At 36.4% G+C, this 72,089-nt stretch overlaps 2 protein-coding genes and 2 pseudogenes across 3 annotated transcripts; 1 reads left to right on the top strand and 3 right to left on the bottom strand.

The window, feature by feature from the left end:
* Positions 1–32,450: 32,450 nt before the first annotated feature.
* Positions 32,451–33,671, bottom strand: LOC147505834 (uncharacterized). Its single transcript, XM_086605636.1, has one exon. The coding sequence runs from the start codon at positions 33,669–33,671 to the stop codon at positions 32,451–32,453; it is 1,221 nt and encodes a 406-aa protein (XP_086461762.1).
* Positions 33,672–42,534: 8,863 nt separating this feature from the next.
* Positions 42,535–43,293, top strand: LOC147505833 (U-box domain-containing protein 14 pseudogene; annotated as a pseudogene).
* An 11,107-nt stretch (positions 43,294–54,400) lies between these two features.
* LOC147505832 (phosphoenolpyruvate carboxylase kinase 1-like) lies at positions 54,401–55,894 on the bottom strand. The gene is made up of 2 exons (XM_086558250.1): positions 55,068–55,894; positions 54,401–54,799 (listed from the first exon to the last, which is right to left on the bottom strand). Exons 1-2 carry the CDS (start codon positions 55,852–55,854, stop codon positions 54,750–54,752), a joined length of 837 nt encoding a protein of 278 aa, XP_086414376.1. The 5' UTR covers positions 55,855–55,894; the 3' UTR covers positions 54,401–54,749.
* A 9,547-nt stretch (positions 55,895–65,441) lies between these two features.
* Positions 65,442–71,503, bottom strand: LOC147505831 (putative U3 small nucleolar RNA-associated protein 7; annotated as a pseudogene). The gene is made up of 5 exons (XR_015221103.1): positions 71,422–71,503; positions 71,033–71,151; positions 70,263–70,330; positions 69,712–69,759; positions 65,442–66,616 (listed from the first exon to the last, which is right to left on the bottom strand). The product of XR_015221103.1 is annotated as a putative U3 small nucleolar RNA-associated protein 7 (transcript).
* Between the last annotated feature and the right edge of the window lie 586 nt (positions 71,504–72,089).

Below are 72,089 nucleotides of genomic sequence, written 5' to 3'. Positions count from 1 at the left end.
GTGTTGGGCCGAAATCTAATTTAGTTTGGGCCGGTTTCTATATTGGTTGCTGGGCCGAATTCTATTTTAGTTGGTTTGGGCCAATTTTCATTTTAAGTCTTTGGGCCGGAACTTAGATTGTTTTGGTTGGGCCTGTTCTGATTTCCGTTTTTGGGCCTAAACATTAATTAGTGGTTGGGCTGGATTAATCTTGAGTTTTGGACCAGTTTAGTTTAAGTTTGGGCCGAAACTAACTAGTGTTTTCTTTGGGACAGTTTCTATTTTGTGTGGGATATGTCTGTCCATATAATTAAAATAGATCTATTTTGGTTTTTAAATGTTTAAACTTTTGGGTTCTAAGGTTTGGGCTTGGCCAGTTGGGTCCGAACCATTACCTTAGTCGTGAGCCCATGAGCTATGTACATTGACCTTAGCCATGAACCATGGCTACGACCCTGAACCTGTTGAACATGGAAACGACAATTTGACTTTGACATTGACTGTTGACTTTGATAGTTGATCGTTGACTGGGGAGTGTTGACTTTTTCCAGATTTTCACTAATTTAAGAATATGGACAAATATAGTAATAAAATATTGTCGATATTGTATAACCTTGTTTGTCATTATCTAATTAAGATTTGACGTGAGTAGTGCGTAAAGCATATAATGTTTAACACGTAACAAAAGGGGAATTTCTATAAGACTTAGATATATACGTTTTTATGATAATTAAATTATATACGGACTTAGATTCATGGACTTTGATTGTGGACTGTGGACTGTTTAATTGTGCTACATTTTATATTGTAAATTGTATGGACAAATCAAATGCTAAAATGTTGTGGAAGCTTGTATAAATTTGGTTGTCATTATCTAGATAAGATTTGACGTTGATATTATGTATATTTTGACACGTGACTAGATAGAAACTTTAGGAGATATAATATTCCTAAAACGCTATAAAAATGTATGCGATACGTTTGAAGCAATTGTGACATTATATAATATGTTGGGATATATATATATTAAAGGCAATAGTTTTGGAGAAATAAATATATAGACACTCCATTATTTTATCTGTGAGATGCTAGTAGGGTATTTGTGGATATTTCCCACGGGATTGTGGCGTAGTGCAATAATATATTGGCACGTGAAAGAATAAAAGTTGTTATGAGATGTATTGAGATAATTATAAATATATTTGGCTTAGTGCAATAATGTATTTGACATGCACGTGATATAGTGAAATGATTATGAGATATTTATGTATGACACCTGAATAAATTATGTAACAAAAATCATAGAACCTAGCTACCACAACTCAGAGGATTTGCCCTGTGTGGGCGTATGTGATATGATTGGCCCCTGTATAGGGTGTATATATAAGATGTTGATTGACCCATGTGTTGGGCAATCGTAGCCGAATAGTGGCTTTATTATTCCGTTCGCAAAATTAGAGCGAAGAGGCAGCGATATTTTATGCGAATAGTGGCGATGCCCACATAATGACTTTCGTGTGAGGGTTACGGGCGTCGCGCATCCCGCTCAGGGTAGTTACATACCAGTGGTTCATTATGTAAGGGAGGCATGTGGATGTACATGTTCGGCGTTGGGAAGCGATTGTGCTAGCCAGGGAAACTAGGTAAGACATAGATACGACGTGATTTTAGGGACACACAAAGAAAGCCTTAATTAATATAATTATGGTAATATGTTGGTTAATGATAGATCTTTAGATAGATGATTGTATATGGTTTTGGAGAAGGGCGGGTCAAACTAATTACTGGTGCAGGGACGACCCACTCTGTAATTGAGCATGAAATGCGGTATGTATAGAATATGCTTGGCTGGTTGTTAGTTTAGTTAGAACTTAAGGTGCCCCGTGGAGGAACTAAATACCTTTGTATTATTGTCGGAAAGCTAAGGCGCCTCAGTGGAAGAACTACCTGCCTTAATTATAGTACTTAAGGATGTCGTATTAGTTGTTGGAAGTTAAGGCGCCTCGGTGAAGGAACTAACTGCCTTATGGATTGTGTAAATATATGTATAAGTATATGCTGTATTTTAAAGCTACTCACACCAGCATTTTTATAATGCTGACCCGATTTGCATGTTTGCTTATCAGGTGTGTTCATTAAATGAACATAGTTGATAAGTCTTGACAGGTTTAGTGTTGAAGAAGGTTGGTTGCTGCTTGTGGTTTGTGTTAGCGTTACATCTCAGGATATGTTTTGTTTTCCCTTGAGGTGATATAGATTTTCAGTTGAGACAATGTTGTTGTATATTTTCAGTTGTATTTAATTAAAGAGTTATTGAAAGGAGAGTTGTAACCTATTCCTTTTTGTGAAGTTTTGTAAGGAAAAAGACTTTTGTTTAAGTTAAAATTTTTATTGGTTTTTAATTATCCATATATTTAAACTGTTTATGGGTCTTTGGGAGTTGAGAGTGCGTCACACCTCGAAGATCGAGGAGTCGAGAACAAAAACTGTTTTTCTGAATTCTGTCGAAATTCGGGGTGTGACACTAACCCAACCCAAGTTCCACCCCTACACTTAGGTTCGTCGAAGGAGTATAAGAAACCTGTTAAAGGTGATTCAACCACAGTGCTAAATTTTTTTAAAAAAGAAGAGTATAGAAGACCCTAATTTCTTCTGCGCAATACAGATGGATAGCGAATCACAGGTGATAAGAACTCAAAACTGTAGTTTTAACCCCCTTAATAATATTACATTTAGACCAATTATATATATATATGTTTATAATAAATAAGAGCTAGTATTGTTTACGTACTTTTGTGTATTTCAGGTCTTGCAATCAACTATGTGAATAAATATATCACGTTTGCAAGAGAAAGGAGCAAAAATTGGTTGCTAAGAATTTCTACGGTTAAAGCCTAAGTTTCAAGGAGAAAAAGCCTTTTTAAAGCCCCAGTCAAAGTTAACGCGGGCAGAAATAGAGCATAAAAGTCAACAGAACTTTCGTAGGCCGCATCTTTGGACTCAGACCTTGGAATTGGGCTTATTATATGTCAAAACAACCGGATCTGAAAGAGCTTTCTAATGGTTTAGGTCTTGATTCAATCAGAAGAGTAAAAGTAGATGAAAAGGTTGTTGCAGAAATTTCTAGCAGAGAAACATTTTTTGGACTTAAGTAATTAGGTTTTGGGCTTGATTTATTGGCCCAAAACATAGCTCTGAATCCCATGCATGAAATTATAAATCTAGCCCTCTCCTATATAAAGAGGACTAAGGCAAAACTCTAAGGGACTCCTACCTCTTCTCTTTAGTTTAACCTAGTTTATGTTTTATTAGTCTAGCCACTATTAATACAATTCAAGTTATTTTAATACAAGTATTCCTTTAATTATGTCTTCTTCTTTTCATTATTTATTTCATGATAGTCTAATGAACCATAGCTAAACCTCCATTAGAGGGGTTTGATTGAATCTTTGATGAAGACTTGATGTATTAGTATAGAATAGTTGTATTAAAGAGCTTCAAGTCTATGGTTTTCTATTTAGCAATAAATAAAATAAACATAGACTAGAGGGTAGTTCATTCACCATGAGAATGGATTTCAACTTCCTCTCATAATAATTATTAGTTGGCTAGAGATACCATGCATAATTAGGGATAAAAAGACCTAACTTTTATGTTGCAGCAAACACTATACTGGCATGTTAGAGATTAATTAAAGTGGTCGGATTGCAAATCTCCCTAATTCCTTCTTCATATTCATATCTTAATATTTATTTGCCCTAGTTTAATTTAGAATATATTCAATATTAATTTCCACCATATTAGTTATATTTAGAATCATTACTCTCATGCTGTTTAATTGTTAATTATTAGTGGAATTAGTATTATATATCTAAGCAATTAGGAGTGGAACGAATTATTACTCTAGTTTATTACATGATAATTGAGAGTAAAACTTTGATCAAAAGAATGAAAGTATAGTTTACTTCTTCCTAGTCTCTTTAGCATAAGTAGTAAAAAAACTAAATTTCATTTTAGTTGTCATCTTAGTTGTCTTAGCATAAGTAGAACTAAGCGCCGCTACCATCTTAGTTGTCTTTAGAATTAAATTCCGATCCCTTAGTTTTTTCAATTCTACAAACAACCCAATTCACCCACCCACCCTATTGTTCGAAAGTGTTTGTGTTTCTGACTGTGTTTTCTGTTTCCTGAAAACAGGATTTTGCTGTTGGCCTCACGGGAAGTCTACTGGAAATTTTTGAAGTTGTACACTGGGAGCGCGCATGCACCCTACCTTCCAGTAAGTTTTTTTTTTTTTTTCCCAGTTTCAAGGCCCAGTCCATTAAGAAATTGCGCGAAGTTCTATCTCTAAATAAAATTAACAGAGCGCGCACGTGCCCTTGTTACCTTCTAATTGAGCGCACCCGTGCCCCTCTGAAGAAAGCCTGATTTACATAGGTTAGTTACATGTAAATATTTTTATTGGAAATAATTGTTGATCCAGTGTTCCAAGCTTCTATAGGACACTAAGGTTCATATTAAAGACATTATTCATAAGCGTAGCAAGGAGGCACTCAGGTTCTCCTTCTTTCACTCCTCGTCTCTTCTATCAAAGGAGTTTAATTCTAGTATACCAGGTTGTTGTTTGATTGCTGTTGTGTTTCTTTCATATTGGACATAGCCTTGCATGAGATTACGGTCTAGTAAGAGAAAACCATCTAATATTATCTATCATAAACGTCAACGCACACACCTATCTAAAATATCACACACTACACCTGCATCAATGGTTGAAAAAGTAGAGACTCCTTTCTCTGATTTTTACAAAGCCCTAAACGATGGCCCTAAGTCATGCATCATTATTGCAGACCCAGTGGGGGATTTTTGAATTCCCCCGAATATTTTTAATTTGTTACCCATTTTTCATGGTTTAGACCACGAAAAGCCTTATCAACATATGCGTATGATAGAACAAGTTCTCACTACATTCCATCATCCTAATGTAGGTTCTGAACAAATTAAACTGAGAGTGTTTCCTTTCACCCTAGCCAATAAGGCGACATCTTGGTTAACTGCCTAAATGCCTAATTACATGGACTCATGGGCCAAACTTGTTCAATTGTTCATGGAACAGTTTTACCCACCACTGAAGACAGATGAAATTATTCAAAAGATTCATTTCTTCCGCCAAAACCCTCATGAATTCTTTTCAGAGGCCTAGAACCGGTGCACTGATCTTCTTATAGAGTGTCCACATCATAACCTTGTGAAAGACACGCTTATTCGTGCCTTTTTCAAGGGCTTTCACATCATCATAAGGAGGTTCTTGATATAATGAATGGGGGTAGTTTTTTTAGTAAATGAGCCTCAAAAGCTTATAGGTTTTTAGAAGATCAATCCAAACGTAATAATAACTGGGGGGTAACGACATCCCCCGCTCCGCTACTTCTTCTTCTTCCACAGCCAAGGCTGCCAGTATGTTTGAGATTAAACATGATCCCGAGCTTAGAACTCTAATCAAATCCCTCACAAAAAAGGTAGAAGCCATTTCTGTTCAATGTAAGCCTACTTCTATCATGAACATCAACTCTCTTCCATGTAATTTCTATTTTAGTTTTGAGCATACCGACTCCTATTGTCCTCTTGTCTATGAACAACCACCCGCACAGTCAGACAATGTTTGCTCCTTAAATAGACTTCCTAAAGCACCTTGGAGACAAAACCCCAACTTCAGTTGGCGTAATAATCAACCAGTTACACCTCCGGGGTTTAATAATCAAAATGTTAGGCCAGCAAATAACTACAACCTAACTCCACCAAGACAAGTACAAGGACCAGGTAATAATAATAATAATAATAATAGAGGCATCGTCCTGGTTAATAACAACTATCACAACTCACCAGTTAATAATCAACGTGAGATAGTTCCTGTCACACCACCTGTGGCCACTACACCTTCATAATCGGATCGTTTCGATGCCTACATGGAAGGTCAACAACATATTCTACAATCCATTCAACAATCAATACAACAGTTAACCCAAGATTAAGCCCAACCAAAAGGTGTGTTTCTAGGTCAAATTATACCTAATCCTAAAACGCCAAACACAGACTTTGAAGTAACCGATAATACTAGTAACGAAAATTTAAACGTAGGTGAGTTAAATGTCATCACCACTCTCCGTTCTGGCAGAGTGGTTGATAACGCCATAACTAAGCCCGTTGATACACCACCAGTGGTCATTGCAACTGAAAATTTACTAGATACTGAAATAGAAATAGAAGATCCTACCCCTGTAGAGATAACAGTTAAACCACAACCCAAGAAAAAAGCGGCCAAGATTAAAAATCCTATTGACCCATATGCTAAATATAGAGAGAAACCACCGTTTTCCCAGAGACTAGCCATATTAAAAAAGGATACAAATCTTGATGAGATTAGTGAAGTTTTTAAAAATCTAATGATAAACCTACCTTTTCTTGAAGCTATTAAAAAATTACCACAACATACTAAGTTTCTAAAAGAGTTATGCACTACTAGGCGGAAAACAAACATCCCAAAAGACGCCTTTTTAACTACAGTTTCCCACTTTATCTAAACATAATGGAATTGTTAAGTACAAGAACTCTGGTCGTCCTACTGTACAATGCACCTTAGAGGATACCCACACGACAACTGCTCTATTCGACCTGGGGGGAAGTGTTAACTTACTCTCTTATTATCTATATAAACAAATAGGTCTACAAGAGATGCAACCAACTAAAATAACGTTGCAATTAGCTGACCGTTTTATTAAGTATCCTAAGGGTGTTGTTAAAAATGTGCTTGTTAAAGTTCAAGATTTTTACTACCCAGCCGACTTCATTATCCTCGACACAGAAGTCGCTAACGACTCTGTTCCTATCATCTTAGGGTGTCCCTTCTTGGCAACCGCCAATGCGCTCATAAACTGCTGCGATGGTTCGTTGTCCATGTTCTTTGGACACCTTTCTGTTGAGGTGAATGTTTTCAAAATGGTGAAATAGTTACTCGATACGACTATCGATGGAGAAGTTAGCATGATCGAGAGCTTAGCTCAAGAGTATTTCAACAACACGTTTCTAGAGAATAAGATGCACCAATTCCTTTCCTTTAGAAGTTCTGACTTCGATGATGACTCCTACGTAGAGGAAGTCAATGCCCTTTTCGAGTCTACTCCTATCTTAGATCCTTCTATAGCTCCATCTTTCGAGTATAAAGACCTCTTACCTAAACAAGTCTTTACTACTCAAGATGAAGACCCTCCATAAGCTGTTCTACCCATTCATCCCACCCATGTGCTTAAACCTCTTCCTTCTGAGTTGAAAGATATCCATCTTGATCCGGATGGTAGTCATCCGGTGATCATATCTTCTCAGTTGTCTACTGATGAAGAGGCACGTTTGATTAGGGTGATTAGGGAACATCGTTTCGCGATCGGTTGGTCCTTAGATGACATTAAGGGGATTGACCCTAGCATATGCACACATCGCATATATTTAGAGGATAATGCGAAGTCTTCACGTGAACTTCAACATCGCTTGAACCCTGCCATGAAAGAGGTGGTCAGGCAAGAAGTATTACGGTTACTCGTTGCGGGTATTATATATCCCATCTCCGATAGCGAATGGGTAAGCCCTATACATGTAGTTCCTAAGAAATCGGGTGTTACCATTGTTTGTAATGTTGCTGGTGAATATGTTTCCACACGAGTTCCTATGAAGTGGAGGATCTGTATTGACTACAGACACTTAAACGCCATGACACGAAAGCATCACTTTCCTTTACCTTTTATAGATCAGATGTTCAAAAGTCTAGTTGGTCATGCTTATTACTGCTTTTTAGATGGCTACTCTGGCTATTTTCAGATCATTATCGATCCTGATGACCAAGACAAGACTACCTTCACATGTCCGTTTGGAACATATGCCTATAAACAAATGCTTTTCGGCCTTTGCAATGCTCCTGGTACCTTCCAGCAGTGTATGCTTCATATCTTTAGTGACATAGTGGAGCGTTTTATAGAAGTTTTCATAGATGATTTTTCTATTTATGGAAACTCTTTCAGTGACTGCCTGTCTAACCTTTCTAAGGTGTTAACACGGTGTGAGAAAAAGAATCTGGTTTTAAATTGGGAAAAATATTATTTTATGGTGAAAAGATGAATAGTTCTAGATCATATTGTATCTAGTGATGGCATAGAAGTAGATAAGGCCAAATTAGATAAAATAGCATTTCTACCTATACCACAGACTATTCGTGACATTAGAGCCTTTTTAGGCCATGCAAGTTTCTATAGGCGTTTTATCAAGAATATTTCAAAATTAGTTAGGCCTTTAACTAATATGCTTTTAAAATATGTCATATTTGATTTCAATTATGACTACAAACAAGCTTTTGAAACATTAAAAGCCACTTTAACATTTGCACCGATTATACAGCCTCCCAATTGGTTTAAACCTTTCGAACTTATGTGTGACGCTAGCGATTATGTTGTTGGTGTTGTGTTAGGCTAGAAACTAGATGATAAGGCCATTGTTATTTATTATGCTAATAAGACTTTAAATGATGCTCAAATAAATTATACTACTACGGAAAAGGAATTTTTAACTGTGGTTTATGCTTTAGATAAGTTCCGTCCTTATTTGGTTGGTTCAAAGACCTTAGTGTATACTGACTATGCAACTCTTAGGTACCTTCTCACAAAGAAGAATGCTAAACAGAGATTGATCCGATGGATCCTTCCCCTACAACAGTTTACCTTAGAAATTAAGGATAAACGAGGGGTCAAAAATGTAGTTGCCAATCACTTATCTAGACTAACTAATGACAGTGATAGTGACTCTGAGTCCATACCTGATTCTTTTCCTGATGAGCACCTTTATTCTATTTTTTTCTGCACCTTGGTATGTCGACATTGTGAATTTTTTAGCTTCTAATGTTATTCCTGATGTTTGGTCAAAAAGCAAACGTAAAATTTTTTTGGCTAGAGTTAAGCTATACTACTGGGATGAGCCCTACCTTTTTAAGTATTGTGCAGATTAGATTATTTGTCATTGTATTCCCCAGTAGGAATATAATGAGGTTTTATCCTTCTGCCATGACAAAGCGTGTGGTGGCTATTTTAGTGGTATGAAAACGGAAGCTAAAGTTTTTCAATGTGGTTTTTATTGGCCTACTCTTTTTAAAGATGCCCAAGTACACTGCAGGACGTGTGTTCGTTGCCAACAGCTTGGGCATATCACTAAATGTAATATGATGCCTTTAAATCCCATTATGGTAGTGGAAATTTTTGATGTATGGGGTATTGATTTCATTAGTCATTTTCCTATTTCCCACGGTTTTATTTATATTCTTGTTACCGTAGACTACATTTCCAAATGGATAGAGGCCATGGCTTGCCATAACAATGACCATACGACAGTTGTGTTTTTTGTTAAGGAATACATTTTCTCTTGTTTTGGCATCCCTAAAGCCATCATCAGTGATGGCGGAACACATTTTTGCAATAGAGTTGTTGCTTCTTTAGTTAAGAAATACGTAGTTAACTACCCATAAATTGGCAACTCCTTATCATCCGCAAACTAGTTGCCAAGTATAAGTCTCTAATAGGGAAATTAAAAAAATATTAGAAACGACAGTCAATCCTGATCGGAAAGATTGGTCTAAGTGTCTAACAGATGCCTTATGGGTGTATAGGACAACTTTTAAAACTCTTATATGACTGTCACCTTTTAGACTTATGTTTGGAAAACCTTGTCACTTGTCCGTTGAATTGGAGGATCATGCTATGTGGGCTATAAAAATCCTGAACTTCAATATTGATGAGGCGGTTGTCAAGCGTAAATTATAATTAAATGAGCTTGACGAAATCCGTAGCGATTCTTATGATCTCGCGAATGATTATAAAGTTAACATGAAATGTGTTCATAATAAATAGATTTTGTGTAAAGAGTTTGTAGTTAGTCAAAAGGTTTAGCTTTTCAACTCACGTCTGCATATTTTCCCATGAAAATTAAAAACCCGTTAGTCTGGTACTTTTCTGATTACTGATGTCACCCCTCACGGGGCAATCACCTTGGTAAATCGCAAGGACAACAGTACCTTCCAAGTCAATAGCCAACGTTTAAAACATTTTTACGAGTTAAGGTCCCCAGATGTGGAGAATATCTTTTTACAGGACCCTGTCTATGAGGACTGACCTTTGATGTTTGGAGTACTTCCTTTCATTTCCATATATATTGGTAAGTGCACCATTAAGGTAATTGGGCCTTCCCTTTGGAGTGTGTGGCTGTAAGTACCGGATCCTAAGTCCACATGTAACGTAATTCATGCTTTCCACTCTTGCATATTTTCTCGTTTTTTAGTTGTGTTTCTCTATGGAGTGAATTACGTCCTTATTGCTTTATTGTTTCTTTTATATAAAACCTTATTCATAAAAAGTAAAAAAAAATTAAAACCTTATAAACATTAGTCTAGTAAGTCTCGGGAATCTGACTTTAAAAGACCCACGTTTTAAAACAAATTTTCTAAACCTTATTTTCAAAAATTTGTTTGGGGGTGGGGTGTTTGTTCTTTCCATTCTTGATCGCTCAACTTCCTATTCTTGTTGTTTATGATGTTTAGTTGTACTTTGATTCGGGTTGACACTATCTTTGAATTTAGATTTCTTTCGATCACATAACTTATGTCATTCACGTATTTTGAGGTGTTTTCCATCTCCTTATGTGTCAACTACAACTAGATTTGATTTTTTTTTTTATAGATTATTGGATTGCATTTTCTTTGCTGATCATTTTCATAGCTCATTTGCCAAAATCGGACTGTTAACAAATCAAAAATTTTAGTTTTAAGTTATATGAAGCATATAATAAGATGGGTATTACGAATTTGTTTTGGGCTTGGGCCCGAAAATTAAAATCCTACGAGGTCACGTGCGTGGCACGTGACTCCCTATTTTTAAAACCCCACACTAAAGAACACTGCCTGAACCCCAAAAAAAAAAAAACATAGAGCGTGCACGCATTTTTATTCAGGTAATATTGAGCGCGGCCGCACCCTTATATCCACACACCTACCCTTCCAGTTTCAACCGAGTTATTTTTTCACTCTCCCACACCTTAACCATCACCACAATTTCCGATTCTAGATCTCAATGGCTCCTAGAACCCCAAAAATCCTTCCATAACAAGTTTTTTCCATTGCACAGTTTGCACCTTTCTTTGATACCAAAATGCGTATTAGGAAGTGGGAAGGGTTGTGGTATTCTGCTGATGATTTTTATCACACTGATTTGGTGCTTGCATTTTACAAGAAGAGGGAGGTTGTGAATCGTAGGATTTTTATGGATGTGAATGGTAGTCGTAAGGAGTTAACTACTGCAGTGTTGGCTGAGATTACTGGCATTGAGCAAAGAGACATCATAATTATGATGCAGGAATCTCAGCTTGGGGGTATCAGTACATTGATGACAGAGATAGTGTTGGAAGGACGTTACAATCCTAGGTCGCATTGTGTTCGTCAGTCGTCTTTGAGAAGAAACCAACTAGCAGTGGCTTAGTGGGTTGGAAGGAATGTTATTGCCACCACGAAAGCAGTGACATTAATTTGAGTTGTCTGTACATTCTCTGGACCCTTCAGAATAGAAGGTATGGGTTTTGCATCCTCAAATTTTTATTAAATGAGATTATAGTAGTTGGTCAACTTACCACAGCTTTCCCTACGTTGATCACAAATATTATGTTGTTTTGGGGATGTGTTCCGGAATCTAGTAAGGTTAAGTTGAAGTTGCATGAGAATGCACGTATTTATAGAGAGTGTATTCAGAAAGAGTGGAATTTGCCTGAAGTTTTGGCTACTGAGATGGAATCGGAGGAAGAAGAGGAGGAAGATGCAGCCTGTTTTGATGTAGGAACCTTGGAAAGGGCTACTACGGATATAGCCCGTTTCTCATTACTTCATCGTGGCCTGCGAACTCTCCATAACCAGTATGAGACAATTCTAACAGGCCAACGTTCTCTTAGTGACCTCTGTGAGGCTATCCAGACTAGGCAATGTACCATTCTCTGTAACCAAGATTAGCTTCAGTCTAATATTGAGTTGCTCGGTGATAGTCATGAGGATCTCCAAGCTAACATGGAGATTCTCGCCGTACTCATACTGAGCGTTGGGAAGCCATGGATATTTTATGGGAACAACAGTGCATGTTTTAAGATGAAGTTCTACGACGCCTGCCACCTCATGATGGTTCTTCCTCTACTGACTTCGGAAGGCGTGAGCGTCGTCAACTTAGGATGGATGGCTCTGGCCCTTCCTCCTCTCATGGCTAGTTCCTTTATATTATTTTTTAAGAAAATTTTCCTATTTCGGTAGAATTAGTATTCCCAGTTGTTAGTTTAAGTAGTTAATATTGGATTATGTAAGTTGATTGTTATTTGAATTTCAAGTTGGTTTAATTTTTATCTACGCATGTTATCTATTTTTCATCAATCCTACCCTTCCGACTTATTTGGGGGTGGCATTATTTGTTTAGCACTGTATTTTACCATATCCACATGTTTTTGGAATTAATATTGCAATACTTAAATAATATAGTTTATATGAGCATCCTACTAATATGGGGTAGCTAGAATTAGCTATTGTTGTTTTGTGCAACCTCAAGGGGTTAGAAGTATTAAGATTGCTATTTTGATTCCATGTTTAAAACCATATAGGTTTGGTACTGGAGTCTGCTCTCGGCTCTTCTATTTTGGTTTTAGAAGCCCTTTTCTTATTCCATCTCTTTCCTTATCAATTTAGGAACCTTGGGGACCTTTGTTTAAGAAACTAGTATTCTATAAATACATGGCACGCCATGTACTTCACTCTGCACCTCTCAAATTCATATCACAAGTCTTGCTCAAAGCGCAAGCCCTTATATTGCATTAACATAGAATGCACCCGCGCCCGCCCTATGACATAAGCATTTATGAGTGCGCCCGCGCCCTTACTTAAATATACATCCAGTACTATTTTTTTTTTATGTAGTAAATTCCAGGAGTTCAGTAGTGTGTTTGTTTGCTATGAGATCTCCTCAAATCATATCGAGCAGTCCTTTGAAGAATTGCTTGAGAGTGACACCTATGGGTGCTGGTTCCGCAACATGATTATGTAGTCAGAATGGCAGCCTCTAATGGTAAGCTAATAAATCTTATTCTCCTGCACTTACTGCTTATCTATGTCGTACGCCACGGGCAAATACTAGTTAACTTACAAGTTACAATCATATATGACATAGTAGCAAGCATACACTAGGACAGATTTGTAATTATGTGGCTTCTGCCTTCTGAGGCATTCCACTTTGATAACCTTCAGATCGCTTCTACATTAACTGAGAGAGTGATTGGTAATGTTGTAGTTGTAGTAACCTGCATACAAACTGTGTCAAATGCGTCTACTCATTGATGAGAGATATACATACACCATCAAAAGTCATTAGAGCCCTTAGAGAAATAGGATGAAAAAAGGGATGAAGGAAAGTCGTTTCACACTGCTAATCTTTGTTTTCAAGAGAAAATGTAGTAAAGGTTTTGTTGCATTATAAGTTTTTTACTGAGCTTTAGTCTGGGAAAACTTCGTTTCATTGTCTAATTTTTAGTTGTATTCAGTATTTTGTTTCAATTCCTTAGTTACTGAGAGAGAATGTGGTGTGGGTGCGGTCATGAAGTCTATCGTTAGGAGTTAGGACTAGAATTTCTGATGTGCATCTTCAGCTCCTTTCCAACTTCGTTGTCCCACAACCTGATTTGTAAAAAAGTATCTCAGTACATAGACACAATAAAATAAAATGACAAAAAATTGAAAAAAAAAATAGAAATGGAGAGATGAGAATGATGCTCCTTTATTAGATTCTCAACCAATCACTCTCACTCCTTCAATCCATGACGGCGGTGCCATTTGAAGGTTTAGATTGTAGTGAGTATACTTCAAAAAGTTAGTTTAAGACTTGAGGTTCATCCTAAATTGTTTAGAAGTTTGAGGGAAATGTGAAGAAGAAAGATAGACTCTTGTATGATTAGAATGGTTCTAAGCTAATGAAAACTTTAAAGCTTTGATTGTTGTATTGAAATAAATTGAAAGCATGAAAGGGAAGATTGATTAAAACATTGAAATAAAAGCAAGCAAACAAGATTGAAGATTGAAACAAAAAAATCAAGCAAACAAGATTGAAAATTAAAACAAAGAACAAGTAAACAAGATTGATTGAAATAAAATAAAACAACAAGAAAGTAAAAACATGAATTGAAAAAACAAGATAAGAAATTAAACAAACCAAATGGTTTGGATCCTAAGATAATGGATGGTTTCTCTCTCCCTTGCTTTTAGCTTATATACCCCTACTTTTTGCCTTTTACATATTTGCCCTTCTTCATTACAAACTAGACACCTCACACTTTCACTTTTGTACAGATTTGCCCTTCTCCGTATATCTCTTGTACTACAAGTGCTTGCATATATTGTTGATTGATTTTTTCTTTGCTTGACACGAATCCTTAAGGTTGTTTGTACAGTCATGAAAACAAACACTATCTTTGGACAGCGATTTAGATGTGATGGTATTAGATGAGAATTAGTTTGGTCAGAGCAATCCAAACATGATACTAGGAACTTAGCAAGTGCATGTGTGCAACAGTGCAAGTTCAAGATCTTAAGAAAATGGAACTTGCGTATTTCAGCAATGCCATAAATTGACCTATATGGAGCTCAAAATATGAAGTGGACCCCTCTAGAGAGTATTTTCGATCTAGTGACCAAATTCACAGTGAAGCAATGATTAAAAAGGTGCTAGCCTTAAGCAAAATATTTTGGCCCTCTGTCTTTGGCAAAGTCCAACAATGGAATTGAATGACTTGGTTTGGGCTAAACCTTCTAGATTTTGATCATGACGAGTTATACTCGAGGACTACATTATATGATTAGTGTTCAGGTCATGGAATTGGAAGGCTTGTAATTAATTGTCGGTACGTGAGCAGTATCTTTTATAGTGAAGAACACCTTAGGTGATAATGCAAATTTTGGGGAAATGAAAATTCAATATTGTTAATAGACACTATAAACCATTTTGCATTTATACAGTCATTCCCGTTTGATCAATTTGCGCAAGTGTAATTTGTAATTGTAACTTGTAGTGGTTGGAGTCACCAATGTTCACTATATATATATGATTTTTGATGAGTGGAGTAAAGTGTTGGAAACGCAAACTCCATGATTTTTTTTTTTTAATACGCAGAGTAAGATGTTGCAAATGCAAACTCGACGACGTTGGATGCGTGGAGTAAGGTGTTGCAAACACCAACTCCACGAGTTTCTGGTGCGTGGGGCAAGGTGTTGCAAACGTAAACCCCACGACTTCTTGATGCGTGGAGTAAGGTGTTGCAAATGCAAACCCCACGACTTTTTGATGCGTGGAGTAAGGTTTTTCAAACGCAAACTCCACGACTTTTTGATGCGTGTAGTAAGGTATTGCAAACGCAAACTCCACGACTTTTTGATGTGTGGAGTAAGGTGTCGTAAACGCAAACTCCATGACTTTTTGATGCATGGAGTAAGGTATCGCAAACGCAAACTCCACGACTTTGAATTTGTATAGGCTAAATACTAACCTCACCTAAGCTAAGGTAGTGGTGACTGAACTAGAGTAATTGACATACACTATGTTTGCCTTGTTGAATGTAAGTAAAGAAGTCAAATGTGGAAGAATGGACTTTATTGATGATTTGAAATCTGAAAAAATATAACAAGTTTGTCTCATGGACAAGCACTAAGGAGTTGTCAATCAAGCTACCAATTTGTACTAATGGGAAACAACTTTAACGATAAAAATGCCTAAGATGGAGTGCATTCCACGGTTTTGGGAGAGGGGTTCCTGAAATTGTGCGAAGGAAATATGATCATTTAGAAGCAATACATTCAATGATAAGAGGTCCTTCCCAATTTTTGCCTAGTTTCCCTGCATCAATGATCTTTGATTGTCTGCACAAGACCTAGTCGCCCGAAAAAAAAACTTTCAAGTGAAGCTTACTTGTCATATTGCTTCTTCATCGCGGCTTGGTAATGGGGAGACGAACAATACTTTCCTCACACACTTCATCAAGATTGACCTTTGAATAAACTATTATGGCCATCGTTTAAAGCAGCGGTGCGGGTCGTCCCAGCAAAAATTTCCGTGGGTAATACCGTTTCTGCTCCATAAGCCAGATTAAATGGTGACAATCCTATCGAGCACGCTTTGGAGTTGTTCAATACACCCATAGATTGGTTGGTAACTCTCTTGTTCACTTGCCTTTAGCCTATTCGAGTCGACGTTTAAGAATTGCTAAGATAGATTTATTTGTCGCGTTGGCTTGCCCATTTGCCTTGGGGTGATAGGGTGCAAAAAATTATGTTGAATATGGAGACTAGTACAAAGCCTGGGTATTTCTTTCGCATCAAATTTCTTTCCATTGTCTGATATTAACTCAACGGGGATACCGAATAGGCAAATTATATCCTTCCAAAGGAACCATTTGACATCCGAAGCTTGTATGTGCACCAAGGGTTGTACTTCTACCCACCTGGTAAAGTAATCTATAGCTATGAGCAGAAAACTAACATTCCCCAGAGCTCTAGGTAGGGGCCCAATGATGTCTAAACCCCATTTTGCAAATGGCCATGGTGAGAAAATCGGGTGCAGCTCAGTTCTGGAAGAGCACATATGGTAATGTTTCTAACAAGGAATACATGTCTAGGAAATGTGTTTCACATCTAATTGCATATGAGGCCACCAATATCCCTGCGTCATTGCCTTATGAGCCAAACTTCAACCACCCGAGTGATTGCCGCATATCCCTACATGGATTTCTTGTAGCACGGCTAATCCTTCATGTGTTGTGAGTCACCTCAGCATAAGAGACAATGAATTACCTTTCCTATACAATTGCAGAGTTCCTGAGGATGAAGATACGAGTATAAACTTCCATACGTCTCTTTTGATGCTATCTGCGATCTTGGGTTCTAAAGGAACTATGTCCATTGCATAGAAATGCAATAAACGGTTTGCACCAATCGTCGATATCTGACATGGCGTTTGGGTAAGTGAAGTTGTCGAGCTCTTCTACAATTTTGTCATCACCTTAATCATTATTGGCAGGTATAGGGAAGAAGTCTGCATCATTTTTTTGAAGAATCATGTTTCTATCTTTCTGGGAAGCTTCTTCGCTGGGCTTGTCTTGTAGGGAAGTATCGTACTTCCTTTTCCTCGTATTGACAACATTAATGTCTAATGGTAGATGTTCCATATCAATACTGAAAAAGCAACACGTATTGATGTAGATATCTGCGAGTTGTTCTATGGACAAGTCAATGCTCTGGTCTTGCTAGAAATCAACATTAACTTGTCTTGGTCCGTCAATGTCTACTACTGCAGATAGATATGCTAAGGCGTTTGCATGTTGAACATTATTTTGAGGCCTCTGTATAATCTTGATGTTTTCAAACTAGTGAGCAAGTCTATGAATTAGATCTAGGTATGCTGCCATTTTATCATCTCGGGCTTCAAAAGAGCAAGAGAATTGCCCTGCCACCAACCATGAGTCAGTGAAAATTTGTAATTTTTGAACTCCTAAGTCCAAAGTTGTGCTCATGGCATACAGGACAGCTTCATATTCTGCTACATTATTGGAGGCCTTGAATCCGAAACGAACTGAGCGCTCAATGGTTGATTTATTTGGCTTGATAAAAACACATCCTAATCCAGAGCTGGATTTGTTATGTAAGCCATCCGTGTAAATAATCCATGAATCGGATGAAGGGTCAGTATGCTTTGGCGGGGCTTCCTTGCCCCCAACTGTAGCTGTTTCGCTAGAGATATCGTCGTCTTGGTTAATTTTGGGGACAAAATCGTCGATAGGGAAATCTATCATTAGGGATGCAAGTGCATGACCCTTTTCTGAAACACGAGGCTTGAAATTGATGCTATAAGCACTTAAGTAGATGTCCCATTCCACGAGTCTACTTGATTCCTGGGCACTTCGGAAAACTTTGCCAAGAGGATATTCCGTGTATACTTTGACCAGTCTTCCTTGGAAATATGGCTTGAGGCGTCTGGCAGCATGAACCAATACTAGAGCAATTTTTTCAATTCTCGAATATCTGGTTTCCGCCCCCGCTAATGTCTTACTAATGAAGAAGATTGGACGACCGTCTTCTCCATCGATGAACAAGACTACACTTACTGCAGTATTTGTAGCGCCCAAGTAAGCTCCAATAGGTTGCCATGTAGCTGGGCTGGCCAAGATTGGTGGTGAGACCAGGTAGTTCTTGATTGATTGAAAGGCATTTTCACAATCATCATTCCACCTTGCTAAGTCTTTTAAAGTTTAAAAGAAAGGATGGCACCGGTCCGAGTACTTAGAGATGAAACGATTTAGTGCTGCTAAGCGCCCTATGAGCTATTAAATCTCTTTTTTTTTTTTTTTTTTGGATAGGGCATGGCTTGAATGGATCAAATCTGTTCTAGGTTAGCTTCGATGCCTCGACGAGTCATCAAATACCCTAGAAATTTCCCTAATATTAGTCCAAAAGCATATTTCAAAAGATTTAGCCTCATGTTGAACTCATTAATTCTGTCAAAAACTGATTGCAAGTCAGAGATGTGATCTCCACTGTGCTTGGATTTTACAACAATGTTATCAATATAAGCCTCCATTGTCTTGCACAATATATCTCCGAATATGGTGTTAATCATCCTCTGGTAAGTAACCCCTGCGTTTTTTAAACTAAAAGCATAACTTGGTAACAAAAAATCCCTTGGTCAGTTATGAATGCAGTTGCTTCTTGGTCCTTCACAGCTAGCGGGATCTGGTGGTATCCCAAATATGCATCCATAAATGATAATCGTCGGTAGCCAGATGTGGCATCCACCAATTCTGATATTCGTGGAAGAGGGTAGGAATGAATCGGGCAAGCTTTGTTAAGGTTCATGAAATCATTGCACACTCTCATTTTACCATCTTTCTTGGGTACTGCAACCATGTTAGATAACCACTGCGGATATGAAACTGGCCATATAAACTTAGTTGAGAGTAAACGATCAATTTCCTCTCTAACTTTGAGTTTTCTATCCGGGGCCATGTGCCTAGGTTTCTAACGGCTTGATGGTATGATCAAGGTCAAGTGTGTGGCATGCAACTTCTAGGCTAATTCCTGGCATCTACTCGACTTACCAAGCAAAGATCTTTTTGTTCTTTCTGAGGAGTGCTACCATTTCCTTTTGTTCATTTTCCATCAGTTCTACCAATATGAAAGTTGTTTCTCCGCTTAAATTCCCAATTCTATACTTTTAAAAGGTGGTCTATTATTCGCGGTCCTTTATTTCATGAACTAGCAGTGTAAATACTATGTGGGACTGATTCTGATTTAGACACTTCTTACGAATTACTGAGAATTGTATTCCCCGCATATCAGACTGACGATATCCTTGAAGACCTTTTTGTGACAGCTTATGGGAAGCCATCTGGTCACCGCGCACCTTACAAATTTTGTCAAGAGATGGGAACTTTACTGCCTAGTGAAAGGTAGAGACTACTGCACCCATGATGTGGAGCCAGTCCCTTCCTAAGATTGCATTGTAAGGGGATTTGCAATTCATCAGAAGGAATTTAATGTCGATTGACTTGTCCATGAGCGTGACTGGTAAAGAGACTCTTCCATCCTACTAGGGTTGTTGTTGTTCCGTCAAACCCGATGATTGGATTATTTTCTGCAACAATCAAATTTTCTGACAGTTGCATGTTCCAGTAGCAACCTGCAAAAATAACGCTAACAGAACTTCCAATATCTATCATGATGCACTGAACTCGCCATAATCCAATGAAAGCTAAGATGACGACAACATCATAATGAGGATGATGAACGCCAATTAGATCTCTATCACTAAAACATAGGGGACCATGCTCTGTAGTTTCTGAACGAATTCCTTTAACAAAATCAATGTTAATTACATTATAAAATTCACGCAAAAAACCGAACTTGGCTCGTTGTTCACATTTTTGCCTTGTTCGTGAAATGTCATTGATTTTGGCATGGCCAGCTAGTATGACATTATGGCTAGTCATTGTTAAATTTTGTTTCACAGTTTTTGAAAGCAAAAACTCATCTAATTATCCCTTGTTGACTAGCATCTGTATTTTTCCCATGAGGGATCGGCACTCATCTATTTCATGGCCGAAATCATTGTGAAAGTGACACCAATGATTTTTGTCACATTTAGACTTAGTGTTTTCATGTAAGGGCAACGGATGAAGAAGTAAGTTGCGTCCCTTGATCTTCTCATATATCGCATCATACTTGGCATTCAATAGAGTGAGCGTCATTTCCTCATGAACTGTGTTTACCTTTTTTTATTCAAATTTCTGTTGTTGTGCTTCCGATATGTTTTGCTTTTGTTTGCATTTACCTTCGTTTGAATCTTTACTCCTAAAGTCTTTGTCTCTAGAGGCTTTTGATCTAACATCTTCCTCCACGTTAATGAACTGTTGCGTTCCTGCAAACAAATCGGACTTTGATTGTGGGGTTCCCGTACAAGGGAGTTGTAAATTCCATTTTTATCGAAATGGACTCCTTCCTTGAATGATCATTATGTCAAGGACATTGGCGACCTCTGCTTGCACTTAGCATAAACGAATTATGAACTTTGCCAGTGCTTCGTCCTTTTGTTGCTTGGTGTTTAGCAAGATGTTGACATCCTTAAGTCGTGTCCAATTATGCTTAAACCGATATGTGAACTGATTTGCTAATTCTTAGAATGACGCGATAGATCGAGCTGGCAAACTCGTAAGCCAACGTAGAGCTTCTCCTTTTAGTGTAGACGAAAAAAGTTTGCATAAGAGAAGGTAATCTTGCCAGAGAATTAGCTTGCTTTTAAACTTCATAACATTATCGTTCGGTCACCTCCTGCTTCATTGAACGTAGGAAGGTCTGGTTGTTTGAATCATTCTTGATGCTCTGCATTTTGTATCTTTAGGGAAAATCTCCCGATGACATCTTCGTTCACTGCAAGGTCTTTCCATCGTGCTTCAGACACCCACATTGGATATTATTTTTTTGATAATATCTTTGATTTGTTGTTCCGTGAATGGTGCTCCTGCGGCTTCTAGATTTTCAACTTGGGGAGTAACTTCACTATGTTGTATCTCACGGTGTTATCGCCTCCAGTTGTTGCTTGCTTTTATATTTGGCTAGTTCCTTGGGCTGCGAGACCTATGCCAATAAATTGCCTCTCGAGGTCCCGCGGGCTATGGTAGATGTTGTCATTGTCGAACTAAAACCGAGAGTCGTTTAAAACCCGGGTTTTTCAACAAAACAGCGTTTTAAACGGTGTGGCGCGATTTGAAAAATCTCCCGACCTTCATTTTACCGTTCTATTTTGCTTTGGACTATTAATAATTAATTGAAATTTTTTAAAGTTATTAACTTATTTGTAGTTTTAATTATGCCATTATGGTTGGTATTAGTAGTATCTTATTTTGAATAGTGTTTTGGCCAATGTATTTGGATGAGTAATGATAATTTGATCATGTATTTGAATTTTCTTTCATTTGTATTTATGTGTCTATTTTTTTTCCACTTTTATAGAAAATCAAACTCCTTATCTATTATATTATTTATCTTTTTACGAGGTCCCGTTTTTACCGAAACCCGTTTTTTATGCCCCACGTTTTTAATTGCTTTTTTCCCGGCATTTTTTCAAGTATACGTTTATGGTAGATGTTGTCCACCTTTCTGATACGTTATGATCAACATTCAATGATCTTGTCATATTATGAGAGGTATGATGATTACCTGACAACGTGTATTGTTCTTCTTTCTACCTAGTGTTATGACCACTGCTACGCCTAGTTTTGTTGGTATTTTAAGATCTGGATCGCTTTCTTGAATGGGATGAATGTCTGCTTAACCTTGAGTGATTTTGATGATGTTCGGGGACAGGCTCCAATGGATGGGATATGCCATAATTAAATTGTATTCGGTTGAATATACTTCGGTTTTCACCAGATCTGGGGGCTCTTGCCGGTGTAGAAGATGTAGCATCGGTGTCATCCCTTTGTCCAGTTGCTACTGCGAGTAGTTACTATGTTCCTTCTCTCTTCTGAACCTCTGCGCGTAGCACTTCTAAAGGCACGTCTTCATCTCCTATCTTCATATTCTCTGAATATGCTTTGCTTGCATTTGTTGCCTCTAGATCTTGAGAATGAGTTGTTGGAGCCTGAAGTCGTGTACGTCTAGATCTACGCTGCCGTGGCACTTGGAATTTTGAAGGTGGAGCTTGCAATCTGGGACGGCTGGTTGATCCATCCCGACTTGATTAATCGGAACTTCAGGATTAGGTAAGTTGTTTTCTTCTTCTTGTTGCAATCTTACATTTTTGCTCACTTGAGATCTTGTTGTTTTTTCCATTACTGAATCGTGGAAGAAAGAACGTGGAAGAAAGTCTGTTGGTAAGAACCACAAACGGCATATTATGTTTGGGTAAGAACTCACCCGAACATACTAATGATCTTGTTAGGAGATTATTGTAGAATTGTTGAGAATGTACGTACTTTCAATGGCTGCCTATGTATCCAAATCATTCTCTGGAATCAAGTCCCTTTCAAATGAACGTAGTTCTTTGTTTCCAAGGAATAGGGTATTTATAGGATAATAATAAGAAATATCATTCTTTAATTGCTAGAAAATCTTCTGCAATTATGTAAAGTCTTAATATGGAAGCATATCTTGACAAATCTGTTTTCTAAATATGAACCTGCTATATCTAGCTTATAGTGCCATAATTTTGGGCAGAGACACGATATAATATTGGGCAGGCATGCCATGATATTGGACAGGGCAGGCATGCCATGATATTGGGCAGGGCAGGCATGCCATAATTTTGGGCGGCGCTGACACGCCATAATTTTGGGCAGCGCAGGCATGCCATAATTTTGGGTAGCGCTGGCACACTATAATTTTGGGCAGTGCAGGCCATAATTTTTTAGGGCAACGCACGCCATAATTTTGGGCAACGCATGCGTGTCATAATTATGGGCATCATACATAGTAGTGAGTGGAGCTATAAAGGTACCCAACCCAACGATGGTTGTTTATGGGGGTATAGATATGGTGGCACATACACCTATTATTACTCCTTGTAAATTTAGGGCCACAATACTCTAAATCTACAAGACCCATGTCTAATATCAAGCATTGAACTCATTCATACTTTTACTGAGAATACCTTTGCCTCCAATCTTTTCCTCAAGGGACGAGATGGCATTGAAGTCTCCAAAAAGGCACCAAGGTCTAGGGACCAAACCAGAGGTGCAAGACTTCTCAACTCATTCCAACTCTAACACGATTATGAGATATATATATTTATGTTCACATCATAGACAAAAGTAAAAAACCAGTCATCATTATTGTAATAGTTTGTAAGTTTACATGTAACTTGGTTTTGTGAAGCCCCAAGTATTTCCAAGTCAATTCCATCTTTCCATAAGATAGTTAGGCAATAATATTTTTTTGGGCTTTCTATATTGGAAACAAACTATTTTCCTATATAAGAAAAAATGTGAGGAGGTTGAAACCTAACTAAGTCGTCTTCTTTTCTCTCTCAACTTTCTTTTTGATTAGTTAAAATAAAATTTCACTCATTCCAATTAGGAGAACCATTTCTATTAGAGTTCCATGTCTTATTAATCATAGATTTACAACTAATATCATGCAACCACATATTAAAAAACCTAAAAGGTATAGGTTTTTTTTTTCTTCTCTTGTACTAAGATTAATAATAAGAGAGAAGTGATCATAGGAGGTATTAACATAAGTTCTAATATGTGTGGGAATAAGGCTACCCAACCAGGAGTGACAAGAGCTCCATCAAGGCTTTCCAGGATATGGTTAGAGGGTTTCCTATTATTACTCCTTGTAAATATAGGGCCACAAAACTCTAAATCTATAAGACCCATGTCTTATATTAAGCATTGAACTCATTCATACTTTTACTGAGAATTCTTCTGCCTCCAATCTTTTCCATCAAGGGAGGAGATGACATTGAAGTCTCCAAAAAGACACCAAGGTCTAGGAGTACCAGACCAGAAGTGCAAGACTTCTCAACTCATTCCATACTCTAACATGATTATGTGATATATATAGGTTCACACCATAGACTGATAGACAAAAATAAAAAACCAGTCGTCATTATCTTAATGGTTTGTAAGTTTATATGTAACTCGGTTTTGTGAGCCCCAAATATTTCCAAATCAATTCCATATCTCCATGAGATAGCTAGGCAACAATATTTTCGGGCAGGGCATATTGGAAAATATAAGAGATGGCTTCTCAAAAGTGACGGGGTTAGGTTAAAAAAACTGATGTTTTTTTTTTCGATAATGCTGGGGCCAATACCTGGCTGGCATTATTACGTGTAATTCTCCCTGTGGCGTGAACATCACTGTGCACGGCTCATGAAATTGGAAGAGAAGGCACGCCGTTTGTGTCGTTGTTAGTTTTCGATACCCTTTGTTAGTTGATAACTTGATATAACGATCTGTTTATTAATTCCACCGTACTTATCAGTCAAAAGTCGATACGACCACGTAACTTTCAGGTAAATACACTGCACAAAAACTACTGGGCCCATTGACTGCGGAGAAAAAAGACCCATGTGCATGACTGCAATCAAGCGTTCCAGCAAGAGACCGGTTCCTATATAACCGGGTACAGAGATTGATTTCTGTACCACACACGCACACATCTCGTATCTCAGCACACACACATCTCGGAGTATACAGGTATCGAAACGCACACATCTCGAATTTGGATCAACGGCGAGATAACATGGTTAGAGAGATAATTTATGTACCCAATTGTAGAGATCTCGAATATGAAGCACGTTGCTTGGTGGACCAAACCTCAGTAAATGACTAAATGTGTACTCCACTAGGCACTAGTCTGTATGCAAATTCTTTTCGTCTAACCATTTCGCTAATAATGTTCTTTATGGCTTTGTTACTTTGTTAGTGGTTTGATTATTTGATGCAATGCAAATTCGAAGTTAGCTGTACGGATGTTAGGATGTAGTGATGTACCACCCGAGGTGCATTTGTGTACTAAGAATTATGATTTACAGTTTCAATTACGTCCTCCTGCGTGCCTGTATCACGTAGACATTACAAGAGAAGTATTAATAACTTGGCTAATTAAAAAATGGTGTCATTGACTCGTTGAACTATTTATGAATAAGGTAAATAAACGTACGACAGGACAAGTGGGACTTCTGAATTTCATTTCTAATCAAATCAATATCGTTGTCAGCGGAAGTAAAGATAGTTGATGGCTGTGGTGGGCAAATATTGTGGCTGATGCCCTAATATTTCATTAAATATCGAGATATCGACATAAAAATGTCGATATCTCTTTATAGTTGCAAATTGGCAGGTATGAACGGCAAGAAAATGGAAAAGAAGAATAATAGGCACGCATCATATATGATTAGAGTAAAGCTAATTGGAAATGCTATATAAAGACTGAAATTGGAAAATAAAATTATTATCTAGAGACGACGGAAAAACTGTAAAAGGAGAGAGAAATAGAGATTGTAAGGAACACAATTAATTAATAAAACTTAAGTCATTTCGTCTCGATTTCCAGTTCAATCTTCAACTATTAGTTAGATCTTTAGAGAATCACATTTGATTACCACATTGGCATCGTCCGTGCATCAGAAGCTTGAGAATTCAAGAGTTTGATCGATTTTTTCCCTTGTGTTGTGTGATTCACTGATCAGTTTGGAGTGATTCTTGTTGAAGATTTGCATATTGTTGTCTGCTCATCAAGAAACCATCATCCAAGATTTTCTTTGGTGAGCGAAGTGTATTGAGGAAGATTTGTTTGGATATTTGTTCAAGATGCCTCCTAAAAGAAACACAACAAGCAAGGTAGCAGCAAATAAAGGGAGCAATTCTCAGGTTGCTTCCAAGGCTGATGAGAGAAGAACCAAAAGATCGGTTAGTCAAGTAAGAGAATAAGTAGAAGAGATTCATGAGGAAGAGTTATCTTTGCAAGTTCTATTGTAAAAGTTTCAAGAGTTGGAAAAGCAAAACAAGAACTTAATATAGGAGAACAATGCTATGAGGGAGATAAATACGAAGCTTTCGCAGCAAGATTTATATAGAAAAGATAGAGAAAGGTCATCATCAGATAGTCCAGTTGCTAGACAGAGCTATCAAGAAGAAGTACCCTCTATAGCAAAGAAAGGGCAAGACTTAGGGTAGGGAATATGGTCGAGTTTGACCCGAATCCAACCCGACCCAAATCCGAATAGTTCGGGTTCAGGTCGATTTTCATATCCATTTATTTATTCGGGTCGGGTTCGGATTCGGATATATTTTTAAGCTTTTTTTGCATTTGTAGTGTTATCCGATCGGGTTGTTCGGGTTCGGATCGGATTCGGATATAAGATTTTGATTTTATTTGGATTCGAGTTCGGGTGAAAATTCGGATATAGCCATATTCGACCCGAATCCTACCCTAGCAGGACGTAGTGCGTGAAAAAGGAATAAGAGTTGCAAGTCGTTCGACTGATAACAAAAGAAATAATTTAAGAAATTATGATGAAGCAGTTGTGATTGCCAAGAACAACTAAGGTTATATGTCGTTCTTATATCACACACTTCATAATGATGATATGAATGAAAGACTAGGAAAAATCAAGTATAAAACAATATTTTTATTGATCAATGCTAAGAACTTTTACAATCGATTTAGTTGCCTCTTTCTCTCTCCTATTTTATGATTTTTTTCTCAAAATGAATTGAATGAATATTTTTCTTCCTCATCCAGCCTTTTTATAGTTTTCCCAAATGTCTTTGACCCAACCTCCTTTCACCACGTGTCCTTCCTTTTTGTATTTCCTCTCCCGCCTTATGCCTGCAAACATTTCAAATACCCCTGATATCTATTGAGATATTGGCATAACAAGTTTTAAAATACTGAAAGAAAACATATTTATGAGTATGATATTTGCCCACTACATCGCCCCCTCTCGAAATTTTAAAATTTTCATTTAAAATTTCAACTTTTCGAGAAGAGGTTATATTAGAAAACGGATTTGAAAATTGTCGGGCCCAAATAGCCACCCGGTCCAATATTTAACACTACAAACCTCAAAAAAGCGAATCATCTTTCATACTTTAGCTTCTTGAACACTCTTCTTCTCTAACCAAACTCTGGTCTCATCATCTTCTTTTACCAGCAAACTTCAAAAATCTATAACTCTTGTAACTCCACAGGTATGCTTCTTTTTTCCTACACTGTGTTAAGCTTTCCATACAATGTATTGCAATACTTATTTTAGTACTACTAGATATGATAATTTATTTGAAGTTTAGTTTCTGACATTTGAATCCCTTAAACCACATATGCTTGTGTAATAACATACATTACTACCCTAAACTTCAAAACATGTAAAAGTTTGAAACTTTTTATTCATAGCATTATTTGCATCTTCTTGTTTGTTTTGTCTTAACTATCGGCATATATCATGATATTTCCGATAATCCAACCCTATGTTATTCTGATATATATCTATACATCTGTATTTTCGATGATTTACCTTTTATATCGATATTGCCGATACTTTAATATCATGCTGCTAATAACGCTTTGTAAATCTTGAATTGACGATATTAAAAATACATTTGTCATTCCTTCTTTGTGTATAGTCGTTTCAATGGCTAGTGAAGATACCCTCTCTATTGCTAGTCTCCATTCTGAGGACACCATATCGAATGATATCCTTTCTGACGATATACTTCATGATGATAGACTTTACAATCAAAACTTTGCTTCGACTTCCTCCAATAAATCTCGGCCCCGATTTTCATGGGACCTATCTTATGTTGTAGAAGGCATTCCCTGCCATCCCTTTGAAACCACTAACTCTGAATCTGAGTGTGATACTATAGAAGATACCAGCCGATGGAGCAACGGTCTTTATGGTTTTTTCATTAAGCGACCAAACCTAGCTTTAGTTCAAACCGCCTATCAAATCCCCTCCACCCTTTATTTACAACATTATGCTTGTACTCGGGCTTTTTCTCAATGTCAGAGTGGTACCAAGAATGGAATCATTGTTATTGTCGACCAACTCGCCGTTGGATTGAGATTTTCTTTATCCAACCTCGATCGTGAAGTACTGAACCATCTGAACATTTCTCCTGGTTAGGGTACGGGTAACTTCTGGAGGTTAATGTTTGTCTATAATTACTACAATAGCCACCTTTCTCCCGATAGATATGAAGCTGACTGGATTAGGCTATCCGATATTCTTATGCACTATAGATTTTGTGAAAAGATTATCGGATATTTTTATCCCAAAAAACATACCCATAAAAACATTAGGGGTATTCTTTGGAAAAACCGTAATAGCGACAAACAGTGGTCCCAATATCCGATTGTTGTTATAGATGATTGGGAAAGCGCCGATATCCCAGCAAATCTTCCGTTGAAGCACCAAGTCTTCAACTCTTCAGGTATATCCTCATTTTGATTTATTTTCTATCTTCAAAATATCAAAATTCCAACCTAAACTTAGTCTTCTTTGTGTCTTTTCAGTTCTTCTTCCTCATTTTGCGAAAAACCGCGGAAATTCAGACAGAGTACTGAGGCTTTTAAAGGGGACTAAAGTAGATGTCAATATTAAAACTGGGGCTAATAAAGAAGGGAATCCAAAAATCACTGTTCCCCTTCCTGATATCTCAAACAATCGCGCACCTCTTTATGTACTCAAACACCGAGCTCTTCAAAAAATGGGTCAGTCGCGAACTTCCACTCAATCTTCTTTAAACAATTCCTCAAACGATCTTTCCTTTCTCGTATCTTCCTTTGCCTCGCATGGCTTGCCTCCTAAACTTCCCAAAAATTTCTATGACTATTTAGATAACAATTGTACCATGACTCCCGATCTTTTTCCTGAGATTAAAGAAGAGGTTCCTGACTTTTATGAATATCCGATATTGCAAAGTATATTTAATGAGCATCTTTTATTGTATACAGATATGGCTCCTCGAATGCCGATGAATGCCAATGATGGTCGCTACTTATCTGAAAAAGGGAAAAATAAACCATATGCACCCATCTCGGCACCAACTGTTGTTGACAAACTCCTACTGCTACTAAGGACCAACCTCCTCTTCTTCTCATCAAAACACCTCCATCCCTCCCTCGACTACTACTGTTCATTCTAAGAAAAGAAAAACCCATGCATGGGGTGAGAGTGGACTTGCCGATGGTCAAAATCTTGATTCTATTCCCTCAGCCGATGCCAGCCAACCCTTTAGTCCTGTGTTTCTCTTCACTGATGGCAGCGATATCCCTTTAACAGCTTCGCTCTTTGAAAACACTAATAAGGATGAGTTGGGTGTCGCATTATCCAGCAGTTGTATCCTTCCCAAAGACAAGGTAGCTGCTATGAAAGTGGATCCCATCGAACGCCTTACTCAGTATTACGATCATATGGAGAAGGTATTCATGTCTTATCTTCTCTCATTTCCTATCACTTTCGCCTTTTTTGCATGTGTTTATTTGCTTTTGATATTTTTATAGGCGAAAGTGTTTTCCATGGCTCAATTCGATCTGCTTCATAAGCAAGAATGCGAGATCGGACGTATTAGAAAAACCCTGACCTCTCAGCAATTAAATTTGATAAATTAACACGAGAAAATAGTGGCTTCAAGAAGGAAATCCATCAATTGAAAACTAATATGAAGCTGCAATCTGAAAAAGCCGATAAGACTTTATCGGATAAACTGGCTAAACATGCAGAGGTTGTGAAGAAGATGCTTGAAGACTTTGATTCCGAGAGAAAGAAATGTCGCGAGGCAGCCTCACGAAAATTTGTGCGATCTTTCAATTCAATCTTTGTCATGGCGCTTGATGAACTACACAGGCGACAAAGCCGGATATTTGTAAACCTTTTGTTCCACATAACATTCTTGTGGAAAATGGGATGATTTCTGATGATGAAGAAGGAAATATAGCATCTTCTAATCCTGATGTGCCTGATACCACCACCTCGCAACTTACTCCTGATTTTGCTTTGTCTGATATGGATGCCCTTCTCAACAATCCTCCTCTTTAAACTACCATCTTTTTCACTTCAAATATTGTATTCTCCGAACAAGTAATACTTTTTGATTGATATAATTTCTAACTTCCATTGGTTTTTTGCCATGATTGTTTGCCATTATTTGTATTTTTCCCTTGTCTGTACTTACAACCATCGAAAATCACATTTTTCGATACCCTCAACAAGGAGAAAGTATTAGCAATATAATATTAACAGAAAATCATATTTTCGATACCCTCAACCAAGAGAGAGTTTGCTAATACTTAGACTTGTATCAAAAAGAAAATATAATTTTCAATACCCTCAACCAAAAAGAGAGTATCGGTGATACTTAGACTTATATCACAAAGAAAATAAAATTTTGATACCCTCAACCCAAAAGAGAGTATCGGCGATACTTAGACTTGTATCAAAAAAAATATATAATTTTTGATACCCTCAACCAAAAAGAGAGTATCGGCAATAATTAGACTTGTATCAGAAAAAATATATATATATATAATTTTCGATACCCTCAACCTAAAAAGAGAGTATCGGCAATACTTAGACTTGTATCAAAATAAAAAAAATATAATTTTCGATACCTTCAACCAAAAAGAGAGTATCGGCGATACTTAGACTTGTATCAAAAAGAAAATATAATTTTCGATACCCTCAACCAAAAAGAGAGTATCGGCGATACTTAGACTTGTATCAATCTGACACTTTAATTTTACCTTAGTTAATATTAACAAACCTAAAGCATTGCAACATACCTTTATTATCGAATGATCTTTAATGCCTCATCCTTTGCTGATATCTTGCTTGATATTATCATTTCTGTATTTCTATGAACTTTTCATGCCTGATATCTACCCCTATTTTTTATATCAGGACTTTTTGACAATATGCCTGACATCAACATCTCTGCTAATCTCAAGACTTTTTATGCCTGATATCTGCCACTATTTTTTGATATCAGGACTTTTTGACAATTTGCCTGATATCAACACGTCTATCGATATCAGGACTTCTTACACCTAATATCAACATTTCTGTCAATACTAGGACTTTTGACAATATGCCTGATACCAACACGTCTGTTGATACCAGGACTTCTTACACCTTATGTCAATATTTCTATCGACACCAGGACTTCTTACGCCTGATATCTGCCATTGTTTATGATATCAGGACTTTTGACATTTCTATCGATATCAGGACTTTTTATGCCTAATATCTGCCATTGTTTCTAATATCAGGACTTTTTGCCGATATGCCTGATATCAATATTTCTATCGATACCAGGACTTTTTATGCTTAATATCTGCCACTGCTTCTGATATTAAGACTTTTTCCGATATGCCTGATATTAATATTTCTATCGATACTAGGGCTTTTTATGCCTGATATCTGCCACTGCTTCTGATATCAAGACTTTTTGCCGATATGCATGATATCAATATTTCTATCGATACCAGGACTTTTTATCATATGATAACACCATATATTTTTACACAACAATTGAAATTTGAAACTTGAATCCATTTATATTGAATTGAAAATTCATGCTACACATCTTAATTTCCCATAAAATTTAAAAATACATTATTGATAGAATACCTTCAGATTATTGACATTATGAGGCTTCGCTAGCAATTCCCCATCACTCTTCTTTAGATAGTACGCCCCATTTATCCCCACCTTGTGGACAATGTATGGGCCTTCCCAATTTCCAGATAACTTTCCAGCTCCCTTTCCTTTTGTCGCCTGTGTAACCTCTTTCATCACTAGGTCACCCTCTTGGAAATTTCTTTCTTTAACTTTTTTATTAAATGTTTTTCTGAGCTGCCTGTGATAAGAATCAAGCTTCATTCTTGCTTGCTCCCTTCTCTCTTCCAAATTCAATACTTCTACCTGCATCCCTTGGTCATTCAACCCTTTTTCTACAAGCATTGTCCTTGATGTCGATACTACCATCTCAGCTGGAGTCACTGCTTCCATACCATAAGCTAAGGTAAATGGTGATTCCCCCGTTGCTACTTTTGGAGTTGTTATGTATGCCCACAACACACTATTTAACTCATCAACCCATAAACTTTTCTTATCCTCTAGCTTTTTTTTAATGTTATCCATAATGGTCTTATTTGTTGCTTCAGCTTGCCTATTCCCTTGAGCATAATAAGGCACCGATGTAAAGTGCTTAATCATGTATGATTCTAAAAAATCTTTCACTTTACCACCAATATAATGAATTGAGGACCATTATCCGACATGATTGTATATGGCAATCCGTATAGGCAAACCACTCTTTCAAATAAAACCGATGATGTCCTGCTCTTTGACATGTTGCAAGGCTATCGCTTCTACCCACTTAGTGAAATAGTCAGTTACTGCTAACATGAATCTTTTCTTCCCTTTTCCAGGTACAAGAGGACCCACGATGTCCATCCCCCATAATGTGAATGCCCATGGGTTCGAGACATAATGTAACTCCTCTGCTAGCACATGAATGGCATGTCCATGCTTTTGACATTGGATACACTTTTTTGCATATCGCATACAATCCCTCCACATTTGTGGACAGAAATATCCCTGCCTTGCAATCTTACTCGCCAACAATCTTCCTGGCGAATGATTCCCACATTCCCCTTCATGCATTTCTGCAATAATTTTTTGAGAATCTTCTACCGATATACATTTTAAATGTGGTCCTCCTTGATTTTTTTGATACAATTGATCATCTATTAATAGATATCTTTCAGCTCCTCCTTTTATCCTTCTAGCCTCATTCTTATCTGCTGGCAACTTTCCTTCCGATAAAAATAGCATATAATCGCTCAACCATGACGCCCCCAGCGTGTCTATTTCCATCACTTTTGTATGTTTTATATTAATACTTGAATTTTGCTGAACACCGATATACAACAGACGACCTTCCTCATTTTCAAGCATTATAGCTACATATGCCAATGCATCGGCATGTCGGTTTTCTCCCCTATCGAGATGCTGAAAAATAATCTTCCTGAAATCTTTGAGCTTTACTCTTACCAAATTCAAGTAATCTATCATGTTATCGCATTTAGCCGAATATCCTCCATTGACTTGGCTTATCACCAACTGAGAATCGCTAAAAACTGATAAATCTTTGATGTTTAATGATTTAGCCATCTCCAAACCTATTATTAGAGCCTCATATTCGGCTTCATTGTTAGAAGCATGAAAACCTAAAGTAATTGTTGTCTTGAGTCTTTGGTTTTTTGGAGTTATCAGAATAGCGCCAATACCACATCCCTTTTGCCCTGATGATTCATCTACAAAAAGCCTCCATCCATTTGTACCAACCCAAGGATCATCCTCATCCATTGCATTATCAAGCTCTTGTAACAATAGAAGATTATCTTCTTCAGCTTTCCAATCTTCATCTTCAACAGAAAAATCTGCTAAGAAGTCAGCTAGAACTTGGCTTTTCTCCGATACTCTATTCCTATATTCAATCCCAAATTCAACAATAAGAACTGACCACTTCGCCATTCTCCCTGATTTAGCTGTTTTAGCTAAGGTTTGTTTCAAAGGAAGATTTGTTATGACCACCACTAAATGGGATTGAAAATAAGGTTTTAGCCGTTTAGTAGAATATAGGAGTGCTAACACATATTTTTCTAACATTGAGTATCGAATCTCCGCTTTGAGCATTGTTTTAGATTGAAAATACACAGGTCGCTCCGCTCCATCTTCCACTTTGACGAGTACTGAACTGATGAAGAAATCCGAGACAACGAGGTATAAGAATAACGTATCGCCTTCTTCTGGTTTTATCAAAGTTGGTACTTTTGCAGATATTTTTTTAACTCGGTGAACGCGAGTTCACATTCCTCACCCCATACAAACTTTGTATTCTTCTTGAACAGCTTGAATAAAGATTTACATCTATCGGAAGTTTGAGATATAAACCTATTCAATGCTGCAATTCTGCCTATAAGCTTTTGAATTTGCTTCCTTGTACTAGGTGAAAGCATATGTTGGATAGCTCGAATCTGATCTGGGTTAACATCAATTCCTCGCTTTGTGATGTTATATCCGAGGAATTTCCCTGAACTTACCCCGAAAGTACATTTCTCAGGATTAAGCTTCATATTAAACTGTCGGAATATTCGGAACACCGTATCCAAATCTTGAACATGATTACACGCCTTCTTTGATTTGATGACCATATCATCTATGTACACATCCACAATATGCCTAATCAGATGCTTGAACATCTTTTCCACCAGTCGTTGATAGGTTCCCCCTGCATTCTTCAAACCGAATGGCATTTTAATGAAACAATAAAAACCCCTTCAACAACAAATGATGTCTTCAATTGATCTAATATTGACATAATAATCTGGAAATAACCGGAATGACCATCGCAAAAACTCAACAATTCAAACCCAGCTGTTTTATCCACCAGTTCATCAATTCTAGGCATCGGATAGTAGTCCTTCGGGCATTGTTTGTTAACATATGTAAAATCAACACATATCCGAACCTTGCCATTCTTTTTTGGGACAACCACAATGTTTGCAACCCATTATGAATTATCAATCTCTTTGATGATTCCACATTCTAGCATTTTCTGAATTTCATTTTGTACTACTTACGCGTATATCGGCCTGACCATTCTATGTCACTGATGAATTGGGATTGCTCCTTCTCACATATTCAACTTATGGGAACATATCTAAGGGTCGATACTAGGAAGATCAGCCATCGACCAAGCAAATACATCTTTATTTTTCTTTAGAAATTCAATCAAATTACTCCTGATTTCTAAACTCATCTCTGTTCCAATGAAAGTGAAGCAACCTTCATTGTCCTGCCCGATATTGATCTTATGTACTTCTTCCATTGTCTTACTTGGGATTATCTTGGGCTTTATCTTCATCTCCGATGTGAATATAAAATCCTCTTGATGGTTTTGCTATCGGATTCTGGGGATGAACTTTCCATTAATTGCTATCTGGCGACTTCCGAGATGCCCCCAGTGTCCACTTTCTCCCCTTTCATCATACCCTTTACCGTAACAAAATTACATTTCTCATATTCTGACTGGTCACCTCTTATCTCATGTGGCTCGTATGTTGTCGGAAATATGATCACTTTATAAAAAGTACTCATAACTGCTCTCATAGCATGTATCCATTTTCTTCCCAAAATAGCATTATGATATGAATGATGCTTTATGACTATAAATTTAGTCATAATAGTCTGTGGGCCTGCCCTTACTAGCAACTTGATTTCCCCGGCCGGTCTTGTTGATGTTTCATTGAAACCAAACAGATTAAACTATGGTTCTTTTAAATGGGATTCATCAAATCCGATGCCTGTATATGCTTTTCAAAACAGAATATTGACAGAACTACCACAATCGACCAAAATCTTCTGCACATCATATCCTGATATTCTTAATGTAATCAACAGAGCATTATCGTGAGGCAACATTACCTTTGACAAATGGTCAAGCACAAACATAATAGCTCCAAGTATACTTGCCGATATGAGAGTAGGGTCTACTGGTATCAGCTCCACATTTACTTCCAGCACCTCCTTGACTGTCGATATCTTTCGAATTTTATCCTTTATAATTTTCTTCTGTGGGATACCCCCTATATCATATTGATCACCCCTAAAGGTTTATCATTCATCACCGCCGCTACTTCTAGTCTGGCATCAGCTCTAAACTCCCTGAGTTTTCCATCTCTCATTAATCGATCTACTTCCCTGAGCAATTGAAGATATTTGTTTGTCTCATGATTCTTTACCTTGTTAAAATTACAAAATGGTTTATCTTCTATCTCCCGAGGCTTATGAGTCGGATGTTGGAAATAAGGCTCTTTCCCAACCCTTCTCAAGATGTCTTCCAATGTAGTATTAATAGCGATATAATTAGATGGATCCAACTCCTCTCTCAATGACCTATCGAATTTCTTCTTTTGTGAAGGTTGATCGTCGGATTTCAAATAAGAATCATTCGCCTTTCGCTTATTGGATTTATGATGGGTCTCTTCTTTGGCTGAGTTGCTTGCCTCAGATACTTGTAACATAGGTTGAACTAAAGCTGATAGAACACCCTCTTCAACTTGCATGTCTTTCTCGGCTTTATCATAGAGCTCTCTCAAAGTCTTAATATCATTTCGAAGCATATACTTGTGCATATCGGACGCAGGAATGAGCCCTGTTTGAAATGCCATTATTGCTGTCATCTCTAACTCATCCAGATGTTTTACTAACTATGCTTCTGCTTTGAATCGAGATAAGAAACCTTTCAAAGTTTCTTTTTTCCCTTGCTTCAATTGGAACAAAGCCGACACCTGCTTTGGTTTCACTCACTTATGCCCATAATTGGTTAGAAATTTTTCTTCAATCTCCCTATAACCTGATATTGATCCCTCTTGTAAAAAACATAACTACTTTAATGCCTTTCCCTTCAGACTTGAAGAAAAGGATTTGCATAGCAATGAATCTAGAAATGCAGTTCCCTTATATATCGAAAACTGATGCCGGTATGCAAAGAGATGGTCCATTGGATCCGATAAGCCATCATATTGAGTGAATTTAGGCAGTTTAAACTTCAGCGGAACAGGCATCATTTAGATACTTTGATGTATCGGATTCCTACTAACATCATCCGCCAATTTCCTTATTGACGCTGAAGTCTTCTCGAGCACTTGGTTTCCCAATTGTTTTAACATCATTTCTTGTATCATCTCCTTAGTGATGGGTTGTGGTATCGGCATTTCAGCTACTGGTGATACTTCTGCCCCTTTCTCATTTCTTATTGATGCCTTTCCCATATCATGACTACCCATTTCGAACTACATTCCTCCTCTTCTTCCTCCTAAAAATTCCTAACCACATTACTTGGACCTCCTCTATTCAACATTGATTCTCCTTTTCTTCATCTCTCAATTCTCCTTTAATAAAATAGCATTCTGCCTCTCTAATTCTTTCAATTTTTTCAATACTTCCTGAAACGATACCTCCACATTCACATTTGTTTCCATCTCCCTTCTACTTATTGAAGCTCTTGTGTTCCTTGTATCCGATTGATTATCATTCTCCATTCTTTTGCTATTTGCTTTCTTTCTCAAACTATTGTAACCGAATTTAGATTCTTCTAACACCCCTCCTTCACTCAAATCTGTAGAAACCCTATGGATTCTGGATCTTAGAAGAAGAAAATCAAAAATTTCTTGTTCTAGATACACAACGGCGCTAATGTGATTGCCAAGAACAACTAAGGTTATATGTCGTTCTTAGATCACACACTTCATAATGATGATATGAATGAAAGACTAGGAAGAATCAAGTATAAAACAATGTTTTTATTGATCAATGCTAAGAACTTTTACAATCGCTCTAGTTCTCTCTTTCTCTCTCCTGTTTTATGATTTTTTCTCATAATGAATTGAATGAATCTTTTTCTTCCTCATCCAGCCTTTTTATAGTCTTCCCAAATGCCTTTGACCCAACCTCCTTTTGCCACATGTCCTTTCTCTTTGTATTTCCTCTCCCCTTTATGCCTTATTTCAAATACCCAAACATCTATTCGAATATCGGCCCTTATGCCGATATCTATCGAGATATTGGCCCTTATGCCAATATCTCAAGTTTTAAAATACTGAAAGAAATCATATTTATGAGTACGATATTTGCCCACTACAGCAGTTTGGTAATAAATTGCATGATAAGGCATCGGCATCGGTAAGAAAGCTCGATGAAGATGTCGGAAGATAAAACTCAAGTCATTTCGTCATGATTTCCAGTTCAATCTTCAATAGAGAATCACATTTGATTACCACAATGGCCATATTCGCATTTGAAAAAAGTGAAACCTCTATTTGCTCTCTCAATTTTCAATGATAATTACCCTACAATAACATTTCTTATAAGAGATAAACCAGTATCTGCCACTCTGCCCTAAAAAACTTAGACATATCCTACAGATAATGGATAAGTCCAATTTTTGATCTGTTGTCCTCGATGTTACAAATTCAACTAAAATTCAAGAACGACTAAAATTTGCTCTGTTTCTTCTATCTACATCATAATGGTGTATGCAAGAGGTGCTTGAATTTGATAGAGAATTTTAGATGTTCAAGCGCGTGTTAGTTTGTGCTAAGTTGCTAACATGTGTAACCATACGAGGATTGCTAGCGTCCTACCTTTTAACGAGTATGCGAACCATGCTACGCATCGGTGTTTTTTCAAATCTTTAAACCTGTGCCTCTAACATCTCTCTGATAGTATGATTTTTTGAATTCTAGTTATAATCTAAAAAATAATATAAAAACATTAGGAGGGGTTGAATATAATTTGAGTGACGTGAATGAGGTTTTCCAAATTATTTTAAATAATATAAAGCTAATTCTAATTTCAATAAAGTGAGAGAGTTTTTGGTAAATTATTTAAAAAGGAGGGAGCTGATTAGAATAATTAAGGGATGTGGTTCTAAAATCATAAAATAGAGAGATTACAAATACACAGTTCGGTTGAGAAATTTTCCTCCTAAAGATCCGGCTATCATATAGTGTAGAGAAGGGACCATTAGGGACCATTCTAACCCAGTAGAGACAAAAAAAAAAGACTGTTTTAGTAACCCATCTTTTCCCAGCTATCATATAGTGTAGAGAAGGGACCATTCTAACCCAGTAGAGACAAAAAAAAAAGACTGTTTTAGTAACCCATCTTTTCTCCCTTTTTCACCGCCGCCACTATCACCGCCTTCGACCACCACCACCTGTTTTTTAAAGTTTTCAATTCTAACTCATTTGGGCCAGTTTTTCCCTCTATAACTTACAATTCATGCCCCAATACATTTTATACATACCCAATTAATCAATTTTGAATGTTCATATACCTCCATAAAAAATTTGAGAAAAAGAGTGTCTTCAAAGATTCATGTCCAAAGACAATTTGCCACTAAACTTTAGTCCGATAAATTGGAAGAAAGGTAAAACTCTATGCTTGTTGGATATTGTGTGACTTAATTTTACTCCAAAATGTGCAAAATGGAATAAAAATATAAACAATCTAAAACCCAAATAAAATTCAATTGTAGCTCTTCTAATTGTTGTTAATGTAGCATGTGGGTGGTGCCCACCACTAGTAGTAGTGGTTGTTCTAGAGAGAGTAAAAAGAGATTGGAGGAGAAGGAAAAAAATGGAAGAAGAGAGAGAGCCCGGGAGAAGAAGATGTGAAATACTAGTTTCAAAGGTTAGATGATTGGGACCGGTTCAACTATTGTTTGGTTACTTAATTTTGGTTTTTTAAGAGATAGAATGGTCCTACGGTCCTGCCCCTTCAGCAGGACGTTAGCAATTCTCGTAAGAGTCGTAACTATACATGTGTAAAGACCATGTCAAAAACAGTCCAGCATGTGTGCAAACTGCAAACTGCAACGCTTCAAAAATTACCCAATGTTTATGTGGATTGCCGATTGCCGATTGCCGATTGTGCCGTGGTTCATTTAACAACTAGCTTGGAGATACTGGTGTAGTGGTGTCAGGTGTGACACTGAATCTAACTCTATAGGCCACAACACTTTTAGGGACCACTGACCCAAATTTTAACTTACTTGCTCCTTGTCTACGGGCAGCGAAATAATTGGGACAATCCTTTGTTCTTATCCTTCCAAGTTCCAACTCGGATACAATGTTTAGCACTACCCTACATTTGCTTCATTTTAATATGTTTTACTATTCTGTATTCTGTATTCAGGATGAAGTATTCACTATGCTTGAAATAGACATTCGATTGTTTTGCAACGAAGAACTGTTATATAGCTGGTCGTCCTAGAGCCATTCACAATTCTGGCATACATTGCCTTGCGATCTGAGTTGGTCAAAAACATTCATTGCCTGCTGAAAGAACTGTAAATTTTGTACACTGCACCTATGGGCTATGGTACTGTAATACTAGTGTAACCAATACCTCTGGCCCAACGCCCCAGCCCATGGTCCAGAAGTAATACACTGGTACGGTGGTACCACAGCAGCCATTGTATAATCTTACATTCTTAGGGCACCATTATATTCATGACTCATCCCTACTGGTGTTGTTCGAAGGTACACTTCGTAAGTTGAAAGAAGCATATAAGAAGCGTAGTGTAGGATATACATCTTTATTGTTTCCACTTGAGGAATAGATTAAGTAGATTTTTATAGTCTGTTTTTGTAGGTGCATTATGTATGCTCTACCTTCCCCAGGTTGCATTGGTTTAATGATTTTGAGTTTTCACGTTTTTATTGTTAAAGAAAGCTATTCGGCTAAAGAAACAGATTCGATTTCGTTGAACAACTTGCTAAAAAGTTAAAATCTAACACATGATTAACATAAATACTAGCATCTTCATACTCTTAATTCGGGATATGGCAAAATTCGGTATGGGAATAATTCAAAAATTATTCGGTGATTAAAAAAAAACGGTATGGTCAAAAATTCACAATACGACAATTATGCGGTGTTTAATTAATACGCGTTTTAAACGTTTAGTTGCAAAAATTCGTAATATTATGTTAGTAAATATTAATAATAATTGTCATTCTTTACAACATAACAAACATATCTAAACAATTTAGCTATAAAAAAATTGAAACCAATTGAATGGTCCACATATGTACTTTCATTTATTTGTTTTTGGATTGAAATTACTGTTCAAATTTCAAAATACACACACTATGACATGACAATTTAAATATTGCCCAAGAAATATAAAAGCAAAGCTTTTTAATTAATTTATTCCTAAAAATGTAAGAGTTGGAAACTTAAAATAAAAGTGAGGACATAAAAAATAATAAAAGCGCAACTAGATTTTCATTTTTTTTTTTTTTAGCCGAATTTTAAAAAAAATTCGCCAAAATCCGTATTATGCAAAAACTCACGAAGTATTATTTTTCAAACATTTGGAAGTAAGTGGGTGTTTGGTTCTCATTTTTTCAAAAAATAATTTTTTCTTAAAAAGTATTTTTATGAAAAAATATTTATTCTAAAAACAGTTTTTCAATAAACATGTTTGGCAGTGATTTTTCTTAAAAGCTATTTTATCATATTAGATTTCGCACTATGTTTCTTGATATATTTTGGCATATCGTGGCATAAATCACTAAAGTCTAAAACATCTGGAGAGTTCATTTGTCTTGAGCACCCAAAGTGTTTCCTTCAAAGAAAAATAGTTTTTTAACTTGTAAAACAAGTTTAGCTATAAAAAAATTGAAACCAATTGAATGGTCCACATATGTACTTTCATTTATTTGTTTTTGGATTGAAATTACTGTTCAAATTTCAAAATACACACACTATGACATGACAATTTAAATATTGCCCAAGAAATATAAAAGCAAAGCTTTTTAATTAATTTATTCCTAAAAATGTAAGAGTTGGAAACTTAAAATAAAAGTGAGGACATAAAAATAATAAAAGCAAACTAGATTTTCATCATTTTTTTTTTAGCGAATTTTAAAAAAATTAAGCCAAAATCCATTATTATGCAAAAACTCACTCAGTATTATTTTTCAAACATTTGGAAGTAAGTGGGTGTTTGGTTCTCATTTTTTCAAAAAATAATTTTTTCTTAAAAAGTATTTTTATGAAAAAATATTTATTCTAAAAACAGTTTTTCAATAAACATGTTTGGCAGTGATTTTTCTTAAAAGCTATTTTATCATATTAGATTTCGCACTATGTTTCTTGATATATTTTGGCATATCGTGGCATAAATCACTAAAGTCTAAAACATCTGGAGAGTTCATTTGTCTTGAGCACCCAAAGTGTTTCCTTCAAAGAAAAATAGTTTTTTAACTTGTAAAACAAGTTTTACCTAATTATTATAAAACAAGTTTTTGAGACCAAAAAGTGTTTTTTGGATGAAAAACTTTTTTTTTTAAATAGAGACCAAACACATTTATTTTTTCAAAAAATATTTTTTCACTAATAAACACTTTTTGGCAATCTATATAATAAAGCAGCTTGGTTTTTTTTATGTTGTTATATCGAGCGGTCGGAAAGAAAGCATTTTTGGGACGATCCTACGGTGATAAATCAGTCCTACTTACTCTAAACTAAAGAGTCCTACTTTCTTTAAAAATAAAGAAGAAGCCATTATAAAGGATAAAAACAATTTTATCTTTTAGTACGTCTTATCCATCCTTTTATTTATCACAACAAATCTTATAAAAGATAAAAACAATTTGAACTAGACACTTAATTGGTTTTCTATAATCTAATATACTTTTCAATGTAAATATGATGTATGATTTTTGCTTCTAAACACTACAAGATCATAAGGTAAAGTGGGCATTGCTCACCAACTTGCTCAGTGGGCATTGCATCAGGGATATGTAACTGATATGCCAAAATGTGTGGTGGAGGCAAAATGTGTGGTGATGCACTGTTACTGAAGTTGTCGAATAGATATCCGGAAGATCAGAGAGCAGCTGCTGGTGAGCTCCGTTTGTTGGCTAAAAGAAATGGAGATAATAGAGTATGCATTGCGGAAGCCGGGGCCATTCCCCTGCTTGTAGAATTATTGTCTTCCCCTGATTCTAGGACTCAGGAGCATGCAGTCACAACTCTTCTCAACCTCTCCATAAATGAGACTAACAAGGTAAGTATGGTTAACGCAGGAGCAATACCGGATATAGTGGATGTGCTTAATAATGGCAGCATGGAAGCGAGAGAATGCAATTTGAAACCCTTTTAGTTTATGCGTCATAGATGAAAACAAGGTGGCTATAGGAGCGGCCAGAGGGGAGCTATTACGGCTCTTATTGACCTTACATGCCATGGCAGCCCTAGAGGGAAGAAGGATCTTTTGCAATTTTGCCATATTTAACCTTTCAATCTATCAAGGGAACAAAGTAAGAGCCATAAGAGCCGGGCCGAATTTTGGAATTGTTGTGCCATTGATGAGGTCATTTTGCTTCTGAGATCTTTCTTTGGTGGAATGGTAGATGAGGCACTTGCAATACTCGCAATCCTTGCAAGCTATCAAGAAGGTAGGGTGGCAATTGGTCAAGCTGAGCCCACCCCTGTTTTGGTGGAGGTAATGAGGACTGAATCACCACGCAACCATGAGAATGCTGCGGCTGTGTTTTGTATTGTAATAACTTCTTAAATTTTTTGATAAATGAATGAATTTGATGCATATGTTTATATAACAAAGGTCATCCTAATCCAAAACAATCTAAGTAACATACACCCTCTAACGTTATGACTCAAGTGGCGTAGCCACGGGTTAATTTCTAGTCTATCTAATAAGCTAGGGTTTTTTTCCCCACTATAAGACAAAATTACACACAAAGGACGGTCCAGATCATTTTGAGCAAGATCTAACGGTCGAGATATTTTTGAATTGGGACACTTACGGGAACGGCTCCCGCTTGGTTATTTTGGCTTTGTTGGGGTCGCGAGTTCGAGCCCAATAAATCTTATTAAAATCCACTCACTAAAAGCAGTTACAGGAAGTAGTTCGTTATTGATGTTCAATCTCAAAAAATGGCAGACGCGGCAAAGATATAAGCGTAGATCTTCATTGGGATCCATCAAGAGTGTCTCAAAGGGATTTGGCTTGAAGACTTCATCCTTCAGGGTGTCCGCAATGGCAATGTACGAGGTCAAGTTCATCGGCCCAGATGGCGATGAGAATGAGTTTGAACTCGGATATTTGTTATATCCTGGACTTCGGTGAAAATCGCGGGATTGGAGCTCCCTTACTCTTGCGAGGCGGGGGCATGCTCTACCCTGTTTGGCCGGGGATGGTTAAAGGTGGCGTTGATAAATCCGATGGATCTTTCCTTGATGATAATCAGATGGAAAAAGGGTATTTGCTGACATGCGTCTCATACCCGAGTGTGTGATTCACACACACAAGAAAGGTGACCTCTACTAAGTTTGTTTTTTCTGAACGATGTCCTTTGATCAAATGGGTATTGTGTTGAAGTTGTGAACCATATGTTTTTTTAGAGTAGGTTTGGTTGTCATTTTTTTCTCAAGATACAGTCTGCTAATGTGTTTAGTTCCTCTTGAGTTATTCTAAGCCTCAAAACCAGTCTTGATAAGGCTTGCAATCAAAAATATTTGGCATACAAATACCCAAAGTAAGTGAATAAAAATCTTTCTACTTAGCCATTGAAAAAGCCAAAAACATGTCAGAAGAAATGGTTCATCATCGAAAATAGAAAAAAGTGGAAATTGATGAAAAAGTTATATCTACAGTTATATGTTAGAGGCTTAGATATATTTGCAGTCATGTTTGGTTTATGCTTTATACGCTTCAAAGAAAAACTCTTCCAACTTATCTCTGGACTTCATTCTTTTGAAGTGACCCAATCATCCTGGACCGGGAGTTCCTTAGCAATGTCTCTTGGATAACCTTATCATGAAGAAAGTGGTGGAAACTGCTTTGTTTACAGTAGTATGAATCTATTGCTCCCGCATATATAGTACACATCTGACCTGTTTGCACTTTACACTACTTTTTTCAGGTCTAAATTATGATTATCTCTGACCTCTTATCGTCTATAGGAGGCATTGTAACCTTTGTTTTTGTTAGGTTGTTTTTCCTGCTACATATCTAGCATTATATTGATTGTTTGTTCTTGGCAAGTACAACAATGGTAAAGTTTTTCTGTTCTAGCTCTTTTTGACATAATGGTCTTATGTGGTGCTTTCTTAAAGGCATCTTAAGTTTTTAATGCTCTTCTTAGTTTACTACATTTTTGGGCGAGTTATTTATGTTCTTAGGCCGAATTTTTAGATATTACAATTCTGATCACACATCTTTGACACCTTAGCTATTAAGATGGGTGTTAAAAAAGATTCGACACATTTAACATCGTGCAACAACAAAATTGGTGTGACAGTTACTGATTCCATTGAAGGTTGTTTGTCACCCATTTGTTAAATATTTTATTTGTTGATCGATATTTTTACTTTGAGAAGGAATAAAGAGTGGGGCAGTTCCAAGCTGCGCACCCACAGATAAAGATTTTCAAATTTTCAATTTGGTCAAATCATCCTATGCAAAGATACAAATCCATATGTTATTTTCAGCTGGCGGGGTGACAGTGAACTATTTTGAATGGGTTCAGGTACGGTATAGTACTAAATATTTGTGAACTTGGCCTCTCTCCTTTATTCTTATCTTAGAACTTCATATACCTCTATCTTTATACTGAGGAAAATACCTGTTCATTACATTTTTTTTCCAGAACATTCAAAGTTTTATGTGGGGAAATGAGAAAGTTAACAATGAGCTGCAGAGGTACATGAGACGCGCTTTTCGCACTTTTGTTCAGTAATATCAAGGCAATGTGTCAATCTCAGGGTTGCAGCCTTTGAATGGATGCCTTCACATTCAGTCGGTTCTCTCACCTACCTCTTAAGAGGTTGGAAAGCATAAGATCGATACATTTTTCATCATAGTTTAAGAACGTATTTATGAGTCAGTATTTACCTATGTATTCCCTTTTTATCATTTGAACTTATTTCTTAAGTTTGGGTTATTAAAATGAACATTGAAAGATGATATGTATTTATTTATAAAGCTATTGAACACCCCGGGAGCCAAAAAAAATTAATGAATTGAGGTTTGAGCTTAATTGGTTGATTTATCAGTTGACTATATTTTCTTTTCTTCACAACATTTAGATCTTCCTATGCTTGCAAAGATATGTCAATAGGTTTGTATGCTGGGGAAGTAGTTAGACCTTGAACCTGTTCAGCATGATACAGTAACAATACAGACATGTTGGATTCATGCGTATTTTGCTTTATTTAAGCTGCTAAATAAAGTTGCTGGAGATGTGTGTTAATGATCCTTCTATTTCTTGATGGTTACTGAGCATCATCTTCTTTTCATATCTACTTGCCGATAAGTATGAACGAGTTGGCCTATTTTATCCCTATTCTTTATAGGGACTTTTTTTCTCGAGCCTGCAAAGCAAATCATAGCTATTTGGGAGTGGGTGAGAGAGAAGGAGGAGGGTGCTTTATGTCATCTGGCACATTGTTCATAAGCATAGTAAGCTTGCGTATATAAGATTTCTATAAACTCACTTTAGTGTGGAGTGAAATAAATAATGACATTGATCCCATGCTACCAATGAAGATGGTATTTTGAGAAATTATTTCATAAAAAAGAAGAACATGTGCAGCCATCGTGTCTAAAATGCCGACTGGCACGGGCATTCACTAGTAAATAAATATAAATAGGATCCAAACACCCTCTATATGTTTTACCTTTCAAAAATTCGATTTAATTATTCGGCGAATTTTGCTAACAAGGTTTCAGACTTAAGACCGGGCCATAATTAAAAATTTGGTCAAAGTTGTTTTCATCCTCTCTTTTTTCCATAAGCAAATAAGAGACAGAGGGGGGACAAAAGGACAGTGCATCGGTCCCCCCAAACACTAAAGAAAACACCACCTTCTAAAGTCAGTTGGAAAGAAAACTAAAACTGCTTATCAAATTATTCCAGCAGCCTATGGACTATTTGATAACTCTCCCATCTTCCAGAAGATAAAGAAGTTGAACTGTGATCTGCTTATAACTGTGCACCAATAATTGTTGGGAGCGCGACTTTGACATTTCAACCAAAGTAATTGAATAAGCAAACCCGTGAGAAACTTTCACGCCACAATCTCAGGCTAAAATTTCACCCTGGACTCGAGATCTTTCACCCTGAAGATGTGAATGTAAGTATGTAACTACCATCTATAAAACTGTAGCCTGTTTGCTACTCTGCCTACAAAAGTTTCAATGGTGTATGGAGCTAAACCAGTGTACTAATTATGAACTAAAATCGAGAATGTTTCAAGTAGTTCGTAGGTGTAAACACTAGTAAAATTAACTAACAAACAGTCAAAAACATATCCTACGGATAACGGATAAGTCCGATTTTTGATCTGTTGTCCTCGATGTTACAAATTCAACTAAAATTCAAGAACGACTAAAATTTGCTCTGTTTCTTCTATCTACATCAGAATGGTGTATGCAAGAGGTGCTTGAATTTGATAGAGAATTTCAGATGTTCAAGCGCGTGTTAGTTTGTGCCAAGTTGCTAACATGTGTAACCATACGAGGATTGCTAGCGTCCTACCTTTTAAAGGGACCATTCTAACCCAGTAGAGACAAAAAAAAAACTGTTTTAGTAACCCATTTTTTCACCCTTTTTCCCCCGCCGCCACTATCACCGCCTTCGACCACCACCACCTGTTTTTTAAAGTTTTCAATTCTAACTCATTTGGGCCAGTTTTTCCCTCTATAACTTACATTTCATGCCCCAATACATTTTATACATACCCAATTAATCAATTTTGAATGTTCATATACTTCCATAAAAAATTTGAGAAAAAGAGTGTCTTCAAAGATTCATGTCCAAAGACAATTTGCTACTAAACTTTAGTCCGATAAATTAGAAGAAAGGTAAAACTCTATGCTTGTTGGATATTGTGTGACTTAATTTTACTCCAAAATGTGCAAAATGAAATAAAAATATAAACAATCTAAAGACCCAAATAAAATTCAATTGTAGCTTTTCTAATTGTTGTTAATGTAGCATGTGGGTGGTGCCCACCACTAGTAGTAGTGGTTGTTCTAGAGAGTAAAAAGAGATGGGAAGAGAAGGAAAAAAACGGAAGAAGAGAGAGCCCAGAGGAAAAAGATGTGAAATACTAGTTTCAATTTTCAAAGGTTAGATGATTGGGACCGGTTCAACTATGGTTACTTAATTTTGGTGTTTTAAGAAATAGAATGGTCCTACGGTCCTGCCCCTTCAGCAGGACGTTAGCAATTCTCGCAAGAGTCGTAACTATACATGTGTAAAGACCAGGTCAAAAACAGTCCAGCATGTGTGCAAACTGCAAACTGCAACGCTTCAAAAATTACCCAATGTTTATGTGGATTGCCGATTGCCGATTGCCGATTGTGCCGTGGTTCATTTAACAACTAGCTTATAGATACTGGTGTAGTGGTGTCAGGTGTGACACTGAATCTAACTCTATAGGCCACAACACTTTTAAGGACCACTGACCCAAATTTTAACTTACTTGCTCCTTGTCTACGGGCAGCGAAATAATTGGGACAATCCTTTGTTCTTATCCTTCCAAGTTCCAACTCGGATACAATGTTTAGCACTGCCCAACATTTGCTTCATTTTAATATGTTTTACTATTCTGTATTCTGTATTTAGGATGAAATGTATTCACTATGCTTGAAATAGACATTCGATTATTTTGCAACGAAGAACTGTTATATAGTTTGTCACACTCCAAATTTTCAGACAATATTTAAAACAATTATATTCAATTATCTGGAAATCCGGGGTGAAACAAAACCCCAAAACCCTGTTATCAAACACGATATATATAAAATTGAAATCAAAAGAAACTTAAAAGGAACAATCTTTAAATCACATTATTAAACTACTGTTAAAACTAACCAACTCTATTACATCCGCTTCGAAAACAAAACCGTCTTTCTTGAAAATCTTAAAACCGGAAGACTCCAAGAGCAACTCCAAACCACGTGTCCTTATCCATCCACTCCTCACCATCTATGTTCCTAGAACACACCCACGTTAAAACAAAAGCAAACAGATTCAAAATGAATTTTACGGTATGAGTAGGTAACAACAAAATATATATAATAGTCTTTCAAAGTAATAAATATAACATTACCAACCATTTCAACTTGGAAGACAATATAGTTCCGTTTTCCAAAACGGCGTGTAGTTTCTTCCCAAGTAAAGATTTCACCCCAATATACAAATTCCAAAAATCTCATATAACGATCTTCATCATTCCCACTTTCCAAAATAACTCACAACATAAATACCATTTAGATTCCACTTATTAAATGCACATATGATAACCTAATTAAATATGAGTTTGGTATACCTTACCTTTAAGCCAACACGTTCGTCTTAGGGTAGGATATTTACGTCCCTACGAAAAAGATTAATAGATCCTACCCTCCCTGCAAAAGCGAGTTAGACATCACAATAAAATGTTTTATCTCAACCGGTCAAATTTCCATTCATAACCAAACCTCATTTAAGACATTTAAGTCTAATTGATATAACCTAGTTAAGGTCAAGATATTCGGGAATACCACTTATCATAATACATATATCAAGGGTAGTCATTCATATGACATCATTACGTCATAAAGTTTCTACGTGCATAACCATAGATCTCAGACTATCACAATTCATTAATATTTTCGGAATAATATATCACGTTATAGTCATTTTGCAGTCACATAGAAATCACAATCATTTACTAATATTATTCACAGTCACACTTCACATCCATAATATCATATCACACAATTCATATATTTTTACTTAAAAACCACTCGTCTACTTATGAGAACGGGAAAAATATCACACCCAAGGAGTACATTCATCCCGTGTGAGTATCAACTCATACAAACCACGTATATATTTCTCATAAGAAAACATATACATCATATGCAATAACTCCATCACACGAAAAATCAATATTTTTACTTTGCTTATTAATTATCTTGTTGACTCATTTATTCAAAAGACACGGTGACCCTTTTAGTTCCTCTTCCACGATTTGCACTACACACATTTGCCAAATCACACATATCCGTGTGCCTCACTCACACCGAAGTCCACTACAAGACATATGTCCCAAGCGGGATATCGCCTCCGAAAAACATACTTTCATCTTGTAAACTCGTAACTTGTGAGTCATGCGACCATCTCTCGGCTTTCCATACACATAATCACAAAGCCTCCTTTGGGCATAACAAAATATCGGTCATTCATGGCACATTCAATGAATACCTTGGTCATTCATTCCACATTCAAGGAATACCCATCATAACACTAACGGCCATTCATGGCACATTCAATGAATGCCCCGAGTCATTCCCGCCACATTCAAGGAATACCCAAACCTACATTCCGTACATTCAGGAATACGACCAACCCGCAAGGCCGAATACCTTAGTTCCTCTCTAGAGGCAGTCAAACTATTGGGTCATTCATGGCACATTGATGAATACCCATCTATCACATGACATCACAAGTCATAATATCTCATTACCAAATCGAGGGGCATGGAGAGTTCTAAAGATGTGGGCTATAACACATTAAAACATTATTATCACTTATAATTATACTAGCATTACTCATGTCAAAATAGACCACACATGCAGAGAGTCATTTTCGCGCGTCAAGGCAAATCAAGCACTTAAATATCATTGAATGTAAACAGACTTATAATCAAACAAATACAATTTATCTAACCACACTCATATATACAATATCGTAAAATAATAATTCATTAGTCCAAATTCAAATCCACACACACTAATGTCCAAAACATATCTACATATACTAAAGTCTATATTCATATACAACTTCTATCTCACACATATATATTTATGTAGTCTCAAAACAACAGTAATTTCTAACATAATTACATAGTTATCACACAAATTAATATATATATTATAGATATAGTGACTGCACCTGTACATAAGGCTGTCTACGTATCCAATCTTTTAAGATTAGAATCAAGCCTTACGTAGCTCTTAACCAATTCTCCAAATATTTTAATAATCACGATAAAATAAAACATATAGATATATTTTCATTTCACACCAATATTTTCACAATAGTAAGAATATATCGAAAGTATGATAACCACTGACCATCTAATGCCATCATGTAACCACCCAACTATATCTATTTTAAACTTTAGCTAATTCTAACAACCTTGTTAATCCGTGCCTTGACAGACAACTCACCATTGGATCTGCCTAAAATTTGTATATGTCATTTAAATGGATATCAAGAATCTATGGATTAAATTTGAGGTCAATCCGATAATAGGTTGACCTCCATCTAAACAGAAACAAAAGACTGCACCCATCAGTTTTCTGGTGTAGTTTCTACTACGACTAGTCCCACTAATGGAAGCCTCGACAGATATCAAGCCACTGGATAAATCTAAAAATCTAATATGGCAGACTAAAATGTGTCAGGAAACTATAGATGAAATTTCATACAAATCCGAGTACGGAAAGGTCACCATCTAAGAAGAAACAAAAGACCGCACACTGCAGTTTTTCTGGTGTAGAAACACTACGACCTGTCACGCTTATGCACACCTCGACAGAAATCCAACCGTTGGATCTGTCTAAAATTTTAATATGTCAGACTACAATGTGTCAGGAAACTATGGATTAAATTTCATACAAATTCGAGTATGGAAACGACACCATCTAAGCAGAAACAAAAGACTGCACACTGCAGTTTTTCTGGTGTAGAAACACTACGACCTGTCACGCTTATGCGCGCCTCGACAGAAATCCAACCGTTGGATCTGTCTAATATTTTAATATGTCAGACTACAATGTGTCAGGAAACTATGGATTAAATTTGAGAGACATCCGTGTAAGGAAAGATCTCCATCTGAACAGAATTAAAAGACTGCGCATACAACTTTTCTAGAATGGTGTTTACTGTTAACTGTTCATCTTCTTCACAAAACTCTATACAATTTATGAATGGCTTTATCCTCCCAATATACAATCCATATGATCACACATAACAAACAACATATTCTATTTCTATGGAAACAATAAAAGAAATAAATATAACTCACATTATTAAGTCTACAAGATGTAAACAACTTGAATATCAATAGTGCGGTGAGCCCAATACTTTGCATTCCCTTTTTCTATTTTCTTCTTTTTCCCTTTCTTTTTATTGGAGGCTAGGGTTTTGTTTTTGAATAATCATCTTTTTTTTTTTTTACAGAGAAAATTCGCAGGTCTCCTTTATTCCATGTTTTAAGTCTGTTTAAGTTAACCTATGGGCCTCCAATGGGTCTAAAAACACCTAAGGTCCATACCTATATGAATGGGTACATTTTAACAATGTTTTCAAGCCCAAAATGATTATAAAATACCCACATAAGTTCTAACAAACAATTCAAGTAAAAACATGAACTTTTTTAAAAATCAGCAATAGCTAAACAAATTCTAGAATAAACTAGCCTTCATAATATAATAATTATTTTCAATCAAATAATGTAATTTATGTTGTTTAAAAATTGGAGTTGTTATATAGTTGGTCGTCCTAGAGCCATTAACAATTCTGGCATACATTGCCTTGCGATCTGAGTTGGTCAAAACATTCATTGCCTGCTGAAAGAACTGTAAATTTTGTACACTGCACCTATGGGCTATGGTACTGTAATACTAGTGTAACCAATACCTCTAGCCCAACGCCCCATCCCATGGTCCAGAAGTAATACACAGGTACGGTGGTACCACAGCAGCCATTGTATAATCTTACATTCTTAGGGCACCATTATATTCATGATTCATCCCTACTGGTGTTGTTCGAAGGTACACTTCGTAAGTTGAAAGAAGCATATAAGAAGCGTAGTGTAGGATACATCTTTATTGTTTCCACTTGAGGAATAGATTAAGTAGATTTTTATAGTCTGTTTTTGTAGGTGCATTATGTATGCTCTACCTTCCCCAGGTTGCATTGGTTTAATGATTTTGAGTTTTCACGTTTTTATTGTTAAAGAAAGCTATTCGGCTAAAGAAACAGATTCGATTTCGTTGAACAACTTGCTAAAAAGTTAAAATCTAACACATGATTAACATAAATACTCATACTCTTAATTCGGGATATGGCAAAATTCGGTATGGGAATAATTCAAAAATTATTCGGTGATTAAAAAAAACGGTACGGTCAGAAATTCACAATACGATAATTATGCGGTGTTTAATTAATACGCATTTTAAACGTTTAGTTGCAAAAATCCATAATATTATGTTAGTAAATATTAATAATAGTTGTCATTCTTTACAACATAACAAACATATCTAAACAATTTAGTTATAAAAATAAATTGAAACCAATTGAATGGTCCACATAGGTACCTTTATTTATTTGTTTTTGGATTGAAATTACTATTTAAATTTCAAAATACACATACTATGACATGATAATTTAAATATTACCCAAAAAATATAAAAACAAAATTTTTTAATTAATTTATCACTAAAAATATAAGAGTTGGAGATTTAAAATAAAAATGAGGACATAAAAAATAATAAAAGCGCAACTAGATTTTCAAACTCACGAAGTATTATTTTTCAAACATTTGGAAGTAATTATGTTTTACCTTTCAAAAATTTGATTTAATTATTCGGCGAATTTTGCTAACAATGTTTCAGACTTCAAGACCGGGCCATAATTAAAAATTTGGTCCAAAGTTGTTTTCATCTTCTCTGGGTGCGACTATGTGTGACACATAATCCAGCACAAAAAAAAGACTTCAGAAATCAGCTGTGATTGACTTATGAGAAAAGAAAGAGAGAATTTAACTCATTATTTTAATGTAATAAACCAATCAGAATTGACTTCGAGGTTTTTTTTTGTGCTGGACATGTGGGTTAGTTCTATCCCTCTTTTTTCCATAAGCAAATAAGAGACCGAGGGGGACAAAAGGACAGTGCATCGGTCCCCCCAAACACTAAAGACAACACCACCTTCTAAAGTCAGTTGGAAAGAAAACTAAAACTGCTTATCAAATTATTTCCAGCAGCCTATAGACTATTTGATAACTCTCCCATCTTCCAGAAGATAAAGAAGTTGAACTGTGATCTGCTTATAACTGTGCACCAATAATTGTTGGGAGCGCGACTTTGACATTTCAACCAAAGTAATTGAATAAGCAAACCCACAATCTCAGGCTAAAATTTCACCCTGAAGATGTGAACATAACATACCATCTATAAAACTGAAGCCTGTTTGCTACTCTGCCTACAAAAGTTTCAATGGTGTATGGAGCTAAACCAGTGTACTAATTATGAACTTAAATCGAGAATGTTTCAAGTAGTTCCTAGGTGTAATAAACACTAGTAAAATTAACTAACAAACAGTCAAAAACATATAAATTAAACGAAACTTTGCATCATTTCGAAACAGTTGAATTTATAGTGTATTGTAGAAAAACAGTTCAAAACATCCTAATTTTAACTTAAGAAGACATTTAAATTTCAAGTGCTTGACACTTTCCTGCTATTGATCTTCGTCACATCGATCTTGATGATGTACACCGAATTGCCTATTAGATTCCTAGAAATAAAATAGACTTTCCAATTGCCAAAAAATTCCAACGAAAACAAATGGAATTCAAACACCAAGCACACATAGCAATAGAAGAAGAACTACAGCGTTTTAACATTTCTTCCATATTTCCTTCTCTTACAAGTTTCAAACGAAACAAAATAGCTTCCAAAGTAAATAAACAAAAGCTCATAAAGAGATAGATCCTCTCTCTCTCTTCTCTCTTCTCTCATTACACAAAGGCCGTATACATACGGCTATGTTCAATATATCTACAGTCAGCTCTACTACTACTAGAACAATACTTAAAAGCACAAAGTCTTCACTCTTTCTTTCTCTCTGGGCTTCCGAAATAATCTACAAGCCTCCAGAGATCATACGGTGTATAAACTACCGTATATATACAGTAGAGCGAGTCATTCTTCATACGGTAAAAAAATCAGTTACTCATCGATCTTGCTTCACCTCCAATTACTATCCATGGATGCCCTGCCAAATTCCAAAAACAACAACAAAATATTAGTATCACAATCCCTAAAAATTCCTTAAAAAGGGGAAAAACAAAACATTGGCAAATTGTCCACCAAACTTTTTCAGCAATGAGTCCTTAAAGTCATGCAACAGAGAAAACAAGGCGAAAATTGTAACAAGAATCAGTGAACGATTGACCTAAAACCCCAATAACTTATAAACATTGCAATTTATCAGTCAAGAACTTTGACCAAAAATCAAGAAACAAGAAAACAAGAAGACTTACTTAGAACTTGTTCAGCAGAGAATCTTTTAGAAACATCTTTACAGATCATCTTCCTCAACAGATCTTTAGCAGAAGGCGAAACGGAATGAAAAATCCTTGAAGGAAATCTCAAATTACCCCTTAAAACAGCTTGAAATATATCAGTAGCAGATTCACCATAAAAAGGAGGAATACCAGCTAACATTATATACAAAATCACACCAGCACTCCATATATCAACTTTCTCATTATACTCCCTCCCTAAAACAACTTCCGGTGCTACATAATATGGTGTACCAACTAACCCACTCATCAATCCTCCTCCACTATTATTAATAAACTCAGCTGACCCGAAATCTGATAGCTTTAATCGATCTCGTGAATCGAATAACACATTATCTGGTTTTATATCTCGATGGGCAACTCCCATTCTATGACAATGTGCTATGGCTTCCATTAACTGTGAAAAAACGATAATAGCCTCGGATTCTGAGAAGATTCTTTGAGTAATATGATCGTAAAGAGTTGACGATTGACAATATTCAAGAATCATGTGGAGGGTGTCATCGTCTTCGTAGAAATTGTGAAGTTGGAGGATGTTTGGGTGGGGTGAAACTAGGTGCATGATTTTAGCTTCTTTTTCTAAACATTGTTGGTCTATTGAATCGTTTTGGATTTTTTCTTTTGAGATGGATTTACAGGCGAAGATTTCGTTTGTTTCCGATGAGTAACAACGGAAAACTGTACCGAATCTTCCCCGTCCGATCTCTTCACAAATTTGGTAATCTAGATGCAGACTTTCGCTCATCTGTTTTTTTTTCTCTCACATCAACTACTTTTTTTTTTGAGCTGAAGACTCGTTTTTATAGACCAAAGGAGGTTTCGGAATGATTTTGGGGAATATTCGGTTGATATCCTTGTGAATAAGAATTTACCACGTGGTTCTTTGAACGGTTGGGATTCATTCATAACGGCGGTTTTTCCGGTTTTGATTTTCTAATGAAGTGGGTAATTTGACTTGTATTGAAACTTGGAGTTCTTTTTCCGTACGTACAGTGTGGCGAAGTTGACACGTGGTGGGGTGCAGTTATTGTGTGTTAATTGGTGGGGCAAATTTCCTTGACGTTGCGTGAAATTACGAAATACTTGCCATTATTTTGGGTAGGTTGTTTTTTGTTATGCTGTCGTCATCAGTGAGCGTAGATTTTTTAACGTGGAGGAACGAGATTGGGTAAAGACTGTACAAGTTGGCATTTAATGTGGCACATCGGATATTCTTTTAGTGTACCAACAAACTGAAAATTTTATGTTTTGCTTAATTCGTGCGAATCTTGACTACTAGGTGTACAATGCTCACTGTGGCTTGACTACATAAGTGTTAACATGACTGGTTCAAAATCTCGGTACCGACTTAATTGTCTAATATTTGAAATCTCGATGTACAGTACATCAGTACTAACTACTAACCCCAATGTATCGGCAACCTAATTATATCGACACACTCTCTAAAATGTGATCTTTTATAAATTTATATTCAGCTCATACTTTTTTTTAATTATTATTGGCAAACCTATTTTAAATGAGATCAGTAATTCTTTGATGCTAGCGGGGTTCAAGTTCTAGACTTTTAGTATCATCACCCAAAAATTTTACCGACTGAACTAGTATACACCTGCAACTCATACCGTAATACATTGCTATACAATCTACATAGTCCGATAGCTTGTTGTGAGTTGTGACAAAAAAAAATTTAAGTAAATATTTGCATTTTATCAAGAATAGTTTCTTAGTTTTCAACTTCACTAGGAAATAAACATTTATTACAGTATCAAACCCCTAATATTAATACGGAAAATCCATTGTTCCTAGTAAAAGAGTAACTCAAAAAAAAAATTGATAAGAACAAGTCTAATGGGGTGATATATGGGGATATAGCACCCGAAATACTAAAATGCCATTCCAATGGAGCTACTATAAGGGTCCTATATTTGGCTAGTGTGATAAACCCAACCAAATTTGCATTGTGGCTTTGTCTAGCAGCTGCCATAATTAAGTTTCGGGAGACGGACAATACAATTTCTGTCGTCCGTTGGTAATTTGTGTATACTAACGGCAAAAACCATATTGTCTGTCTCCCGTTTAAATTAAATGGACGGTTTCCAGACACTCATCACGATTTTTATTTAGCCAAATTCAACAAATTCTTTACTTACATACATTTACTTATCATCAAACCCTCAACCATCATAGCCTCAACGAACTTCATTTATACCATTTCAATCACATCCATCCATTGTTCTAATTTCATTTTTTGTTTCAATCACATCCATCCATTCCACCAACTTCATTTCTTGTGTCAATTTTACAGCCTACAAATTTCTAATATTCTCCTTCACTCATACCTTTTTTTTATTGTACCGTCAAAGCCTCACCATTCTTAATTTTGCAATATTTCTTCTCACATTCAAAATGGCGTCATTTTCTCACTATGTTTCTCATTCGAAGAAGAGAACATGGTAAATGACGATAAGAACATGTTCTTACCTATCTTCTTGTTGTTTCAAGACATACACGAAGCTAGTCGTGATCATTGAGGCTCGGTCACTGGTAAAAAAATTACATTTATTATAATCGAATCGAGGCTCACAATAGAATTATGAGGGATTACTTCATGCAAAACCCGAAGTATCCCCCTCGATGACTTTTGTAGGAAGTTTATGATGCAACGCCATCTCTTCCTCCGAATCTTGAAAGTCATCTCCGACCATGACAAACACTTCACGCACAAGGTTGATGACAATGGAAAGCCATGCTTAACGGGTATGCAAAAGGTGGTTGCTTGCATTCGTTTGCTTGTGTATGGTTGTGGTGCGGATGTGTGGGATGAATACGTTCAAATAGCAAACAACACTCTTTTCGAAAGCTTGAGGCATTTTTGTGATACCGCGATGGCGGTCTTTGAAGAAGAATATTTGAGGGCTCAAAACGAATAAGACATTCAACGTCTAATTCAACAAGGTAAAAATTGTGGCTTCCCGTGTATGTTTAAAAGCTTGGATTGTATGCATTGATAATGAGAAATATGTCTTACGGCATGGCAATATACACATGTAAGACATAAGAAGAAACTTACGATAATTTTGGAAGCCGTCACCGACAGACTTATGGATTTGGCACGTATTTTTTGGTATGGCGGGTTCAAACAATGACATCAATGTGCTTCAACGTTCTCATCTCTTTAACAATCTTATACGTGGTGATGCCCCTCGTTGCAATTACACCATGAATGGTCGCCAATACAAAATGGGTTACTATCTAGATGATGAGATTTATCATAAATGGGATACACTTGTGCAAACAATCTCTAACCCAACAACTCAAAGGGAGGGATTCTTTGCTAAGATGCAAGAAGCGTGTCAAAAATTGGATAATATAATTGTCGAGGATGAACGAGAGATTGATATTGAAGATTGGCAAATTGATGTTTCTTGGGAGCCCCTAGTCGCATTGCATGTTGCAGGAAATCGACATTAGGAAATTGCAAGAAGACTCAACACACTTCGTCGAATTCATAGAAGAGAAGCTAATGTTCAACTAAGAGTTGACCTCATCAATCACCTTCGGCAATATCATGTGGATCAAGGAATGTAGTATGAGAGTTATCTATGTTATTAATGAGTATTATTATCTATGTTTGTTCTATAGTTTGAGTATTTTCGATCTATGTTTGACTTCATGTTGTTTCAAGACAATTTGAATTAAAATTATATTAAAACTTAAAATTGAAATTACAATATTAGAAATGAACTAACAATAACAATGGAAATGAAAGAAATAACAATGTTAAAATTAATCTAAGTAGTAGAAGAACCACCCCTACTAGAAGCACCACTTGGAGTTCCAAACGTTCCACTCTTTCTCCTTTGATGAATTATCTCCAATTTCATCATCTTAAAGTATTCGGCAACTTCTGGCTCAAAAGTTTAAGTATCTTGTGCTAATATTTTGTTGTCTTTTTTCCACATTTCTTGAGCTCCATCAACTTCACCCTATTGGCGGCGACATTCGTCATTTGTGCAAAATACTTCTCCATCATCTTGTAATTCTCTCATCATTTCTTTCTCCTGGTGGTCATTTTTTCTTGGTTCTACTTTCACTTGCACTTCCATTTCCACCTCCACCACCACTTCTATCCCCAACTTGTATAGGAAATTGATCAATTTAAACGCCACAAAGAGTTGTCGACGGCGTTATGGCTGTAGAAGACACGATTTATTCATCTACGCCAAGAATGATGTTGGCCCGTCTCCTCATTGTAGTGGTGGATCGGCTCTCCAATTCTTCATTCCATTTTAGACTTTTCTTGAGGAGGACCCAACAATGCTCAAATTGAAAGTATGAATTATAAGTCAACGAATATGTTGATTTCGCATCGGCCAATCGATCTTAGATCGTTGTGCTACTTCTTGCATCCTTTCGAAGTGGAGATAATTCCCACCCACCGGTTGCAAGCTCATTGAATGTGTCCAAATCAAGTGGACACCAAATCCTTAGTTCTCTTATTGTTTTCATTTACTCTCAATCAAAAATTCTCATATACTCTCTCCAAATAGTGTGTGGTCCGTTGCCCCGCATCAACAATTGGATCTTCATTAACATATATTCATGCCCTGCAAAGAGTCTCATCTTCTTTAATTGAGAAATTTGCAGACTTTGTAGTAGATTTCTTTTCTTTTGATGTGGTTGCTTGTTCATTTGAATCTATTGTTGTAGTTGGAGTAGTAATTGTTGTAGTTATAGTAGATAGAAATTTTGTGAAAATTGTGAGCAAATGGTGAGAGAGTAGTGTAAAGTGGTTGTGTACAAATATGCAATTTCATAAAAATTAGCCGTTGGAATGGTTTGGATTATTTAGACGTCTGTTACAACTTAATAGACAGACAATATAATTTCTGCCGTCCGTCTCCCGAACGTAACATCTACTAAAAAATGTGATTGGAATGATTTTTTTGGCTGGGCAAGCTAAAATGCCTATGTGGCACCTTTTAGCAACCCAATTTAACAACTCCCCATTGGACTTGCTCTAAAGAAGTAACTCAAATTTCTCACTAAGAGTAGCTCTAGGTGGTGGTAGTGTCCGGCCACCTGCATGTTTGAGGCCGAAATTTGAGGAAAGTATCTTCAAAATTTGACTAACTCTACGTGGAGGCAAATAACAGTCGCAAATTTGGAATAGGAGACCTTGCGCGACATTAATACTGTCGCGCGACATTACCACTATCGCCCCAGGTTGAAAAAAGTGAAAAAAAAAAACCCCCATACAACATTCTTACTGTCGCCAAATTGAAAAAGTCAAAAAAAATAGCCCACACGACATTAGAAGTGGTGTACGATGTTTCCACTGTCGCGCAGCATCCCCATCCGAAATCACAAATTTGCATCCAAAAATGCGGCTCTCTACATTTACTTCCATCTAGATATGTTTTTTTGCGAAATTCCGAATTGTAGAGGCAAATTTGGAGGTGATACTTCCACCTAGAGATGCTCTAACATTTATGCATCAAATGTGTTAGTATTAACACTAGGCATTTGGATTTTATCCGTTTCTAGAAGTTCTCCATTATAGGTTATCTAAATTATAATTTTTTGATCCTTTTGTATGTGGATTAACATATAAGTTAGTTCTTATCTAAAAGATACATGTAGGATTTGTTTCTTATGAAAATCTTGGATGCGTTCCAGATTGAATGATTCATTTGACAAGGTCCCCACTCACCACTTCATGATGTTGGCTTTTGAGAGTGTATTCAGCCATTTTAGATGAAAAAACAAAATTGAGTACGGACATTGTGGAGTACAAAATAAAGGACAATCGATTCCAAAGTAGGGTAGTGAACTAGTGAAGGAGTATCACGGTATGTACGTTGACATATGCCCTTTGGGGGTGAGCTCCACGCCTCCATCCAATAAACTATTTGTGTCCATGATACTATACATCCACTGATCGATCCACTGGTAGTTTCCTTTTTTGAGGACACAAAGCCATAAACCACTACGAATTGTATATGGTGGAATGGTGGATATAAGCTATCAGTTGAAAATTTTCAGTGCAACCCCTTGAGAAATTTTACTCAATCATTAGGGCAGAAAGTCCAGAACTTCGGCTCAAACCCCAGCCAAGACCACCCAGCAGCCACTGGACCACTTTCAACCTGTCGTTTTTTGTTTGTTTTTTTTTCCCGATAAACTACCTGTCGTTAACTAGAGCTTACACGAGTTTTCCTTTTCTAAAATCTTTTCTTTGGCTTTTGGGCGTGAAGCTGACAGTAATTGGCATGTACCAACCACATGAACATTGTGTAGAAAAAAAGGACCTGCTGTCATAAATTGAAACCGGGACTTTGTATTTGAATTGATAACTCGGTCGAGAATTTTGCTCTCAAACATATGGTAAACCAATATGCAAAATGCAACGAAATATAGAAAACTACGTGCCATCATTACAAACTAGTAAGTGTGATTTAGTTGGCACAAACAGATTAATTAGGATTAATTAAATATGATAAATGAATTGCTTCTTATCTCTAGTTTTAATCTAGTTAGGTACTGGGACGTGTGAAGTGTACCTATGTTATATTATCATTTAGATCATGTGTCACGCACTCACGCTGTAATTGTCGACAACTAAATAAACAACGCCCAAACTCATGCACAGTCGATGACCCTACTCATGTACATTATTCGACATTGTGCATGCATCATGCATGAACCAATTTCTCAGAGTGAAATGTGGTGGCCTATAAAAAGGGAAGTTCAAGTAGTGGCATGTAGAGGTGTGGATTTTGTGTCTATGATCTGATGTCGAGTTTGATAAGAAATGACTGCACTCTTTTTTGGGACAAGAGTTACTTACGTATTAAGTTTCTTTGGTCAATTTGAATCAAGTTTTACATAGTTCATCTCTCTATACTTATAGATATTTGAGCTGACTTTCTTTATTTGTTCCAGACCATTGTCAAATGTAGATCCATATTTTATGTTATCTTGATGATTCGTTATTACTTCTGATGTTATAAAGTAAATGACTATTTGATTGGTGCGTTGATTGAGCTTTAGAATTGCGGTAGATCATTTGCTTCCATATATGGTTGTACTTGGTATTTGGGACGATCTGAGTTTGGGTCGTTGTCACGTCCTGGTGGCGTGGTACGAGCTGGTGATGTACAAATTGTAAATAGGTGATGTACGAGTTGTAAATATACAATCTAGATTGTGAACACGTGTGCTGTAGTGATATGTTCGAAAACGGATGATACTTACAAGGCCTAAGAAAGAGAAATGCAAGACGTACTTTAGCTCTCCCTCTCCAGACGCAATCCTCATCCATTAAAAGATTTAGAACTTACAATGGAATCCAAGTAGTCATCGCTCCTACGATCCCAATGCCCTTATTTTCTTTCTCTTGCTTATCAAAATATGCACAAAGGCAATTTAAACATAAGAGTGTACTATGATGTGGAGATTGCCGGCATTGATATTTCGTCTCTCCCAATACAAATTTGGAAGCATCTGTGATTGCCACAACACAGCACGTACTTTGTTTGTAATGTTTGGTCAGATTGATAGTCTACGAATATAATGACAGGCCTAACCAAAATCCAAAGTAGATTTTCAATCAAATGACGACGAGTTTTACGCTAAATTACTCGACTCTGCTTAGGTTTTAGATAAAACATGATTGCTTAAACAAATATATTTCGATGTGAACATTTTTCCGCATTTCAGCAAATCCATTACCCACCCCCACTTTAGCCACAACCCAGATTTCGAATATAATAACACTTAAAACGATAGAATAAACAGAGATTAAGGCCGGATTATTATTATTTTTGTTCAAATTCTCAATGCCAACTAAAGCCACTAAGGCAAAAACGATACCGTCAATGTTGCAAAGTTGTTCACTCTGAAAATTTTGTATATAATGTGAAACTTCGTGACATCATGCAATACTCAGGCCGGGTTGTGCAAAATAACAATTCGGATTGAGAATGAACATATCAAAGCAAATCCAAAATTTAAACAATCGGCACGGCATGTAGGCATTAACAGGAACCACATTGGAAGAAGTGAAGAACGAGAAATAATGAAAGCACGTAATGAATTTACCAAACGTCATGTTGAAATGAAATATTGATATTAACTTTGACATGCACGATATTTAATTAACAATTTTATTAACTTTTCAATTGTCATTCCATATTGTTCTTCGTTTAGGTCAGATTCAATGTCAAATAAGATTTTGACTATATATAAGCTTATATAATAGTTATGGTCAATAGTTATTTAGATACACTGATGCACCACATACTGACAGACCACAAAAATACGGCAAACCTAAAGAACAAATTTTAAAAAAAAATGAGTAATGCAAAAGAATATCTGAATTCCATGTACACGAACACAAGTTTGAAAGAAAATTTAATATAAGTAAAGAAGCAATAATGTCTCTATTCTAAGTATATAAAAAGCTTGAAGTTTTGTTCTGCAAGTCTGCATCACCCAACTGTCTCTTTTTTATGTGTATTTATCTTGGATAATAGTGTAAATTATTGTTTAATTTATTGTAAACTCATTAGCATGCCGGAGTGCATCATCACATTATTGAAACCATCGATTTGTAAACAATGGAAGATTCTCTAGTACTATATTTAGTATTCATAAACGACAGTCCTAATAATTAATCGATCTTAAGATTACACATAACATAATGGATGAAAAATGAAGTTTAATTTATTGTATAAAACTTAAATGACGTTTTGGATAATGTGATCATCAGTCACGTTACAGACATACAGTTTTGTGTCGTTGGTCGTAACTCGTGAGTGCTTCTTCTGTTCTTAAAAATAAAATTGTGGCGATATTTAGAGTTGAAGTGGAGAACACTAGCTGAGTATTTTGTCAAGGCAGGGGTGAGAATAAGTGTTATAAAAAATACTAGGACGGTAGTCGGGTGGAAGAGCGCCTAGCACTTAGGCTTTTTAGGCAGTGTCTAGACGGGTAGACACTAGGCGCTTTTTTTCTTCTTCTTAATATATCTTATAATATATATAGTAATATACACCTATACGGTTATACTACAAGAAATGAAGAAAATTATTTACCATAACTCAAAAAATGAACACAAACAAAAATATTTATTACAAAAATGCGTAATAGTTGAAGAATATTGACTTCATATAAAAATATACCCTTTCTTAGTAGCATATAATTTATATTAGACTTTAGTTTTTTAAACTCATTCAAATCTTAAGCCTATACGGGTATTTAATTTTTGATATTTAATTATTTAAAAAAAATGACTGGACCGTCTAGACCCACCTAATCGGTCAACCGATTTTTTAAATAATTTGGACCTAGGCGAGTCGGTTGGGCACCGCCTAGTATCTAGAGACCGCCTAGGCGGCCGCATAGACTGATTTTAAGAACAGTGGTGAGAATCATTTTTTACTTGAAAGCAAAGCATTTCTGCTTTTTATCGTGTTTTTTTGTTCTTGCAGTGTGGGGTGGCCCAAATTGCTATTGGTCTGGGCCAAATCTAGTCTGCCTTTCGGGGTTTGGAAAGTGAGGAGCGAAACCCATTGAGGTTCAACCATTAAGATTGAGCCCATATACGCGTAGAAGAGTGAACACGAGATCAGGTCTTCCATCCATGTAAAACCAAAAAGATTGGGCCGATTTAATCCCAATTCCCAACACCCCTTTGCAATGCAACATACACATTGCGCACATCATTGAGCTTTGCAAGCTCTACAAGAACACCATTTTCTAATCCTGAGTCTCTGTATTGCTCTTCAACACTACGCCAGTTGGTACAACCCTTTCTTTCTTCCTATCCCAGTATTCTTCAGCAGCAGGAACAAGAAAGATGAAATGGTGATAGTATTGGTGTCGGGTTCAGCTGATGGATATTTTTGCCCAAAGAGATCACAATATTTTGACTATGCTCAACCATCCAGAGTACTCCAGTCCAGGGTATATAATTCCTCGTTTAAGGACAATGCAAGTTATGACTGATAACACCACATACCATACACATTAATTTGTCATAAAAGTACTACTGCAGTTTTTCAAGTGAAATCAATCGAAGATATTAAAGCCACTCCATGTATACGTGCAGTCTAAAATACAATTTCCAGTTGGGCTGACATAAGCCCATTTTTTCCTTGAATACAAATAACTCAGGTTAGTGTCTCTGTAGACGATCTTTCCTTCAATTCCACCACAAGGTAAACCTGTACTCGCGTTGCAACACAGTTTGAACTGCGCTAACAAAAATACCTGTTCAGCAGGGCAAAGATTGGGAACAGGAGCGAGGGCTCAAAAGCTCTAGTCCTTGGAGCAACTACTGAAGTGAGAGATTAACGGAAGCTGCACTTCTTGCAAGAGGATTTACTTCCTTCCAACAATGTAATTCAAGGGTTCTCGCCAGGGAAAACAAGTGAAAGGCATGCATCAAGCTTTAAGAAATGAGGAAAGATCATGTGGGCCTCTTGTGAGCAAATCGCTGAAGAGTAACCGGAAGCTATATTTCCTCATTCAGTTTCCGTTTTTTCACCGACTGTTGTTCCTTCAATTGTTGATCATAGAAAGGCCTTTTGGCTTTCACTACGCCCTCGTGCTTCTTCGACTCCCTTCTAGTAGGCTTGTTCCTTCCTTTCGCTTTTTTTCTTTTTAGAACCCCTTCCTAGCAGCTGCAATGGCAGCCTCCATCTCAGGTTCTCTCTCCTGCTTAGTCAGTTGTTCGTTCTTTCTTTCTTCCCGGTCTCACAGTACCTATCTTGGTCGGATCCAGCATGATTTTCTCAGGTGGAAGCTTGTCAAGAAGAGCATGAACCTCCTTCTCCCTCCACTAGCTTGAAGTTTCAAATGGATTTGCCACCCAAGTATCAAAATTAGGCTCTCCGGAGCCTGGCACAAGAATGGAAGATATACCCATTGAGTGACCAAGCCCCAAAACATCCTCGTAAGGTTGGAAATGTAGTTTCCCAACTTGATAACCTTTTACTATTGAATGACTCATGTAACGGCTATATTCCTGATTTCCCATAGTATCTTTCCAAACCTGTACAAGTGATCCACTTCCAATACCAAGCAAATCTGTTTGGCTGAACTGCAAGGTTTTCGCATGACCTGGGTACGTGTGAAGAACCTCAAATTTCCTTAGATCCCAAAGCTTGATTTTCCGCTTCATGCCTGCAGTGGCCATGAGATGACCTCCAGGATGGAAGGCCATTGCTGAGACAGGCCCATGGTGACACAGCATCTTGATGAGAGGAGCGGCACTGGTGGGCCTCCACATGGTGACTTTACCACAGGAGTACGTGACCCAACCCTACAACAGCATTATAGGGATTCACCTGCATTACATCAGAACAACCAAGACCCGTTCGGTAACTACCCACCATTCCACCATGTGTCACATCTTGGTAATGGAGTTGCCCAAACTTATTTATTGAAGCCAAGAGGAAGTGATTTCTTAAAAATTGAAGCTTCAGTACTGCACCATGTTCCTGCAAGATATAGAAGGAGCAATGCATGAGTAGAGTGTTCCGAATAAACTCCAGCATCCAGCATATGTATATACGATAATTGATGAATCTTGATTCAACCCCATTATACAGTTTGATCAACATTTTCATTTTCTAATGTAACAACCATGCATTCTGTGGGCCAAACCCAAATATTAGAGGTGGACAAATATAAGGTGTATAAGTCACTTAGGTAACTCTTTGAGAAGGAGGTGGACAAATATAAGGTGTATAAGTCACTTAGGTAACTCTTCGAGAATTCCTTTTGTTTTTGGATAGTTGGGTGGTTTATGGTACTAGTGGGTTTGAACAGTGCGGGAATAACTCCCACATGGTTAGAGCGAATTAAACTAATTACTTCCATTTTTCTTTTGTCAATAAAACAAAATATTCATTAATGAAATGTAAAAGTGACAGATAGTCACAGTACAATGGCAAGACCAAATTAATTAATTATATAATTAGTGAATTTACTGCAACGTGAAAAAAAATTATTTCTAAAAAATAATTCTCAAGATCATCCATGCAAAATATAGAAAGAGAAAGGCATGAATAGAGTGTATAAAATAAACTCCAGCATGTACATATCATAATTGACAAATCTTGATTCAACAATTAAATAGTTTGATCTAAATTTTCATTTCCTAGGATCACACGTCGCACTGAGTTTACTATTCGAGTAAAACCTTTTTTTTTTGTTTCGATAGTTGAGTGGTTTATTGTACTGGTGGATTTCAACAGTGCGGTAACTCCCACATATTGTTAGAACTAACTAAACTATTAAATTACATGGTCAGTAAATATACTGCATTATTAGAAAGTCTAATTAAAAAAATATCATAATAGCACAAGAAAAGCAAGGTTATGTAATTTCACAATTGGAGCGTTAAAGACTTAAAGTTACACGGAATCCAATTTTTGTTTTGTTTTGTTTTTTTGGGATATAACTTTATTCCTAGACCTTTCGTGATGTAGGTGTAGGTGAAAATTGAGCCCAACTCACAAGGTGTTACCAGTGCACAACCAGACAATGTCATTAACATGTCCTTCCAAGTTTCCAACTTTTAAGCATGCACCCACTATTCTGCTTTTTTTTTTTCTTCTTTTTTTTTCTTTTCTATCAATAAAAGAAATGCGCGCACGCACTTTTCAAATTATAGAGATACATGATCACTTCATGAAGAGAAGGGATAGACAATCTCTGGACATATACGGAACAAAAAATAAGATATAAACTATGGTATACGGACACACCATATTTAAAAAAATAATCCGAGTCAGATACGGACACACGTATCGGTGTCAATGTAACTTAGGACATGCCAAATTAAAAAAATAATCCATGTCGGATAGGCATTCACGTGTCCGTGTCGGACACACGCGTACACAAATTGTCTGTGATATACCTTAACTTTTGATATTTTGCCGTGTCACTTCATATCCGTGTCGGATATGGACACACATATCCGGTTAATGTAAATTAGGATATGAGAGTAGTGTACCAAAAATAACCATGACTCGAAGGCATTGAATGTGAATGACTTGGTAATATTTTTTCAATTCTGAAAATACCGCTTGCATGCATCGCACATGATTCACCTAAAACTATTATATCTATACCCATTAAGTGAGAAGGACATGTATTGCTATCTTGACCTTCAAAATGGTAAAATGTAATTGTTATCTTTATAAACGAAAGTATAATCAAATGACACCACTTCACATTTTTCTTTTCTCATAATTGGAACTTTTGTTCCCAGATCTCCATGTTATCCGTTTCAAAAGTTATGTAAAAGTACGAAATTTTTCCATGTTTCGAGTCAAAATGAGGTGTTTAATGACTTTTCCTAGTAAAATGTGCGCTAACATCTTAGACGTGAAGATACAGTAGGTGTTATTTTTCCGGATTGGTGTCTAGTGCGTAATTAGCATTTTGAGAGTGCGTTTTACAAAATAAAAATTCGTGAAACAAGTATGACATTGTCTTAAAAGCATATAAGCGTGAATTGAAAGGGCAAGCGTCACTCGTTTGCAAGCTTTGGGTAGCTAATTTTAAACATCCCCTTAGCTTTCCCTATGGCTACCAAGATGTCAACAATAATCACTTTAATAAAGAACACCCAACCTTTTTCCAAAACAGGAACAATCGCTATATCTAATTTCAAACCTCACTTCTAAAATTTAAGCCTAGGCCAAAGTATTGATCTTTCGAATCAATGTCTATAGAAACCCATATAAATGGGCCTTACGGATACACCCGTAGATCAAGTTCCATAAATCCAACTGCATAATTTCTTCTATTCATATCTAAAATGATGGCAGATTTGTAGGGTGGTCTATGAAGTGAAATCTCTACAGTATAAGGATGATTAAGAAGTCAGATTTCAGAGAAGCAACCTTTCCCTTCGAAGATAGCAGGTCCACTCTTTTTTAGTTCTTTCTTGGGTATGATTGTTCATTCCAATTTATTTGTGACTTTCTTTCTATTGTATAGGATATGCATTTTGGAGGCCTTAAAAAAAATTCATTACGAGATGCTAAGAAGCATACAGTGATATTTTCAGATTCGAGTCTTTAACTATTAAAGGCCTGTTATCTGTGTGTGCGGGTATGAGAAAAAGTTACATTTTTTTTTTGCTCGGTATGAGAAAAAGTTACATGAATAGCAAGTTATAACCAGGACACCATTTTACTCAAGTACTATGATGTGCTGTACTATATACCAAATATATTACTCATCCAAGAAGTATTTAAGGGCATCAAAAGCAGATATCAATTTTGGGTTTGTTCAACTTTTCTATTTTTTTGGTAGGAAAAATGTGTGGACAGGCCTATTTTTAAAGAGATCGGTAACTCGATAGTGTACAAGCGGAGTTTGAACCACAGACCTCTGGTATCATCACCCGAAGGTTTTACCAACTGAGCTAGCTGACACTTACACTTTTTCCATTCATTCAAGGAGAAGACCACAGTCTGATTCTAAAATATGACTGTGGTTCAAACACTTTTTCTATTCCTCAGTGACACAAGAAAAGAGAATAGAAAAAAGTACATTTCTGGAAGTGGAAGATGCTAACCTTAAGGCAGTGAAGTATGTACCATCTTTATTATAAATATATGGATACCTGTCACAGTCCAACAATAATGGATTTCTCATTGGGATAACTTCAAAACAAAAACTCTCACATAGGTTATCAATTAATGAAATTCAACCAAATGCATATAATCACAATGAACAAAGATATGAAACACAGAAGCAGAGAAAACAAAATCGTGTAGAAGTACACTTGAGGAGTCTAGACACAAGATAAGGAAAACATATACGACCACGGACCAGAAAATCTCAAACGGGATAACTATTAGAGAAATTCAACAAAACACATATAATCACAATGAACAATGATATGAATCACAAAAGCAGAAAACAATAAATCATGTAGAGCTACACTTAAGGAGTCTGGACATGCATTGATAGTTTGGTGACACAAGATAAGGAAAACATATATGACCAATGCAAAGACAAATATGCTTACTTTATCATGGTAACAACAATCTACACATTTCTAAATTTCCTATAAAAACAAAGTTTGTTATCGTCAAGAATTTACAGTATAAAGAATGGTCTTACTTATTCTGAGCTGCAGCAAAAAACAGTTCACTGTGCAAGAAAACCACATCTCTCACAGTCTCCCTGACCTGAAATTTTCCAATAAGAAATTTAAAATAGGTTTGGGAACATGATTAAGCACACCATAAATGAATTAAAACCATACAACAAAAGCTATAAGAAGATTCATTCTTCGTTGTAAATAACAACCCTACCCCACCACCTCTCTCTCTTGGGGGACTTGTGAATTGTGATCATCTTGTAATAGTAAATACGATGACTCTATGTCGAGTATTTGAGTACATAGGCTGTAGATGGGAGCCTCCAACTTGTAGGTGTCATTAACGAAGAGATAGCACAGTTGTGATCTGTTGAGTAATAATTGTTATTGACTAAAGTAGAACCAGTTCATCTAGCAAGTCGAGTATTATATCAGCACATAGAAAAAGGGCTGTAGCGATTGTAGTCCCTCCACTCCATTACTACTAACATACCAAGAGCCTAATAACTATCAGTTGCAACTACACCTATGGCTTCCGTTGCTATTTATTCCAAAAGTTTATATCATCATAGCAGTTATTCACGTTCTCAACTTCACGGGACAAGAGCAAACCTGAAATTCTTTAATCAAGTTCAAATTTTTCATGTTAATCAAGTTCAAATTTTTCATACCAAGAGTCTAATAACTATCAGTTGTAACTACACCTATGGCTTCCATTGCTATTTATTCCAAAAGTTTATATCATCATAGCAGTTATTCACGTTCCCAACTTCACGGGACAGAAGCAAACCTGAAATTCTTTAATCAAGTTCAAAATTTTCATGTCAATCAGTGCCAGGTGCCCCTTGCGTCCTCCAACTGCCATATATCGACCACTTGAAGCATAGTCTATTGTGTAAGGACCTAAATCTGCACATAGAAATGACAAATAGGTTTGGGCACTTGAAATACTTCAGTTCCAACAATCTCCCTAAAAACCAATTGCTGAGAATGAAAAATTATATTTTATAGATGCATATTATTAATCACAAAAAATATTTGATCTAACGTAATTTATATCAAAATTTTCAGTCTACCCATTTAAAAAGATCTGAACATAAGATAAGCCTACCATTTTCAAACCAAGATATATTGTATTGTAAAAAAGTAAAAACACCAACTGCTAAGATGACTTTGTACCCAGTCGATTGGCAAGTAATGAGAAAATGGTGATTTTCTTTAAACCATGATCATCGCAAAAGAGATCAGCGCATTTGGACATTACTATATGCTAAAAAATGTACACGCTTATATGGACATGGAGATAACTCAAAAGATATTCCAACATTTAGTAATGCCAAAACAGGTTTGCAGATTTAATATCTTCTTATAACGCTGAGTTCTACCTCAACGAGTCTTCGATGTGAGTGTGCTGGTTTGGGTGTCTCGATACTCTAGTTACTGCAAATTCATTCATCACAAAATTCACAAGGGTATCGTTTGTATTCGAAGCATCCCTTATCAATAACAGGAACACAATACATTTCTAAACAATAATCTACACCATAAATAAATAAACAAGAAGGGAAAAACTCGTCAACCTTGAGCTCAAAATATCAACTTCGCGAACAATTGACTCCTGCAGAAACCTCCACGTCTTTTCTAAACCTTCAGCTTCTAAGTACCCCAGCTCACTTGGCATAAGCCACTACAAATAAAATCCATAAACTTACTATTATGTAGAATAAATAAAACAGTAGTTAGTTTTTTTTTAAAAAGACATACCTCAAAATTAGCAATATCACCACGGAAATATATTTCTTGACTTTGTATTATCCTGCATGTATACATACAAAGTATTTGATTCT

The sequence above is a fragment of the Coptis chinensis genome, chromosome 4, assembly GCF_015680905.1.
Source record: "Coptis chinensis isolate HL-2020 chromosome 4, ASM1568090v1, whole genome shotgun sequence".
Classification (NCBI taxonomy): domain Eukaryota; kingdom Viridiplantae; phylum Streptophyta; class Magnoliopsida; order Ranunculales; family Ranunculaceae; genus Coptis; species Coptis chinensis.
This window is presented reverse-complemented; position numbering and strand designations above follow the sequence as displayed.

What these genes read in the sequence shown, in the direction of transcription:
- LOC147505834 (XM_086605636.1), bottom strand. Translation starts at nt 33,671, where the DNA reads ATGGCGAAGTGGTCAGTTCTTATTGTTGAATTTGGGATTGAATATAGG.
- LOC147505832 (XM_086558250.1), bottom strand. Translation starts at nt 55,854, where the DNA reads ATGAGCGAAAGTCTGCATCTAGATTACCAAATTTGTGAAGAGATCGGA. An exon ending in CTCTGCTGAACAAGTTCTAA is followed by an intron (nt 54,800 to 55,067) that starts GTAAGTCTTCTT and finishes GGAATTTGGCAG; the next exon opens with GGCATCCATGGATAGTAATT.